The sequence below is a fragment of the Macaca thibetana genome, chromosome 3, assembly GCF_024542745.1.
Source record: "Macaca thibetana thibetana isolate TM-01 chromosome 3, ASM2454274v1, whole genome shotgun sequence".
Taxonomy (NCBI): domain Eukaryota; kingdom Metazoa; phylum Chordata; class Mammalia; order Primates; family Cercopithecidae; genus Macaca; species Macaca thibetana.
In genome coordinates, this window is record NC_065580.1 from 73,420,528 (window position 1) to 73,492,616 (window position 72,089).

Consider the following 72,089-nt stretch of genomic DNA (forward strand, 5'->3'; position numbering starts at 1 on the left):
GCTGGAAACCATCATTCTCAGCAAACTATCACAAGAACAGAAAACCAAACACCACATGTTCTCACTCATAGGTGGGAATTGAACAATGAGAACACTTAGACACTGGAAGGGTAACATCTCACACCGGGGCCTGTTGTGGGGTGGGGCGAGGGGGGAGAGATAGCCTTAGGAGATAAACCTAATGTAAATGATGAGTTAATTAGTGCAACACACCAACATGGCACATGTATACGTATATAACAAACCTGCACGTTGTGCACATGTACCCTAGAACTTAAAGTATAACAAAAAATAAAAATTTTTAAAAAATAGTTTTTTTTGTTTGTTTGTTTGTTTTTTTTTTTAAATATAGGCTTTCGGGAATGAAATGCCTGACTCACTGGATCAGCTTGGGTCAGAGATACTGATAAACCTCTTATGCCTTGAAATTGTAATGGAACGCAAGTTCAGCCATTTGCCACTTGAGAAGCCGAATACACAAGAGGTGAGGTATAGTGGAAGGAAAGCAGCTGTATTAATCAAATGCCGGCAGTTGAGGAAATGACTGGGTTTATGCCTCTACAAAACCATTTCAAATTTTTGGGCTGACTGTGGGGGTTTAAAAAAAGAAACTTGCAGGAGTTGTGCAAGGTGCAGGTCTGCACGTCTTGTTCCAATGACTATCTTGAATTATTGTCTACCTGAACAGAATCCAAGCTGGTATCATCTTCACTGTGGCTGGGTCATAGATTATCCCCTCTGAGTTAATTTCTAGATGGGGGAGAGTTCTACAGCTGGGTTTCCATATCTAGTTTGCTTCTAGAGTAGCCCCGGAAGTTTCTAAACAAGCATATCATTAAATAAGTGTGATGGTGCTAGGGAGCATCTGGTGGGAAAGGGAGAGAAACAGAGTTTTAAAGTCATTTCAAGGCTATGTTCTGAGTTTAGAGAAAAAAAGGTTTTTAAGTGCATTTTAAAACTAAGATACTTTATTACAAAATGTGAATTTTGATGGAAGAGGAAGAATATTAAACAGCTTTCCTCAATTGTTCTTCCACTTGTGCCTGAGTAAGTGGCATCCATACTTGACCCTATAGACATGGCATTCAATTTTAACCCATCTTCCCTCAGCTTTACAGTAGGGAAAATCGTAAGAAGAATTTTAATTTAGCAATAATTTTTGGCCCCCAATTAATCGAATGGCTAAAATATTGTACCTCTACTACTCAAAGAAGCTCAGCTAGTAAGTAAACTTGGTATGTTATTAATCAAGCCATACATTTTTATTCAGGGCTTTTTATGGTCTCAGCACTGGAATTTTAATGAGAGGTGATTAAAAAGATATGTTCTCTAGTAGAAAAGATGAAAACCAAAGCATCAATTTATTCAACAAACACTTGTTGGGATCTACTACTGTGCCAAGTGCTTAATGGAAAACATGGGTGTTTAACATAAGGTCCTTTATGTTGGTACACACCAAATATGTCTTTCCTAAATGAATTAAACACAAACATTTTATTTTTTATAATAAAAATGTTCTTTTTTACATAATTGTTATGTTCTTTATTAGGAATTCATATCTCTAAAAGAATTGAAAAATTGTTTATGTGCATATGCCATCAAACACCATATCTTCAAAAGAGATATCTTTTGAAGATGTTAACAGTTTAAAATTCCTCACTGGTGAAGAAAAACATGAGTTTTACATAGCAGATGTTACATTTTAGGATGGATGTATGTGTATAACCTCTCTAGGGAAGTCCTAGAACAAAAATTTAACAGTCATGAGTAAATATGCATGCATATATATATATATATATGCATGCAAATATTATTAATATTTGCATGGCAAATGAATTATTAAATAATGTAAAAGCTTACTAAATTACCAGCTGGTTGGACTATTTATTAATTGAGATAAACTTGAGGAGAAAGCAATAATTATAAATATTCTTTTAAAATGTAAATTGATGACCTAACAAGGTTTTCCATTATATATTAATATCTGTGGTACATTTTTATGCTATGTATTTCATTTTTTCCTGCTCATTTCTAAATTAATTACAGGCATTAGAGAAGCCATAAATACTAAAAGTCAGATTCAGCTGTCTGCTTTCAAGTGTATCACACCACAATCATAGATCTTTGAGAAAGCATAGTAGGAACAATTCTTTACATAATTGTATAATTATAACCCATGTTGAAATTAGCAAAGTTAGTCAAAAGAAACGTTAAACAGGTTTTCTTTTCTAAGTGTCACAAAGACTTTGTAGAATACTTATATTTATAATGGATAATATGGTTACATTTTGCATTATACTTTAGCTACTAAAGTTATAAATGATCAAGCTTGAATGAATTTTGGAGTCTCACATCTAGTATATGCTTGTTTTTCTGGTCAGAAACATTTTATGTTTATTTCTTTCTCTTCATTTTGAAGATTAAGGAAAGATTACTTTAAGAGTCGAACTTGGCACTTTGCATATCTCTCTGGTTTATGTAAGAGTCTTTCCAAGTTTTGTGAAAAATTCTTCTAAAAGGACAAGGTGAATTACTTGGCTAAGATATAGATGCCAATATATGTACAAAGAGAACAAAGCTATATGAAATGCACAGAAGGATCCTGCTCTCCTGCTTGAACATTTAGCCAAAGGGAAAAGCACGGAGAGAGCCAGAGTAACAATAACCACGTGCCTTTTTCATATATGATTCTTAGACAAGATTTCAAACACCAGAAGATGGAAGGTCAATAAATGTAGGAAGATTTTATCCATACAAGTTGAGAAAAAGTTAACATATGCAAAATGTGTAAATGATCTTCTAAGTGTCTATTGCCTTTGAAAGGTATCATTCTCAAGTTAATTCACCAGTTAATTTCATGTCATCTGAAGTTTCTCTATTAAAATTTAAGTAAGAGGTTCTCATTTAGGAAACAAATAACTTCTAAATATTTCTGAAGAACATTTATCAACATAACCACAGTGTACTGAATTTAGCTTTTACCAACTCATGAGAGCCAATTGTGCATGTATTTTCATAACTCTTGTGTTTCAGTGCTGTCACAATAGTGCTTGGAATCAAGTGTGGTGGGAGATTTTACACCACAGAAATAAAAAATTACTATTTTTTAATATTTAATTTAATTATTCCTATCAGCCTATGTGTGTATTTTTATATTTTTATACACTTTTTATTCCTGTTTCACAAATAGAGTAACTGAGACGGAGAGGTCATCAGCCCAAAGTCATACTGTGAATGGTGGAGCTAGGATTTATGCTCAGGCAGTGTAACTGTACAGCCTTCGGACTTAGCCACGATGCTACTCTGCTTCCCAGTAAATATTTAGTCAAAGTTTATTCATCAGTATAGAATGATGACATTATTTACTGACTGCATAAACCCAAATTATCAAGCACTTTTTCAACATTGTCTCAAAGAAGTAAATTCAATATATCTAACTTGAAATTTAGGAGCATTAAAAAATCAGGAAAGCTATTTTATAGAACCAGAGCTTTTCATGGGGACAGGTGCTAGTGTTCTCTGCTCCAGAATTCTGATGCTTAAAATGTTGCATATTTGTTTTAGATGGGAAAGGAGGGTGTTGGCAGAAAGATGCCTGGTGGGCAGGGACATGCCAGTTTGCCAGGAATCTCAGCAGACACAGCGATGTGAACGAGCAAGACAAAATGCCAGGTAGAGACCTACTTTACATAGTACTTAGAAATAAAAATCATAAGAAATGTTGAACCATGCGGTGATGAGAATCACTTTTATACCACCCCAAATCCCTTTTCCTGAAATCTCTGTTTGATGATACTATCCACATTTAAAGTTTTTAAATATTTTACAAAGTACTTCCATAAGATAGCCAAACAATCCTGAAATCCATCCTTCTCTTGCCATCATTGGTTTTCCTAAAGCTTTGATATCCTCTGCTTCCATTGTTGATTATCCTGTTTTCATCTTTAAGTCATTTTCTTTGGCCTTCTGCTCTTCCCGTTTTTCACAACTTTAATTATTGACAGTGATTTCTGAGTCTCCCCTGAGCTCTGGTGTCACATACTTGGCACAAAGTACAGTTAAAAACTTCTTGAATGAATGAGTCACTCTCCAATTGTCTGATGAAAATACCTACTTGGAGGAATTTCATCACCTCAAAGCCTGAAAACAACCTATTGTCTTGTCCTTAAAATAACTACCTTTTCTGAGAATTTCTGTTAGTGAGAACCAACATTTATTGTGATTATCACATGCCAGACACTTTACAATACATTATCTACTTCTCACAATTATCCTATGAAATAGATGGTGTAATGAAGAAATCAAGGACAAAAGCACTGAGCAAGTGAAGGAACAGAGATGTGAACCCAGGTCATGTAACTCAAACCAGTGCCTCTCCCATCACACCTCAGGCTTGTCTGTTTAAGTCACTTAACCACACTCAATTCCGTTGGTTTTAACCTGTCAGGTAGAGGCCCAAATAATGACAAATGCAGCCAGTAAAAACAGGACCCAAATTGACAGGTTATTGGGGATGAACAAAAAGAAATGAAAACTCAACAAAATCAAAGAAAATACATTCATAACCAAAAATATAAAGAATTAAAGAGATTTTTGAAATACAGTCAAGATTTGCTTATTTGTTTGAAGCAAATTCCAACAATACACATATTAGCTTTGCTTGATTTGGGTTGGAATCTGAGTTTTCAGGACCATTTCTCAGATCCTATTAAGAATGTAAAAGAGGCTTAAACAAGGAAGCAACACAGTCAACTAATATATTTTATTTAAAAATTTATTTTCAGAGCCTATAAATGGACAAATTCCAAAATAGTAATACAGAATATTAACAATATTTTAATTTTTTTTTTTTACTCAACAGTCTGCCTTTATGTTTTTCTTTCCATTAACAAATACACTGGATTAAAGCAACAATATTCTTATCTTCAAGTTCAACGTCTGAGTTTCTTGCATACTATTTCCATTTAGAGTTCAGTAATTACTTAACTTCACATTATTCTGTCACAAACGATAATCAAATATCCTACCTACATAGTAAAAATCATAAAACTATTATAAGCCAAGAGAATTTATAAAGTTAATATGAAACAATAACTATATTGATACACATGTGCAATAGGCCCTACCAGAAATATGCCAAAATAACAAGCTTTATTTAAAGAATGAGGTCTTCGGGCAGAAAGAAATGAGGGGTCATTATCATCAAAAATTATTAGGAAGATTGTAAGTAAAAAGAAATCAGCCTACAATTTTAACTAAATAAAGGAGGAGAGGGAGTATATCATTAGAGTTGATGCAGTTAGGAAAATTCAATTACCATTCTACCACAAACTGGTTGACTACTTCATGAGCTCAGAGTTAGGCTCTCCAAGTATTCTGTTACTCTCCCACTAAGTTTCCTTACATGGAACATAAACCTGCATTTATGCTTACAACAAAATATTATAATGCTATTTAATCTGACAGTTGGCAAATAATAGAAAAACAAACTGGAAATCAGTGGAGCCATACCATCTCACTACCCCTGAAAATAGGGGCTAAAATGAGTCATTAAGAAACAGTATTCAAAGAGCCCTGTATTAACTAATGTGATTTATAAAATAAGCAAAATTCAGCAATTTTCAATGGAAAATGCCACAGTATTTGAACACAAGGAATGTTTTGATGCTGATTTTTATCAAAGTGGTACTCCAAGCCATTAAGTTGGAACAAATTCCAAATGCACAATTATATGCATCACCTCAGTTTAATAATCCAATAAATGATAAAAAAGACAAATAAAGAAAACAGCATCATATAGCACAGCAGCTTTGTTTGGCTCCCTCTGGATAAAATCTTCAGTTTGCCCATAGTTTTACCTAGAAATCCAGTTGTGGAATCAAATTGTGAATCCTATCAGAGATAAAGGCAAATAAAATATAATAGTTAGATTTTAAGTCTACATATGCACATCCAAGTAACTGAATAACTGTTACCATAGTACATTTGTAATGAGAGTTTTGTGTTTAATTAATTCAGGAGCCTGTTGATAACCTTGGATAATCAGCCTGATTTCTCCATGCAAAATACAGTAATACTCTCAGTGAATAAAAAGCTCTTTCACTGTCCAATAAACACTTCCTTCAGCCCCACAGAGTAATTAAACAACTCAAAACTATTTAGGTGTTATTCCAATTATGTGGATAAAAAAGAATTAACAATAAATGTAAGTACTTTGTGCATTATCATACAGATTTTTCTTCCCATTTTTTGTTGTGTCATTGCTCCCCAAGGTCAAATGGTTGATTGCTACCCAAGTAGAGGAATTCATCCAAAATGTAATATGGTTAGCAGTTAAATGTACCTTTATTTATTTATTTATTTATTTATTTATTTAGAGATGCAGTCTCGCTCTGTTGCCCATCCTGGAGTGCAGTGGTGCAATCTCAGCTCACTGCAACCTCTGCCTCCCAGGTTCAAGTGATTCTCCTGCCTCAGCCTCCCAAGTAACTGGGACTACAGGCGTAGGCCACCACGCCCAGTTAATTTTTTTGTATTTTTAGTAGAGATGTGGTTTCACCATGTTGGCCAGGCTGGTCTTAAACTACTGACCTTGGGTAATCCGCCCACCTCATCCTCCCAAAATGTTGGGATTACAGGCATGAGCTACCGCGCCCGGCCTTGGACCTTTACTTTTAATATCCTTTTGTTTAGACAGCTGACTTTGAAGTAGTCTATTAAAAGTTAAGAGAACATCATATAGAGGTAGTAAAATGTGATAAGGACTATAAATATGGATGGGGAAAAACTACCATATTAAAACATAGCTGGAAAATCCTAAAGATGAGACAGGCCTAGGTATGGACTAGAAATATTACACATACTTTCACAGAAATTTTAATATCCTGAGATGTAAAGGCCCTGGCATAATAATATCCTTTGTACAGCTCAGTGTCTATGTGGCTCATACACTTTAGATCTATGGTTCTTCACCACAGTTATGCATCAGAATCACCGGAGATGCTTCTTTCAAAATATTTATGTCTAGATCCCTCCCCACAAAATTCTAAATCAGTGTATTTAAAGACAGAATACATTGTCTCTTCAATACATTTTTAAAGAGGTCCCTAGCTGATTACAGCGCACAAACTTAGCAAGAACATTGCTTTTGATGCCAAATTCATTTTTGAATAGCACAATTTTAAAAGCACATGGAACCAGAGAAGGTTCAGAGAAGCGTGACATTCAAGATAAACATTAACAAATGGAAGAGGACTCTAACAAGAAAAGGTATATGTTGTTAGAGAGAAAAGGTTCCGGGCTGTTCAAATTTATGAGCACTTTTTTCAGACGTGATCCTTAGGAAATCAAGCAAAAGAGTAAGTTTCCATTAAGTGAATGACATTTGGTTGGTTGGATATAAAGTGCTTTTTGATTGCTTGGTTAATAAATTACTAGCAGTCTCTACTATTGAGATTTCTAAGACTACTCAAAATAGTCATTTGTCTTGAGTTTTTAACAATCTTTCTAAAAACAGGATTAAAGATATATTGGCTTCCACTTGTTCCTCCCACTTACATGTGTGAGACGAGATGAAAAATGCAAAAGCATGGCAAAAAATAAACCTTATAGTTATTCCAAACACATTATATACAAATGGATGGGAATCAAGGACTTAGGATCTCTGTATCTATTTCAAAATGAATAAAAGTTGAAATTTTATTATTCGCAAATATTAGATCAAATTTCTTAAAAACATAACCACTTACCATTTCAGATAATAATTTATTCTGGGTTTTAACTTCATGGCCTATTTCAATGGAAAGCTGTAAAGAAGAAGGTATACACATGATTACTCACATAAACGTATTCAAGATTATAAACTAAAAATAATGTCATTCTAAGCATACACATTTTCTGAAATGAAATGGTCTTCTAGACACAAACTCTCTTCTTCTGATACTCTTTCCATCAAGCTCAATAAAAAATAAATTTGGAATTTGGAATTTCTACTCCTCCCAAATTATGGACATTTCCTCTTTCTTCTTTATTTTAATTTCATCTTAATATTCAATTCCATCTTTTAATTTGGTATGTACTACTTCTCTCTGATTCTCTTACACTTGCATGCTTTTATATCTTTATTATATTCCTACAAAAGCTACAAATTCCTACAAATATCTGTATATTTCCTTCTTACATTTTATTATTTATTATATTTTATAAATTACACATTTTTTATTTTTTTTAACTTTTATTTTAGGTTTGGGGTACAGGTGAAGGTTTGTTATACAGGTAAACTCATGTCACATGGATTTGTTGTACAGATTATTTCATCACCCAAGAATTAAGCCCAGTACCCAACCTTCTTACATTTCAAAAGACTGACAAATACCCATACAACCAATTCAAATCTAGACAAAATTATTTAATATTTTCCTAATGAAATGTTACATTACTTTAAATATGTCTAAATTGATTATTTCCTTAGATGTTAAAGGTTTTTGCTTTAAAATATGATAATAAATTGAAAAAATATATATATTAGTGTTACTTTCTGAAGCTCCACAGAAAAGAGCCATAGCTTACAAAACACAATACTATAGGTAATTACGACAGCTATTCAAACTAAAATCTAATACTTTATAGGACAGATTCATCAAAGGCTTTACTTCCAAGATATTTAAATAAACAGAATCATCTACTGAAAATCTTGGTAAAACACTGCAAATATTGTTCTTCATGTGTGTGAAAGCACATGGGATAATACTGACACAAAACCATACTAGAATTCTGTAGATCAGAACATGAGCTTTCCTGCCAGATTTAACAACTCAGAGATAATAAAGTAACTATAAAGTTAGATTGTCCACATTACTCAACTTCTATCACTGTCATTTATGCCAAAGAAAAATATTTCCAGGACATCACAACTTTTTTCTAACAAGTAATCTAAATTATCTACATTAGGGTTTTTTTTTAAGGCATTTAATTCTTAAGTCCTTCCAAGTGTTATATTTTTAAAATTGGCATTATACAATATTACTCAGTTCCTAAATCAACTTATTTTAGTTTAATATGACTTTGAAAACAATCCTGTTTCAAAATCTAAAGGTCTCCAGCTGAATGTAATTCGATTTTCCAAAGATTATAATGAAATGCCAATTAAGTTTTATCAACATGGACTTCTACTGAATGCTTTACAAGTGAACGTCATGTTCATTATAATGCAGTATCAATCACATATATTATTAAAATCATCTTTGTGTAATTCCTTTGATCAATACAAATTTACTTAATTAACACCACTGATAAGGAATTATACTAGGTGCTATATAGAATATAAAGTAAGTACAATAGAAAACCTGCATTCTGGTAAATTCCTTTTACATACAAATAAGGCCAATGCAAATCAATATGAATAAGTGCTGCAGAAATGGCACAAATGGTCTTATGTTCATAAGAAGAAAAGTTACTTTTTTGTCTAGTAGAAAGCACACACAGATTCTGGAAGTGTTGAGAGATAAGCTAAGGCCAATTTTTGAAAGATCTATCTGATTTAATCAAGCTATGAAGCATGAACTTTATTAAATCGTGGAAGGACCCTGAAGACTTCTGGGAGTGCAGGATGCAAGCTTTAAAATATTCTAAAAGAGGACTGTGGCAATGATTATATAACTCAGATCATAATGTGCAAAAAACCAGGAACAGATAGGTTAAGAGGTTCTTCCAATAGTTCAACTAAGAAAACCAGGGGATAGTCCGGGCACAGTGGCTCACACCTGTAATTCCAGCACTTTGGGAGGCCAAGGTGGGCGGATCACCTGAGTTAAGGAGTTCAAGACCAGCTGGCCAACATGGTAAAACCCTGTCCCTACTAAAAATACAAAAATTAGCCAGGTGTGGTGGCGGGTGCCTGTAATCGCAGCTACTTGGGAGGCTGAGACAGGGGGATTGCTTTAACCCAGGAGAGGCAGAGGTTTCAGGGAGCTAAAACCGCGCCATTGCACTCCAGCCTGGGCAACAAGAGCAAAACTCCATCTCAAAAAAAAAAAAAAAGAAAAGAAAACCAGGGGATAGTATTAGAAATAGAAAGGCAAAGATAGAAACATCAGAAAGACATTGTAATACTCAGTGACCGAAATGGAGTACAAAGGTAGAAATAAGAAAGACCAAGATTTATAGCTTAGAAGACTGGATTAAAAAAAGCAGAAGAGCTACTTGGGGGTGGAAGATGGACAGCTCTGTTTGAGACATTACAGCAGACAGCACACAGTATATAAAAAACAGCTGGAGATTTTTCTTAAGTATTAAAAAAAAAAACCTATCTTTTGATGTGTCACATTTTCTAACTTACTCAAAGCACAGTCTAAATTTTGAGTGTACTTTGACCTCACAAAACCACAGTATCTGAGTAAATGAATTCCTTAGGATGACGTCAATAAGAATATAGTTTATAATTATATATGTATAGAAATAGATGAATTAAAACACATATAAAATTTGTTATACACTTACAGATTTTATAGCAGTTACTTTGCTTCTCAGACTTTCAGTGAGCCTCTCATTTTCTTCTTCACAGGCACTATACCCACTATTAGCATAGCCATAGTTCCCATAGCTGCCAGGAGGTACTCCTTCACCTGCAAGGATCAGAGTCACAAAGGGGATTGTAGAGAAGCCACTTTCGAAACATAGATAGTTAGGAAAGAACTGAAAAAGACCCCTGGTGGGCGTTGCAAACCACATATGTCTCTAATATTCATACTCCAAATGAATTTAAAAAATAAATAACCAAACAGAGATCAGATCAATTCTTTCCATTACCCTCTGTTAACCAAAGAAGATTCAGTTCAGTTCATTTTAATACACATTTCTGGACTGCTTATTGATTGCCCAGAAGATACAAAATTAGGTACTAATACACAAGGATATTCAGGATACATTCCCTGCTCAAGAGAAACATATAGTTTAATAAAAGTTCTAAAAGCAGTAACATCATCTACTGCTAACATTGAAGAAGCATGGCTATGAAGAGGAAGGGAAAAGTGGTTAATACAGCAGGAGGGGAGCTCATAGCAGTGAGGGTCCTTTACTGGCATCTCTTTCTCTTAAACAGACAGTTGGACAGGAAAGAGCCAAAGCAGGGAGGGGGCAAATTGAAGCTCTAGGAAAGAGATGGAATAACTCATGCAGAATGTTAGCTGAGAGTCAAGAGGGAGATTCATTTATTATTCAACATATATTTGAAGAAGTACCATGTATCAGATCCATTGTTCTTTCTAGGTGCTACTTTTATGGAACTCTAAGGGATAAGAATGTCCACCACCCTGCCTAATGTAGTACTTCACAGTCATCAGGCTATCAAACAACAGATGGAGTGGGCCTTAGACAGCGAATACGTACATAAATATGTTGGGCGATTGAGAGGGAACGGCATAGTTCAGGGTGTTAGTTAACTACACTTTTTTTTTTAATATAATTGTTGCCATCAATTTTCTCAGTAAAGGGAGAAAACGGGCTAACTGCTGAAGAATGGATGATCATTCAGAATATACAGTAAGGAGAATGAATGGAAGAAAGGGACTGGGACTGCACAGGATTACTAAAGATAAAACAAACTTGCTTGAGGCAATATACTATGGTGGCTTCAATCCTCCCAGGTGTGTGGTTTTTTTCCTACAGAAGAGTCATCGGCCTGACTTAGTCCAGGAGAAGATGGATGGTTGGACTACTCTGTAGTTGGAAGTTTATAGTATCGGGGTTGCAGAAAAACAGAGCCCCAAGAGGTTGGGACTGCCTGCCAAAAGAGTGGTAGAAGATCTGGATTATGGGGATTAGACTGGACAGATATTGAAGTAGATTCAACAGTGGCTCGAGAATGTGGGGAAAAGGATGATATCGAAACTAAAGGTCTCAGAGCCTGCTGGGCACAGCAGCTCACGCCTATAATCCCAGCTACTCCGGAAGCTGAGGGAGGCAGGATCACTTGAGGCCAGGAACTTGACACCAGCCTGGGCAACACAGCAAGGCTGCATCTATTAAAAACAAACAAAACTAGAGGACTCCATATGCTCAATGAGCGATGCAGCAGCAATGACAGGAGGTAACAGCACTGATCACTGAAGGACAGTCAAGGTGAGAATAGGAAGTTCTTTCAAGGCACAACACAAATTTCATTTTCCCTATAAAGCAAAACTCTCACTGATTTCTTACAGCTCTGATTGTATGTAACATTAATATTGCACTCTGTACAGTACTATAAGGGCAGAGACTAAGTTTGTTTGACTCAAGACTGTACGTCCCCCCATAAACCTACAAACACATACACACTGTAAGGTACACTCAATGAATACACGATGTGAACTAATTAATGCAAAGAATCTGAGTTCACTGTTATTGAACTTTGAATGTGCACACCTTTGTCCAGAATGGAGTCATATGCTTCTCTGAAGGCAAGGACAGTATCTCATGCTTCTATATCCTCCCTGTACCTAATGAGTACTTTATATGCAGCAGATACCTATGCAATCTCCACCACCACAAAAACCACAACCAAATATTGGAGAAGTATTTTCCAAACAGAAGAGAGTTGTACTATCTGAATTTTCCTGCTGACACACTATCCATGAAGCTCTCCACATGTGTTATTATAAAAGAACTCAAGGAGTGGGCATATTTTTTCCCCCAGTCAACAATTAAAGTTACCATTTAAAAACGCATTCCTACTCTATTAATCAATGATACTCTGTGCAAACTGTAGTTTAATAAGGGCCAAGATACTTAAAGAATAATGTCTTCTTATTTTGTGTGGCTGAGGTTCTGAGTATACAACATTTACCCAGTAAGTAATTACTGACTGGTTGAATGGAAACATTTGACAACTTCACCAAGGAATTCATTCTAAATTTTTTCTTTCCTATTTTCTTTCCTTTGTTTAGTTGCTTTTGCCTATCTTAATTTTAGAGTTCTTCCATGCTGTTCCATTTATTCAAAGTGATATTCTTGTTGTATTTATTGCCAAAAATATATCAATGCACATTTCTATTGAAGAGTTGATCTTCCCTCAAACTATGACCCATCCCAAATACAATGAAAAAAGTAAAAAACAAATAAAATGCTAGAATTGCTATTCCAAACAGAGCCACTTCCCTTCTGGTGGTGTACTGCTATGAAAAGTTGTAAAAAAGCTAGTGATTACTGAAGATCATCCTCAGCCTTTGTTTATTTAGATAAACGCTACTTCTTTTGGATGGGTTCTATCAGGAAGCTAACAAAACCAGTTAGAGATTCATGTGAAGTGTGGCAACTTCTGCCTACAGATATCTATCAGATTCACTATGATCCCAAATTTAAAATTTCAGGTCAATATACATTCATACTTTAAAAATAAGAAAAGAAAAAACGTTTTTGTTTTTTTTTTTTAAAAGAGTAGGTAGTGGGTTCTAAATTAGTGAAATTCTAATTTAACTGGCTGAGCTGAGGTCCAGGAAACAATACTTTAAACATTTCCCAGGGGATTCTAATGTACAGTCAGGGCTGAGAATCATTACTCAAGTCACTTTCCTGTAATTTAACATGGCACACTGCAGCAGAAAAATGCTCAAAAGGGCCTAGGGGCCTACTGATGAAATCCAAACTCTTTGGCCTCGCATGCGAAGATCTCCACAGTGTGATCCCGCATCACTTACTTCACCCAAACTGGTTTAATCATAATCCCTTATTTCTTTTTAGTTCCTCCTATCTGGAACCCACTTCCCCTACTCTCCATTATTCAAGGTCTACTTCAAATTCCTATGTCTCCACAAAATACACAAGGATCTTCTCCACAAAGTACACAGTAATCTGTCTCTGAAATCTCTGAGACCATCCCTTGTATGTAGAACCTATCTGGTATTTGGATGTATAGCGACTACTTTGTACTATAACTTATCTTTGCACGTATTTCTACTCTCCAACTAGACTGGAAGCTTTGGGGATCGCAAACCGGGCAACAAACAACTGTATACCTAGAGCTTACTCAAGCACACAATAAATCTTTTTTTGTCATTAATGATGATGAACAAGAAAAACATTTAGACATATAAAACCAAACTTACTCAAAATTCTTTCTTTTTTTTTTCTCATCAATTTACCTGGCCCCACTTTCTATGATCCAAGTATTCATAAAAACTTCATTAAAAAAAACAAAAAACTTTTTCATACTACAATTTATTAATAAATAAACAAGTCTATGGTTATTGGCAACTTTCATTATATCTGACACATTGGGGAATTTGTTTTTCTTTCTTCAATCTTATAATGACTGAGAAAGGTAACACTATCTTTTTTCAAAAGTTTCATTTATTTTCTGAAGTATACTGCACTCTTAATTTAGCAGGGTCTTCTTTAAAAAAAATAAAAATAAAAAATAAATCGTGTCCTAAGAGAAAGCTTCAGAATCAGAAAATGCTGTTCTAGTAGCTGTGCGTTACTATAAGGGCCCATTAAAATTCCTTGGGTCTAACTTATTCTTGCTGATGAGCCACTTTACTAACCCCAGAGGTAAAGATCAAATGTTAAGTCGCCAAACCTTATCACGTTCTACTGCCTTAACCGTGGCACAAGGTTCAGATTAAGAAATCGCCTTTGACCCAGAAGTTACAGTTCCAGGACCTTTAACAATAATGACACGTACATTTATTTACCTTTGTAACTCACTGTTACCAGACTAACGACCACTACTACTAGTGTGTTTTGCGTGCAACCACCCACTCTTCAAATTCCACTTCTGAAGAAACTAAGATCCAGGGCCAGTAGAGGAAGAGAAACCGGAGTCGGGCTTTGGAAAACATAGCAGTGTCCATAACCACGCTCAGGCAATAACACTAAGACACTCGACCACTGAGATGCCACCTGTACACACCCACCCCCAGTCCACTACTTTCTCTAGCCTACCATCCAAACTTGAATCTGACTCAGACTTAAGGAAACTCCAAGGAACTGGGACAAATGGTGTGTTTCCATTCGACTTGGCCCACAAAGATCCCCTCTAGACAGCCTGTTTTTTGGACCAAATGCCAGGAACAGAAGACAGGTTCGATTTCTTTCCGCGCCCAGCATGGCCGGTTCTAGGGCCCCGAACTTCGAACCTCAGCCCTCTTCTTACCCAGGCCTGCACGCCTCATCCTGCCAGAGGAGAGAGAGAAAAGGCGGGCGCGGGGGGTTGGGTGAGTAGGAAAGAGCTGTGACCCCGACCGCGTCTTCAGTACCAGGGCCGGGCGAAACACCAACTTCTTCCCCTAAAGCGCCACGACATCAGTGTAGTCTAAACACCGCGCCTGCTGATGGCGTCACCAGGGCGCTCATTGGAGCCCTGGGAAGAAGGTTGAATGGCATTCTGGGAAATGTAGTTCACCGACGCATAAAGTGTTGTTGAGGGCGTGGTGTGAGCCAGGTTCCGGTAAAGGGGTCGGCTTCTACTGCTGCTCCGACAACGTTCCAGCTGCTCCGCTCGCAGCTCCAGGTAGCTGCTTTCAGTTTGTTAACCACCAAGATTAACCCAGCAGATCTGCTCCTCCCGACCCACAAGAGGGTGGTTGGGGTATCTTTCCTGATTCAGCCTCGTACTCCCTCTCACCTCCAGAGGCAGTTGAGGGAAAGTTAGACAAAACTTTGTTCAGGTTTCTCAGTTTACAAACAAGTAATCCAACACCCACAGAAGTAACCGATTTGTGCCTCGTAGTATCCGGTAAAGGAGAGAAAACCAGGTGCCTTTGAGTAGGACTCCTGCTCGGATAAGAGCCAACTAGGAAAGGCGCGGGGTCTCGTCGGAGGCACTGAATAATTTGTGAATAGTTAGTTCCCTGTTACTGCATCTGTTGTACTTCTAGAAGGAACCAAGACTTTTAGTTGTTATAGGGACCAAAGGACCCCTAAACTCCCTCCCACTTAACTTTTTACACAAGGCAGTGTGCCAGTTTAGGGGTTTAAAAGCTTGCTGGCGAGTTGGAGGTGTTACTGGTATCGGGGTTAATCCTAGAATTTCATTTTATCTCACAGGATTATTTATCGTGAGAATACGATGAAATCATGGTTTTTGAAGGAAAAAAAAAACCTGATACACAGGAGGCCATCAAAATCCACTGGGTGTCTGCGGTTTTGTTGTTGCTGCTGTATATATGGCAGTGGAATCGTCTCCACACTAGAGTTTCCGAATATGTGATCTCTGATCACTTAGCGTTTCCTCATAGTTTCCCAGGACATTATTAACATTGACTATAACAGTGGCATAAGTCTCTGCGTTAAGTTGCTCTGGTAAAAAACACACGAAAACAATTTTTGATAAGAGTTATTAACCTGGGAAGGAAGCTTTATCCAATAGTGTTTTGATAGAAAAAAATCGCCATTTTCTAAAAGCAATGGAATTAACTGGGCATAATATCAGGGACAATTATTACAAATAAAAGATGAAGATTCAATAAAAGAAATGATAGCTAGGTATCCCTTTATGAGTTAAAATCTGTGACGTCCTCTGGTTAAAAAAATTGCATATTATATAATTAAAACATATTTAAAAATTGTCTTACTGAAAGTTTGCTGATAGAAATGTAGAAACCGTTATTTTTGAAAATATGTTAATATTTACCAGAACTAACCATTTAGATACATAAAATATACTCTTTCCTTTAAATGATAGGAAGACATAAGAATGAAATGTAGTTACAAGGAAAACATATAATGTGCTAAGAATATAACTGAAGTAAGGCAAAGCTAGTTCATATTGAAGTTGTTACCTAAAAAATCCAAATTATTGTTTTCAGTTACCATTGCCAGTATCGAATTTGGATAATCTCATCTGAAAAAAAAATTTGCACTCAAAAGATGAGGCAGGAAAAATGAATTTAATGTGCAGAAAAAGAATTATTCAATGTGACCATAGTTGATATTAGTGATCAGGGGAATAATTTTCACTTTTCTCGTTGTGCTTTTTCCTTTTTAAATTAAAATACTTAACTTTTCTTACTGATTGAAGGCAAATAAAGTTCATAGAGATGAATAGCATTTAGAACCTCTTCTCTATTCTTGTAGGATAGTCTCACAGAAAATATCTAATGTTTGTAGGTCTCTAGGAGACAAAGGACTAAAAATTACCTAAAATAATATTAAGTATTCCTTCTAGTAACTACAAAAGCAAGAATATAAGCAGGAAATGTCTGAATTGAGGTGCAAAATTGGAACTTTTCTTTCTCCTATCTGTCTGCTTCCTGCCTGCCCATTTGTCCTACCTTTTCCCCGTAGGACAAGTCCAATCCAAGGGGCAAAGAGCATACCAAGCTCTCAAAACTGGTTCAATAAACATGAACAAAATTTCCAATCATGAAGCAAATTCAGTATCTTGGGCATCATATTTGAACTGTCACAAAATGTAAACTAGAAACAAAAAGCTCTTGATTTACAAACAAGCTATGGAATAAAGTTGATTTCTAAGTTGGTTGCTTGGTATTTAAAGCACATTTTCCCTGAAGACTGAAATGATGGTCAGGTTCCTAACTCAGCCCAGAAAACACATGGCTATTAGAGTTACTATGCTGGCCAATCAAAATCTGTGTAACCCATAGGACAGCAGAAATACTGCGTATTTTCAAGACCAATAGAAGAAAAATAATGTTGTAATACTTGTGATAAAATAAAGCCATGCCATTGAAGAAGAAATAGAGTGTTAAAAAATTATTTTGGTTATTCATGTTTGAGAAAGAATGAGTTTTACTTAAAAGTTTTAAGAATGCAAAGAATATTTTCAAGGAGTTTCCAAAAAGTCACCAATTTGATCTTTCTTTTCCATAATTTGGGATTATTACTGGCACTGACGGCAGGCTTCTCAGTCATAGTAAGTAAAAATTAGGCACACAATTCCAACCTTAAAGTCTGCAGCAGAGCCAGACGCATAATTTGTGGGGCTCAGGGCAAATGAAAATGTTGTGCCTCTAGTTCAGAAAACGGGAAAAGTTCAGTTAAAGGTATTAAGATAGAAAACTTTTCTTTCTTCTGTAATCTCCCTACCATCCTTCCTCTCCTCCCCACACCAACTTGTCATGGTGTTTTTATTTGCTATTTAATATTCTTCTGAGTAAAGAAAAACATAAATTATTAGCATTAATTTTACCCTTGATCTTTATATTGTGCAATGACAGTTTTAAATGCAAACATAAGAGCACGCTACTCGTGAAATCACTAAAATTACACATTTTGTATTTTGTACTTTGATATGGTTTGGATATTTGTCCCAACTAAACTTCATGTTGAAATGTAATCCCCAGTGTTGGAAGTAAGTCCTGATGGGAAATGTTTGCATCACGGAGGCAGATCCCACATGAATAGCTTAGCACCATCCCCTTGAGTGAATTCACACGAGATCTGATGTCTAAAAGTATGTGGCACCACCTCCTGTCTCTCTTGGTCCCACTCTCACCATATAACCTGCCCTCTCCCACTTCACCTTCTGCTATGAGTAAGAGCTCCCTGAGGCATTACCAGAAGCTAAGCAGATGCTGGCACTATGCTTCCTGTACCGTCTGCAGAACCATGTGTCCATTAAACCTCTTTTCCTTATAAATTACCCAGTCTCAGGTATGTCTTTATAAAAATGCAAGAATGGCCTAAATAGATACCTCACACCTGAATCCGTATTTCATTCTTAACCATGACAGAGCAGTCAAAACACTGCATCAAAACTAAGTCAACTGTTTTTATTTCATGTCTTGATAGGCACATATTCTACAAACATTCTACCTTCAGCCTGCTGATGAGTTAGGAGGGACTTAAAAGAAAGAGAGCAAGGGGTTGCCTTATCTATTCTTTTCCTTCTATGCCATCATTTTTAATACAATTGGCTAATACAACAATGTAAGATAAAAAAGCATGTGATAGGGTTCCTTGGTCATTTTCTTCTTTCTGTGGAAGAAGTTCTGGTTCAAGTAGAACACGTGGCCTTTTGGGACTGTCAGTGTCCATACTTATTCTGACACAAACTTAACACACCTTGTACTCTCTTCGAGTGTTTCCGAACTGCCATGCATCATTGGTCCACTGGCATTCTGTGTTCCTGGGTCACTGCAAATGTAATATTCAAATGAAGTGGCAAAGAACAATGAAAATGCCTATTGTACATATCTGCTGCAATCATGGGCATTCTCTCTTGTTCCGTAAGACTTTATGTACAAAACTTAAGGCCAAAGGTAAAATTATTAAGAATTTCAAGACAGTGACTACAGAGCATTAAACCAAGCTTGGGGGCCTTCTGATCAAGGAACCTTATGCAACTGCAAAAGTTGCATGCCCCTGAACCTTGCCCTGGTCTTCAGAAAGAAATTTTCAAAGGAAATAGGGCCATAACTGGTAGAGAAAAAGGAGTGAATGAGTGAATACAGAGGACATATATATCCACAGATAGAATTAAAGTAAAACATTTAAATTGGGCAGTGAAATTCACAGGGAAGCAAGAGAGTAAAGTATACAGGTACTGCCCTAAGAGAAAGGAAAGAAGAAAGGGAAGAGGTGGTAAGTTGCACACTTCTCTCAAACCACTGACCAAGCCACTTTCAGTCTAAAGTAAGTTATTATTGTGATTGATGAGCCATAGATGAGTAAAACTCTAGTGTGTATATGCAGTAAGAAAAACTGTCCTCAAGGTGGGCATGATGCCAGCAAAACTGAGTGATGGGGCATGACTTCAGGGATGAGGCTTTTTCTGTGTTTCATGGCAAGATGTTTCACTCTTCCAGCAATTCTAATGTATTACTAAGTTCTCATTCTGGGAAATGATTCCTTCCTCAATATCAGTTAATCAGTAGCTGTGATTTTTTTTTTTTTGTCTGAATATCCGGCCCCACAGCAGAACAGTACTGTAAAGCTAAATTTTAAAATGAGTACTTTGCATAGGTTGCCCTTTTAATATTCCAATTTTGAAGACATCTTTGACATTTCTAAAACATTATTTTAGATTAAAGAAGATAGGTTTAATTTTGATTGCCTAGAATATGTCGGTGTTGTATGTTTTAAAATTCTCTGCATTATCTATCATTCGAGACTAATTTAGTCAAGTTGATAGTCATTTTATTTCAATAGCATTTATTATTCAGTAAGTATATCGAATTATAGTGATACATTTAAACTACAAAATGAAAAATGAAGTATACAACTTAGTTTTATTCCTACAGCACTGTTAGACACTTTGACAGACAAACATGTTATTTCTCCACTACTGACTTGTTTTTTTTTCCCCACTGGTGATTAGTTGAGTTTATATCATAGACAAAACACTTCAATATGTTATTCAGATATTAAAATATGCTATCCATTTTTATGTAGTAGACATTCGCTTCACCTAATTTTCCTGTTTTACTAAAGGTAGTGGTCTCATGACTTTTGATTTCTAGAATCAGGCCAAGACACTGTCACAGATGTATGCAAGTCATCTCATTTCGATTTGCCTTGGCTGTTGACACAGAAGCACTCCTTGGAGCCCAAATGATCCAGTTTTCTCACCTTGTGTGTTAACCATAATCCCACACTCAGCTGAAAAGATCCAATTTTTATATCTTTAGTATTTTTGTTTTTTTTCTTATAGGTTGAATTTAACTGCTTCGGAATATCAGACAGCATTAAAATGATTTAATTATTGTATCAAGAATCGTTATTATTTTACATCCACATTCCAGGAGGATAGAATCTGGTATATCCTTTAAAATGCATTTGTGCTTGAGTAAAGTTTTCCTGTAACTAATTTATACTGACTTCCTCTTCTTGATTTACTTTATGGGACATCTATATCAGGATATATAGATTGCATTACTTTGCTCACTCATGGGCAGGAATTCTGAAATCAGATATGTGCTTCAGATTTTAATGTACTAGAGCATTTTATTAATTTAAAATTCTTCTCTAGCAAGGTTTTGCTTTTTTCTTTTCCACAGGGAAACCATTTCTGATGGCACAAAACTTGAGTCATAATGTATAATCTTTGCAGTTATAAAATAAATGCTATCTTTCTTTTATGGTTTACTCACCTGTAAAAGCTGTTTATTGCCAAATAGAAGACACTATGGATCTAATTTATTCTCTTGCTGAAGTGCTTTCCTCACTAAAAATCTCTATTAATAGGCCCCCTCCTCCAAGATCAAAAAGGCAGTTTGATCACTGTTAGCAAGGAGTTATGTGGAAATAAGAATTGTTACAGGGAGAATTAGAAAACTGGTTTTATAGGAGCAGAGGGGAGAGAATTTGCCACCACTGCTCTGGCTGCTCAAACTTTATTAAAGTATTAATATGGCACTTTTGGACACTTAGCTTGGATGCCTCATTCTAGGCCAGTGCGAATTTTATGGCTCAGTTAGAAAACTTTGCAAAGAGAAAAAAAAGTTTTTAAATAATAATATGTGACATTAATATTCATGCTTATACAATCTTATGAAATCTGGGCTTGCTTGCTTGCCGGCCTGCCTTCCTTCTTTCTTTCCTTCCTTCCTTCCTTCCTTCCTTCCTTCCTTCCTTCCTTCCTTCCTTCCTTCCTTCCTTCCTTCCTTCCTTCCTTCTTTCCTTCCTTCCTTCCTTTCTTTTTTCTTCCAAGTGCCACCCACAGAATCTTTATCTAGTGCCTTAACACTGTATTATAAAGAATTTTAAAAAACAAAGCAAAACAAAACAAAAAAACGAGTTGCAAAGAGGCTTTTCTTCCCTACCAGATCATGAATGTCCTCCCTTATCCCAAGTGAAAGAGTTAAGTAGATGGGTCATCAAGTATGTCATCATAGTACTCTAGTATTCTAATGGGTGAGGGTTAACTTTACTGATGAAAGAAACAGCCTGACAGACTCTAATGCTAGTGAAATAACGGAGTAGCTTGTCAGAGTATATTGAGACATCTCTTTATCTAGAAGTCCTTAAGACAAGGTTAGTTCAATTTTGCTCAATATTCTGTTTGACTTAAGAGTTACTCACACCCATGCCTCAGCAGAAGTTGTCAGTCTCTATTAATATCAACACTTGTTCCTTCTTCTTCATTCCAAAGCCAGCTTAGTGACCTGTTAAGAAGATGGCACCACGATTGTAATGCAATGAATGGATGTGGGAGAAATGAGACAGACAGTGAGTAGCCACATGTCATTTATCTGCAGATGCTACTGACATCCTGTTTATCACTCTAGGCCTGCCTCCTTTCTTCACTTCCAATAACTTATTTCTACCATTTCTTTGGACATTCCTGTTTAGATATGTCACCATAATCTCAAACTCAATAATTTTCACTCCTAAACCAGCTTGCCTTCATGGGTTTCTTTTTATTCATGTTAAAAATACCATTAAGGCCCAAAGCCTCTGGGTTTTTTTGGATTTTTTTTCTACTTTGCCTATTACAACAACCCATCTGCAAAGCCCTATTGACACTTCATTTGAAATATCATTTTTGTCCTCTTTCTTTCCATTCCAAAACTAACAATATTAATACAAATTTCAAATACCTTAAATCTTACCAGAGCTTCTTGACTTCCTTGTTCTCAGGTCCATTTTCCCCAAACACACCAGATTAAAATTTCAAGAACTCTAATCTCATCTGATTACTATTTAAAGGCATTTAATGAATTCTCCATGACCTGTGTGAGGAAGCGTGAAGAGGTATGTTTAAGTTTCCCTGAAGATACCACAGAAATGGTGGTTGTGTTGGGTACAGACTGTAGACTTGAAGTTGGCCAGGGAGTGCTTCCTATAGGGCATCCTGCAGATTCCCTGTTAGGGACCCCTAAGAGGCCAAAGGACGCACAGAAGGCAACAGCAATTGGCTTGGAAGCCCATGCCTATCACTTTCCCTTTGATCAGGATCCTCTGGATAGGATCACGGTTCTATAGGGTGCAGTCAACCACTCTTTTCCACAAGCTTTCTCCAGTTTCTATCTTATTAGGATCCTACACTCTTCAATTTAGACACATTAATCTACATCTTGTTTCTCCCACATTTCAGAGAGGGTACCAGTAGGTTAGCAGTGCAGAAGGACACAAAAGTTTCTTTCCTCTATTTTTTTTCAGCGATCATGATTCTTTCCCTTGCTGCAATTATATACTTCACTTCTTCCTTTTTTCTTCTCACTCTTCTTCTCACATCCCTCCATGTCTCATAATCTACAAAAACCCCTAAGTCTTTACTATGTGATCATTTCAATTAAAAAGTATAAAACCGTTGCACAGTGGTCTTAAATTTCTTTAGACTTTACCATAGATGTTGTCCATAGCAATGACCTGAAAAATACTAATATGTTATGAATGACTTCTCCTTTCTTCATTCTCAATATTTCTTAATTCACATATCCTTATTTGACTGTTTTAAGTAAGAAGTTTATCTTGCTCTTCCAATTATAGTCATTGAAGGCCTCTCTTCTTCTTTGACTTCTACAGAACAGATAAAGTATGCAATAAATATCTACTGATTGACTGTTCACAAATCAAGTCTCCTCATTGTGAGTTGTTGATATTGTCACTCCTCCTTGAGTAAACACATGGTTGTCTTTTAATATATTTTTAATGAGGTAAGTACATGGAATTTACTTAGGGCTTAGAGAGGCAAATCTAGGATCACTGAGCTTTCTTAGAGAGAGGGAGGTAGATTTGTAACAAAAAGGTAACTATAGGAATGGAAAGAGAGTGGAGTAGTTTAAGGATTAAAACAAAAGATAATGAATACAAGGGTACAGATAAAAGAAATAAAAGAAGGGAAACAAATATAGAAAGGCTTTATCTAGGAGAAAGTGAAAGAAAGTGTGGAAGAACGGTTGGCGGTATAAGAGTTGTTAAATAAATCAAAATATTTTGTTTCCTGTCACAAGACCATTGTGTTCGGTCTTCTAAAGGTTTATGGTGCATTATAGTTGTTTAGTATTCTTTGTTTCTGCCAGAATTTGAGAATGTCTGTGAGGCTAAGTTGTGGGAAAAGTAAATTTGAAACAGCAGAGTTACTGTAGACCTTGATTTGGACCCTTGTAATGGTCTTGCCTCCTCCACTCTTTCTGTATTGATACTGCTAGTCTCTAGACCTTAAGTGAACAGCCTAAACAGCCATTCCACCATTCCTGTTTTTCATACCTTCTCACATTGGAGCAAAGTGCTCCATTCTGAAATGTTCTAGAAGGACCATGCTCTAAGTTGTCTTTGTTCTACAACTTTTATTCATCAGCTAATTTCGAAATTATTCTTCCTTTTTTGTGTGTGTGACTTCAAAACCAAATTTCTTTCCTTCTTTTTTTGTTTTCTTTCTTTCTTTCTTTCTTTTTTAAGATGGAGTTTTGCTCTTGTCACCCAGGCTGGAGTGCAACGGTGCGATCTCGGCTCACTGCAACCTCTGCCTGCCGGGTTTAAGCGATTCTACTGTCTCAGCCTCCCCAGTAGCTGGGATTATGGGCACCCACCACCACACCCAGCTAATTTTGCGTTTTTAGTAGAGATGCAGTTTCACCATGTTGTCCAGGGTGGTCTTGAACTCCTAACATCAGGTTATCCACCCGCCTCTGCCTCCCAAAGCGCTGGGATTACAGGCATGAGCCACTGCACCTGGCCCGAAACCAAATTTCTATTAACCAATGAATAGGTAAATAAAATGTGGTATTTCCATACATTGTAAACCTGCTGATAATGGAGATCTAATGCCATTCTTATTTTATTATGCCAGAGAGATCATTGGGAATTTTCCCTTCGATTTTGGAAACATGAGTATGACCTTTACTTGTCACACTTTCAAGGAACCAAGGACTAGATATCTGAATTTCTTCAGCACTCTCTTTAATTTCAGAACTGTTCTCCTTATTTCATGTGCCCCTGATTGGATTGTCGATCAAGTCACTCCACTTGTGTCCTATCTATAGGAGATACCCATACACTTAGCACAGTGATTGCTCTAAAGCATGAGCACATAACACAAGCAAGTCTGGACATCTTCCATAAGAGTGCTGTATGGACACTTTGAAAGAGTCGATCTCTTCCTTTTATCTCAGAAGCTGTTAAGGTAAAATCTGAGGACTGCTGGAAGACATTTTTCCTAACTCAAGAAGAAAAGGTCTCCATAGTAGGATAGGATGAAGCCAACACAGACAAGCCTTGACACATAGAACTGATTATGATGGAGATAAAAACAGAGGTGGAGATGGAGATGGAAATAGAGGAATGAGATAGAGGATTATAATGATATTGTTTGGACTCTGAATCCAGCCATGCCTAACCTCAGATTTATACTAAGTTATGTGTCAGTAAACTCCTATAGTTTTGTTTTGGCTTCAATTGCCATTAAATTGGATTTTTAACATTTAAAACCAAAAGAGTGCTCAATATTCAATCAGGCTGAGGAAATTTTGCTGATAGTACTTGTTTCTAGGAGTTTATCCACCCTAAGTTAAGTGTAATTTCCTGATTGTTGGCAAAAAAAAAAAAAATTCACTTTTTTTTTGTAGTTCATGAATAAATAACCATGACATGGATGGATAAATGGTCATGGATAGTTTAATATAAAATAATGATGTAATAGGCTGAAATTTAAAGTGGTTCTTGAGAAGTAAAAGGCTGCTTCCATATCTAATGCATCAATTCTGACATTTAAAACAAAAACGCTTAAGTAATGCAATGCACTACTCATTAATTTGAAGAATTTTTGCAGTCATCATTTGAAATATTTCTTTAGAACAAAGGATGAAAGATAAAATATGCTAGAAAAAATAATTTTTTGTGTGTACAATCCACCATTTTCCTTCTTACAGAAAATTATTTACTGTGGTTCTTTATTTCAAAAGAAATTATTATTTCCATTTCAAAAGGAATTATACATACAGAAAAATGTCACATGCCCCAAACCTAGTCAAATACATAATGCAAACAATCAGTATAACTTGGGAAAGAGATGTATTTATTTTTGGATTAACTACACGGAATAATATATTTCCTAATATTTTTATTCAATGTGCTCATTGATTACAATAATATTCTCCAGCTAGAAGTGCCTTTCTGGGCTTTTGCGTGCCCAGAGGATATTCTTGAACAATTAGGGGATTCTTCAAAAAGTGTCATATGTGGCAAGGAATCTAAATGTGTGCTCCTCAATCCACTTCTATCAGCAGTGTAGTATCCCGAACTTTCACCTGTGGTTTTCTCTTCTCTGTAGCATCCACTACTATTGATAGTTTTATCAAATCATTTTAGTCTCTATAGCTATTTTAAAATGTGAAATAGGACTTAATACATATTTCATCTTCTAGTCATTTTAACTTTAAAGATTTTTGAATTCACTTTCATGGCTGTATTGAAAATTTGTTCAATCAGTCCCCATTGGAAGAGTTGAGAGAGAAAATGGAGATGGTTTCCCTAAGGTGGTCATTTGTATGCTTTTTAGAGGCAGATAATTCTTTGATTAAAGCATTGTCCCCCTTCCTCCCCAAAAAAAGTGAGTATGGAATCAGGAGTTTCAGGCTACCTAGGAACACCTTCTCTAGCACAGAGAATTGTGTTTAGACTCAGAACAGTACTCCCTCATAGACACTTTCCAAGGGCAAAATAGATTATCTTATGTACTAATGATGCTCATGGGTGTCTCTCAGGACATTTAGATGTCAGAAAGAAAAAAATATTTCCATGTAACATTTGCTGATAATGATAAGTTATCCTTTAAGAATTATCACATCAAATAGATAAAACTAGTTTGCCTGGGTAAGAAAAATAATGTGGAATCCTTTATGTTTCCTACTAAGAGCTTTCCATCTATTATTGTAGCCTTCAGGAGCACTGACCTTCCTTCTATTGACAGTTCTGGCAGAAAGCTAGGAAACCTGAATATAACTTTAAGCATCCCCAGAAATACATGAATTGTTATTACAAAGCAAAATAGTCACTTTAAAATTGAGGGTTGAATATGTCTGCACATTACTTGGATGAAAAGTTTTGAGTATATTTGCTTTGATGATTCCAGAATTTTTTTTTTTTAAGTTCTGGGATACATGTGCTGAATATGCAGGTTTGTTACATAGGTATACATATGCCATGGTGGTTTGCTGCACCTATCAACCCATCATCTGGGTTTTGGGCCCGCATGCATTACATATTTGTCCTAATGCTCTCCCTCCCATTTCTTCTGGAGACCCCATCTCCAAATCACCACCCTCATCTTTTCTCAGACCTCAGGGAATACTGGCCTCTGTAAGTCTTCTTAATTGCCTTGCTCTTGTCATTCCCTGGGTCTCTACATATGTTGTTCATGGAACAGCACATGCTTAGAATATTCTTTCCCTTCTTTATACTCTGTTAAATTCATAACCTCTGTAGTAGGCAGAATACTCCAATGATGTTCGCATCTTAGTCTCCAGAGCCTGTGAATGTGTACATGGTAAAGGATAATTACAATTGCAGATAGTATTACAGTTGTCAATCAACACATTAAAATAGGGAAAGTAGCCTGGATTATACAGCTGGGCCCAATTTAATCAGAAGGGTCCTTACAAATAGAAGAGGGAGGTAGAAGACGAGAGTCACAGGATAGTGTGACTATGGGAACAAGGCACAGAGAGAGATAATGTTGCTGGTGTTGAAGACGGAGGAAGGGGACCATGAGCCAAGGAATGAGGGCAGCTCCTGGAAGCTGGAAAAGACAGGGAAACAGATTCTCACCTAGAACCTCCAGGAAGGAATGCAGTTCTGCTGACACCTTGATTTTAGTCCAGGGACCCCAATGTTGGAATTCAATGCGTGATCTTGACCTCAGAATTTGATACTATGGAATTGTAAACTAAAACATTTGGGTTGTCACGACCACTAAGTTTGTGCTCTTCACACAGTCACAATAGAAAACGATTACATCATCCTTCAGATTGGAAGTTAAAAATCACTTATTAATTTCTCCAGATATCCATGTTTCTCTGTTAGACCTTTTATTAGCACAGTACTTATTTTAAAAAAACTTTGAAGTATGTAAAATAGCCATAACTAAAATTTACCTTAGGTGTTTATGGCTGTTTTTCCCTGCTAGTCTGTAAACCCCAAGAGTATAGTTCTTGTCTGAATGTGCTTTCCACAGTGTCAATAAATGTTTATTCAGGGATTGGCTCTCCCCTTTCTCTTCCTTACATACATATGCTTCCAAAGGAAATCAGAGAAAATCGCCCAAACAAAATCCTCACAGGGCAAAGATCATCAGATTCCATATAGTAACCCATTTAATTCTCATAGTGCTTAACTTTCCTAGGTCATTAATTCTCAGAGTGTAATCCCCTGACCAAAGCATTAGTATTACCTGGGAACTACTAAATTAGGGGTGGATCCTAGGATTTGTATTTTAATAAGCTGTTTCTGTGATCTGATGATGCACGCTGAAGTTTGAGAATTATTGCTTTAGTCCAGATTGTTGGGCCCCACACACAGCATTTCTGACTTAAGTGTGGAGTAGGGCCTAAGAATTTGCATTTCTAAAAATTCTAAGTGATTCTGATGCTGCTGTTCCTGGGACTTGACTTGGAGAATAACTGACCTAAACAACGTGTAGGCCAGGGGACTTCTAGTGGAATTTGGTCAACAAAATCTCACAGCTTATAGGTCTTTGTGGTTTATGTGTCATCCTAAACCAGAAGTCTGTATTTATTTTTAGAGCAAGATTATTATGGCCCTTTATGAAATCCAGCTTACGTCTATATTACAGCAAATGGCAGTTAGGTTGAGCAATCCAGTTAATATATCTAAGACTATTTAGTTTTTAATCGTACATATTTAAGATTGCATGATTTTCTGAAACAACAGTCTTTGCAAAAATGGATTAAAAGTGATTGTAAACCAGTTTGCTTTGCACTACAACCTACAACCTATTGTATGATTATTTTCCTAAAAATGAATGTAAAATTTCCCGATGTTATTATATTCTGACAAAGTGACAATTGCTCATAAAATATTTAATAATGTGCTTTAAAAACTAGGAAAAATAACTTGCAGAACATATATTACATTTTAAATAATGATTTGGTTTAATGCAAGATTGATGATGTATGGAGTTTATAAATCATTCTGTAACTAAGAATGATTATGTCACCACTCTTGTGGAGGGAGGGTTCTCATGGGAAGCTAAGTTATTGTCTTAAATCAATATGCCCGGTGCTTGTGACACTGGTAAGGCAACACACTTCAACACACACAGTGACAAATGGTGGCCTCTTAAGCTGATTTCAAGGTGCAAATAGAATCTGCTTTTTATCCATTTGCCTTCTGTAGAGAACAAATCCTTACATTTCACAGTTGAGGGATACAACACTTGAATTATCAATGACCTGGGACAGGTATCACATTGCTTTCCATTCTCTTATAATAGATTCCATTATTAAAAGAAGATAAGGATGAGAGCCAAAGAGGGGAACACACCTCCAGGGGAAGCTGAAAGCCAGAAGACAGAAAGCAGATGGAGGGAGAATAAAAAAACATAATGAGGCATGAAAATTCTAGGGAGTGAGAGGACTTAGTTGACAAATTTGAGCATTTTGAAACAACTAGCAGTTGGTTTATGGTGACTGTAATGAGGTAATTAAGAAGGGAAATTAAGGATAGGTTTATTTAAAACTACGTAAGTTAAAATGAGGCAATTATTAACGTGAGAAAATATAAACATAATAAAACATCTGTCTCTAATGAACAATATTCACCAAGTTACATTAATGTATAATGTGATTTTCTATAACTGAAATAATGATATAATTAAACTGGGTAGGAAGAGACAGGGAAATGGTCATGTGCAATGAGGCTGCATCTACCATAACGGGAAGTACACAGTTAGTATCCAAAAATTACAAATTTAGAAATAGCAGCATAAATCATTTATTTAGAAATATGAAAATAAGTACAATGACATAACCAAGAATAACTACACAGCTAAAAGTGTTAAAAGTGATTTCTTTCCAAAGCAGAAATAGTGTGGGGGTGGGGCAGAGTTGAGATGCTTTTTATAATAACCCCTTTTAAATATGTTCATGTATTACTAATAAAATGAAACAGGTAACACCTAAAAAGACTATGGTGATTTTTTTCTGACAATTTAAAAAGTGATTTACAAATTTATTCCATTTTCATTTTGAAGAAGTATTTCATCTGTAAATTAAAATACATATATATCATCAGCAAGACGACTCAATTGGATATCTTTAGCATTTGGGTGTTGAGTTCTAGTTCTGCCTCACAGAGTTGCATGAGCTTAGGCAGGTCATGTCATCTTCTGTGAACTTTAGTTTTGAGTTACTGTGAGAACTTAATATGATTATGTCTTAATTTAGGAGGTGCTTGACACATTATTTCTTGCACAACTTCTCAGCAACATTAGCCCCAACTTTATTCTTTTCTTCATGTTCATAGTGTCTATTTTATCACAATCTTTGGCATTTGTTTGTATCACTATGACCACACCTTCTCAGTTTCTTTTGATGGTTTCTCCTACTGGAAGCACTTTCCTAGAGACCCATCATTCTACAGCCTCACACCAGATGACTACAGTTATTTTCCTGGCGTGAACAGCCACATGCAAACAACTCCTACATTCATATTTCCAGCACAGATCATGCCTGTGACTTCCAGACCTGTATGTCTAACTGCCTTGTTGACATCCTTTTTGGGATTATTCAGGTGTGCTTCAAACTCAACCTATCTAAACCCAAACTCATAATCTATTTCCTCCAAATTTTTTCTTCCACTGTTCCTTAATTTCATGAATAGCACCTTCATCCTTCCAGTTGCACACCCAGAAATCTAGGAGTTCCTTGACATCTCCTGCATTGACAGTTAAATCCTGCTCACACCCAAAATGCAATCCATCAACATAGACTGTGGATTTTACATACTAAATATCTCTCAAATTGGCCTCTCCTCTCTTCTTCCACCACCACTATAAACACAGTCTAATTCATGCCATAATCATTTCACACCTACGCCATGAAAGTTTTTCAACTATTCTTCCCCTATCCATTCTCACATCCTATAATCCATTTTCCATAGATAATCCTGAATTGTTGGCCTTTTATCACTGTCCCTTCCTCTGGCATATCACGAATTTTCAATGCATATTTTTTAAAAATAAATGCCTACTTGCCTGAGGTCTATTTAAGTAGTTTTGAATGTCAAATAAAATAATGTAAGCGCTGTAAATGAAATACTGTAAATGAAATATTGTGAAGCAGGATTTACAATGTTTGGGAATATTGACTTTGATACCTTAGAAGTAAATTCCATTAAGTGTAAAAAGCTCTACCACCTTTTAAGGGAAAATAAATTAGATTCAAATAGATAGAAAAGCAGGGAGAAAGATGAGATGTTTGAATAGAAGAAGGTCAACGTTTTGACCCTTGCTATTTGTATCAGTGTGTTTGTTTTTTTGCTTTTTGTGGCATCTATTTTTTCCTCTATTTCTTTGGATTTCTGGGATAGCTAGTGATTTAAGACATTTGATGTCAAGGTAAAAATTATCATCTGTGATAAAAGAGGGAATATGTTTATTAGTTTCACTTTGGAGGGGATTACAATTCAACCACACATTAATGAGTTAGCAAAATGGTCAGAATACATAGTGTAAGGACCAATTTGAAAGCATAAGAAAACAGAAAGAGAAGCCACATATGAAAGAGGTCAGGGGGTGAGAACTGGCCATGTGAGACAAGGGCAAGGAAGAATCTCAGAGCCTGGTTGTACCAGGCGACTGCAAACCACTGCTCCATGTGGGGGCAGAGTCTGGGGGACCCACTTGAAAGCAGAGCTGTGAGGACTGTGAAACAATTATTTTCTTATGCTTTACACTGAACAGACCTGGAATATTCTACTTTTCAAGGAAAGCAGGTTGTGGAAAATGTGTGTGGAAGTTTGAAGGAAAGCCACAAACATGAGTAAATGCTGAGAACATTAAATCTGTGTGGATTACTTTCACACAAAAATCCTGAGAAAGTGTAGAGAAAGGAAGACCAAGTCTTTTGTAGCTAAACCTCCCTTTTGGTGCAAATGTAGAATTTCGGTTAGATTTCACAAGGAATGTCTAAAATCACATCTAAAATCCCTAAAGAAGCATGGCTTCCAAGTCATAGTCTGGCAGATTGTATGGGTTGGTGTAGGCCTGTAGCTTTGCTGAGGGACTTCATGGAAGGATTGAACACTACAACCCCTCACTGTGAATGAAGAGCTTCTATTACAGGTATAAGGCAGGTGTTCAGCATGGCACCTGTATATGAAGCATCAGAAAGTTGATAATATAGAGTGTGAGATTCTCATTGTTCATTTTGCTGGTACCATTTGAAAGGCATGGCTAAGAAACTTAGTGTTTTGGTTAGTCATTCTGTGGATCCAGAGAATTCAAGAAAATATATTACTCACAGACAAAAGTTTTGGTCAGAATCTGACTTTTCATGATATCTCTCTTCATGCTAGTATATTATATTGACTAGGATTGGCTAAAGGGTAGAAAAGTTGTGACTTTCTTTGCAGGGCTACACAGGGAGCTTCTGAGCAGAGACATAGGATAACGTGAAAAAGATGAGAGAGTGTATGTGTAATGAGTGATGTGAAATGAGTGGTTGAGGTGAGGCTCCTCATTTCTTTTTTAATTTTTAATGTCTACTTCCATCGTACTTTTCAGTTTTTTACACTATGGCAGAATAAAATATGACTTCTTATTCAGATTTTGCAGCTATTCCTCTGTCTTATCAGTTTTCTTATTCTATTAAATTTCTGATAAGTAGAATCCAACACAACCCCCATCTGCAGGACATGGTGATCTGTGATGTTATAGTAGGCTTGGAGAAAGCTATGCTATAATGGAAGGCCACGGTGTCACATAGGGTATGTGGGGCAGAGCAAGAAGGATGATCCATCCCTGGGACCCAGATACTATTCTGTGCTTTTTGGACCCCCTGTTTTCTTTCATGGGGTTACAAGTGGCCATCTTCTCTGGCCACATGGAAAAAGCTGCCAGCAGCAAGAAGTAAAGAGACCATTGTGCAGAGAAAAGAGACAGACAGACAACCTGGGGAGTAAGAGATACTGTTAAAGAGAGAATATGAATGCAGATTCAGTCATCCCTGAAGGCATCATTTCTGGCCTTTAGTTAGTAAAAGAAATGTTGTGACAGCTTTTCTTACTAAACACATACTCATGTAGTATCTGTGAAATTAAAAATTGACTAAGGTGTTAATTCATAGAGGACTTCACAGTGCCCTAGAGTTTGTTTGCTCCAGTTCGTATTTCACATTTTGCCTTTCATTATACTTTGCAGAGGTTCTGTGTTATTCTTTTAGACATCTTGTAAGGAAGAGACTTACTGGATCTCTAGTTAGTATTTTGTGACCTAGAACTGCTACTTGAGAAGGAATGATACTATGTCATTCCTCCTGTAGCTTAAATGTAGTTTTCATTGACTTATGGCTTTTAAAAGTCTGCAGTGCAGGCTGTGTTTGTTACAGACTTAACCTTTCTACCATCTTGTTGCCTGACTCTCAGATAGGTCATTTGGCTGTAGTATTGCCAACCTACGGTTCTCCAGGACTGGTTCAACTGGAAGGCCAAATATTCTAATCCTTTCTCATGGCTCTGTGTGATGATCCCCAAAGCTGTCCATTTGGCCAACAAGGAAAATCTACCTATACAACAGACATCCTTTAGTATGTAAGTAGAACCATCAATATATTATTTAACATAGACACACAGTCTGTATTAGTCAAGGTTCTCTTGGTTACAATTCAAATGAATTTAAGCAAAAAAAGTAATTTATTGGTTCACTTAACTAGGAAGTCCAGAAATGATGCCTTCAGGCATGACTGAATCTGCATTCATATTCTCTCTTTAACAGTATCTCTTACTCCCCAGGTTGTTTGTCTGTCTCTTTTCTTTTTTTTTTTTTTTTTTTTTTTTTTTTTTTTTTTTTTGAGACGGAGTCTCGCTGTGTCGCCCAGGCTGGAGTGCAGTGGCGCAATCTCGGCTCACTGCAAGCTCCGCCTCCCGGGTTCACGCCATTCTCCCGCCTCAGCCTCCGAGTAGCTGGGACTACAGGCGCCCGCCACCACCCCCGGCTAGTTTTTGTCTGTCTCTTTTCTCTGCACCATAGTCTCTTTACTTCTTGCTGCTGGCAACTTTTTCCATGTGGCCAGAGAAGATGGCCACTTGTAACCCCAACTATACAATGTCTCACCTTGACAACAGGCAGAGAGAAAGCAGCACTCTTCTCTGTAGCTCTGTATCAATCTGAGACAAGACTCTTATTGACATTACATGCAGCATGTGCTTATGTTTGTTCTACTCAGTATATTCAGGGGAATGGAGTACTGTGAGTGACTAGGCCTAGGCCATCTGCTCAGCCCAGTTACAGAGGTAAAGAAGCAAAACTGATACCCCATCAAAAGCATATAGAATGGAGGAAGTATTTTCTTTAAAAAATTCAGAGGATAGGAGAAGGGAAGTGTGCTACATAATAGAAATTATGATTGCTATAGTTTGGCACATAAGTTGTTTCCTGTTAGTAACTCTTCTGAGGTTGAATACTGCTATGGTCTAAATGTTTTTGTCCTTCCAAAATTCATATGTTGAAACCTAATCCCCAATGTTATGTGTTAGAGTGCAGGGCTTTTGAGAGGTGATTACGTCATGAGAGAAGAACCCTCATGAACAAAATTAGCACTATTATAAAAGAGACTGCAGAGAGCTAGCTAGCTCCTTTCATTATGGGTTATAATGGTTATAATGGAAAGGTGTCCATCTATGAAGAAGCAAGTCCTCTCCAGACACTGAATCAGCTGGTGCCTTGATCTTGGATTTCCTAGCCTCCAGAACTGTGAGAAATAAATTGCTGTTATTTATAAGCCACCTAGCCTAAGGTATTTTGTAATAGCAGCCCAAATGAACCAAGGCAAATGCTAAAATTTCATAAGCTATCTGACAACCATTATCCTATTGTGTTTGATTAGGGAAATTTGGATGGCCGAGAAGAGAAAGGATATCTGGACTATAAAATCAAAGTTGATGTTTTATCATTTAGCTTCAGTTTTCTGTCACAGGATATTTTTTTCTGACCTTCGGATTTCAGAAGGTACTACACTGTTATACTGTTACCTGCTGTAAGATGATTATTAAATATCAAAGTCAGAGATTTTTGTTTTATAAATTCATGCCCTCCAAATGTAATTTTAGATATTTTACCAGGCAAAGGAATAAACATAAAATAACATAAAATCTCAAAAATTTTTCATACATTTTTTGTGTTGTGGTCTTATTAAAATTCATATTTCCTTTTATAAGAACTGAAGATAAACCCAGAGGAGAAAAATTCAGTACATTAATATTCCATGAATACTGGGGATCAGTAAATCTAGCAATTTTCTTTCAACTACGTGCTAGGATTGGAATAATATCATGTAGAAAAGACAATTACTTGGTTTATACTTGTAACTCATGAAAATACGTACATTACAAGCTTGGCAAACTACATTTTCCAATTTCTCAAAAATATGTTTAGAAATGAATTCAAAAGGACATCAGTGGAAAAATAGAGGAAATACTCTTACCTTGTGAAAAACAGGAGATAAATGACAATTCTAAAATGTCATAGTGCCACATTACCAAAATCTTTTTCATGCCTCTTATTCACATGCCCCAGTGAATGCATCTATATAAAGTTTCTTGGAAGTTGGAGATCTGAGGATCAGATGTAATGTCGTTCTAAAATAATCCAGGAGCTGGCTGAGTCTGCTTAAATTTTGTTTTATTTTAGTTTGTTTTTCAGAGAGGATGACTTGAGTTTTTTTATTGCCTCCCTTTTAGGAGATAAAAACCAAGCATGCTTTTTGGAGCTGCAGTAACAAAATTAACCATATATCAGAAACATTACGGTCTTAGATTTTCTGTTGCAATTCTTAGAACATGGCTATGCAATGTAATAATTTTGATTTTAGTTCCTCACACTAATTACAATTTTTAGGTGTACATTACATTGCAGTTCTAATTAATTGAGAGAATACTGCGTAGAAGAGTTTTTACCATACTAACTTTGGTCGTCAGTTAGAATTAAAGAGAAAAGGAAACAGGCAAACAAACTTCCTGAATGATTACAGAAAGTGATATCTGAGTAATAAATGTCAGATCAGGCTCTATTAGACCAAACAAATCCATAAATTAGGGAATTATCTAAAAAATTCAAACTGGACTTTATATAAATGGAATTTGGGGTTTGAATTTCTCCAATCAAAGTTGCACTCTGATCTGTACTGCCTGACATCATCAGATTGAGTTCACTCCACCTTGTGCTCTGTGGCCCTGACAGAAAGGGCGCTCTGAGGACACATATTCTCATTCAGTATTTTACACTCCATGATGATGGTCTCATCACTGTAAAAAGCTTAATGGTGGCTGCAAGAAAAGGCACCATAAAATGCATGTCAGCCCCTTGGGTTGCTAAATTTACTGAATTTGGAATATAGAAAAAGGTTCTTTCCACTTCCATATATGGAAAAAAACAGAGAATGGGCAAAAAAAAAAAAAAAAAAAAAAGAAAGAAAAAGGAAAAGAAAAATAATAAGGTCAGGGAATATAAAAAGGGAAAAGTTCCTCCAGAATCATCTAGGACGAAAGCTGCCCTGACTGATTGAAGGATCCTGTGGCTGGGAAAGGGACAATAGCATTCCACATAGCATTCCACATGTTCAAGACCCAGCACAATAATGATTGGTCTTCCATCAGTTGATAGAGATCTTGAGCCCAAGACATCAAATCTATTAGACCAGGAACTCTATACTTCTCAAATGACTGTCTGCCCTTCTTTTCCCTCCTGCTACTTTACTAAATTTTGCAGTACTATGCCAAAGATTAAATTCCCTTGGATCAACATGGAATAATCAGCTAACATTTTTTCAAGCAATTACTAAGATCATCAACTTTTTTTAAAACATCAATTTTGCCAGAAAATTTTGGAAAAAGTTAAATAACTACATAATATACAACATAATATATTCTGTGAATCTGTAAGGTCCAACCTTGAGACTAGAAAGATGGTTTCCTTCTATAGGTGTGTCACTTCTGGTAAACCTCAGCACGCTCTGGAGTGCACCTTAATTCTCTGACCATAAGAGATGTATTAATGAATAAATTGAGAAGCACTGTGAAAAAGACACCTACAATCCTTCAGCTCTACTTTTACAGATAGTTATACACTTTTGTCTCTAATTCTCATAACAAATGGGGCATTTCAAGTTTGAAAGACCCACTGGAAATCTATACTTGCATATCCTCACTTAGAAATAAGTAAGTCCTAATAATGCCTTATATATCTAGTCAATTTCAGATGTTCTTACTTGAGATATTTCATATATATATACTAAGATAAGATAAAAGAAAAGCAGTTTTCAACAATAACTAGGGATGGTTTATTCTTCAGTAGTTTTGTTTTGAAAGGATTTTAAATTTACAGAAGAATTGCAAAAATAGAGCAGACAGTTCTCATATACTCTTTGTCTGATTTCCCTAATGGTATCATTTTCATATTCATGGTACATCTATCAAAACTAAGAAATTAGCATTGCTATAATACTATTAAACTACAGACTTCATTCAGATTTCCCAAGTTATTTCCACCTTTTTTCTGTTCCTGGATCTAACTGCATTCTTGCATTTTTACTTTCCTCTTATTCTTTTCAAATACTACAATAGATACAGCATTACTATTTTTAAGAGCTTTGCTCTTTCAGGATCATCAAAGGCAACTAATAGCTTCATAGTTTTTTAAAAAAATATTGTTAAACTTCTGCATTAAATCTGCTGGCTGCTTTAAAGCAATAAGAAATGTACTGTGTGGAATTTTAAGCTTGAGCATCAGGAAAATGGGTTAAAAACTACAACCATTTCTAGACACCTACAATCTCCTTCCTTCTAGCAAAATCCTTTTCAGCTAGGAACTGATTTTCTGATAGGCTAGATTTTATTGATTTCAGAAAAGCTCAGAACTTTTTGTTAGGAATTTTCTGGCTCACTTACAGCTCAAACTCCCACTCTCTTATGGCACAGATAAATTTTGAGTCACTTTGAGGCAAGGACCTGTTCTTACTCACTTTTGTATCCTGAACATTACCTTAAACTTGATAAATGTTTGTTGAATTAATGAACATATGAAATTTCCTAGAATCTTCAAGTTGGAGTGAATTTGAAAAAACTTGACACTTCCAGGTTAATTAGACTCCGGAGCCTTCACCTTTGACTGCCTTTGGGATGTTTTGGTGTAGATAGTGTCAAAGAGCTTGATAGGTGATGTGTTATAGACAGCTTCATGGAAATGTCATGAACCTGTGTAGAATACTGCCAGAAAACTCGCCAACTTTTAAATATCTAATGTTTCTTTTCTAAGAGAACTAACAAGAGCCCTTTTCTTCTCATAAATGTGCAATCAACAGATTATAGAGAAATATGTCCATAGCACAATGATAAACATCAAATGAAGTATTAGTCATATCCTGCTTGGGTATAAGTAATTTTCTAATAATAAAGCTATCATTCAAAGAGAAATAATTCTAGGGTTCTAAATACTGACATGTGAAGCCGACCAGGGCAGGAATGTGCTCAGTGATTACCCTACTGGTCTCAACATGTTACTGTTTTGCCACAATTCAAATTTAAATCTTGACGGCCTGGGTTTTTTGTCATCTGTCTGTCTGAGTTCTTGAACCCTTACTGATAGACTGGGATAAATGTATGTGTATGGCCGCTTAACATTACATGTCAAGTTGTTTATGTGTTTTGTGAGTTTTTGTTAATAATCTACATTACCAAAAGAATTTGGAATGCCTAAGGGACTTGAAAGTCTGAATAGGTTGTTAAGGCTAATTCTTAAATGTGGTGGGTGTTAGATTTTGTAAATCTATTTTATCCAGGCAGAATTTTAGCTGTGTCATTACATGGTATGGGACTCTGCTGTGATCTGAATGTGTCCCCCAAAATTCATATATTGGAAACTTAATCCCCAGTGCAACAATGTTGGGAGGTGGGGCATTTGGGAGAGTGCTTAGGTAATAAGGACTCCACCTTGATGAATTAATGCTGCTATAAAAAGGGTTTGCTGTAGTGGGTTCTCTCTCTTCCACTTTTCTGCTATGTGAGAACATAGCAAGTAGGCCCACACAAGATGCCAGCACCTTGATCTTGGACTTCTCTGCCTCCAGAACTGTGAGAGAATAAATTTCTCTTTTTTATAAATTAGCCAATCTCAGATATTCTACTACAGCAGCACAAAATGGACTAAGATAGCTTCATATGTCCTACATTTCCCAGAACACTAAAAAGAGAGCCCTGAGAGAGGGACCATGAGTAAATATTTGCTACTTAAAAGATTGGAGTGATGGTTGTTATTGTCAAACTCTAGGATGTGCAAATAGCCAGTGCCATTACCTCTACCCTGTTAGATGATCTGAGGGAGATTCTACCTGAGATTAGTCAGTAAATGGTGAGTGATCTAGTTTATTCACAAAAAGATGTTAACAAGCATTGTTTATTTGATTGGGTTTATGTCATAGGATTTGAAGGATAATTGGGCATAATTTAGATCATGGAGAACAAAGTTTTTCTGTAAAGAACTAGATAGTAAATTCTTTCAGCATTGTGGGTCTGTCTATCCTACTCAACTCTACCTTTGTATCTTGAAAACAGATATAGACACTATGTAAACAACTAGGTGTGATAGTGTCCCAATAAAAATTTTATTTATAAAAACTGGTGAATGGGGTTACATTTGGCCCCTGGGCCATAGTTTAACAACTTGGTTTAAAGTCACAAAATGTTCTGGGCCTTTCCTAAGGCAAACTCATATTTAGAACAAAATCATACAGAGTTAGACTCCTTAGAATTACAATGATGCTAATCAGACCTTGCAGCATTGCTCTGTACTAACTGCCTTCAGGATCTTTTCCCTCAGAATGAGACACAAGTCAGGTATTTGTAGATGGTCTCCTGACGTACAACAAGCATACTGAATTTGAGAAAGGGGTCTATTTTGGCTCAGGACATAAGTAACTCCATAGCAATTATTGCCATTATAGACAGCTGATTTGTGGTAATGATTAACTCAAATAATCATTTTATTTAAAAATTCACTTGGAAACTGTGAAAAGTCAAACCAATTTCACAAAAAATTGGATGTGAGAAATTGGTTTCTACTATACAAAATTTTTGCTAAATATGGGGTTAATCAGATAGCCATTTATGTCTCATTTCTCACCTGTCTTAGCGAAATGCACCTTAGTTTGACTCAGAAAGCACAATCAAGTCAACCTGTTGCACCATCTTTGCCTACTTGCATTTCATTTCTTTCTTGCTTCGACATTTATTAGATGCCTATTTGAGAAGGAGGAAGAGGAGGTTAAAACTATGAAGCATATGCAAATCAGCCACCTTTAAGTGCAGTAATTAAAGATGATAGTTTATATATATTAATATAGTTACTGGCCCTGTTCTTGCTTTTCAAGTGCTGTGAAATGCGTGGGTTGGATAGAGTTGAGACTTCCTCACATAGGTTCCAGCACCTTTCAGGCAACTGCTATTAGTAGGCAATTACTTGATGGTTTCTGTTAATCAGTTGGGTCAGGTTTAACTTGAAGTCGCTTACTCTTATGCTGTGTCTCATAACAGTCGGCATTTGGTATCAATTGCTAAAACATCTTTTCTTCCTCTGGCAGCAATTGAAATTAATTTGGTGTTCTTCCTGCTGGCTTATCCTTGTGAAACATTATTTCTTCTTAGTTCTTGACATATTGGTTGCTTGATGCATAACTTGCACTTAAAGTCTTCCTCTAGCAGGGCAGCCAACCTAATTCCCATGAAGACAATGGCCCAGCAGGCAACCCAGGCTGTCACAGCAGCAGACACCGAACCCAAACCCAGTTCGGCTGCTCCTTTGCCCTCTTTCTCCTTCTCCATCTGCCTATTTAGAGTGAGACTCTAAAGAGGCTCTTGTGCAAACTTCAACTTATATTAAGAAGATATACAGTGTGGTAGGAAGACGAGAGGCTTTGGGTTTAGATAGCCCCTTTTTCACACTTTGATTGCACCCCTTACTTGTATGACCTGGGACAAGACACTTAATCTCTCGGTACCTAGTGACTTCATCTGTAAAACAAGAAACTCATTTCAACACCATATATACATACATATGTATTACCTATCATATGCCAGACACATAGTAAGTTAGTAAGTGCTTCAGAAATTCCTACTTGGAAGGAAATGTCCTTTCTACAGCCTCAACCGAAAATGAATGGTTGTGATTTTTTGGAGGTAAGTCTTTTTAAAGCTCCCCTGAGTCAAATAGCCTAGCTGAATGAAGGAACAGCCTTCTCAGGGCCCTATAGGACTGTCACGAGCAATGATTTATGGCTGTGACAGCGAGCGCTCATGTCTGAAACTACAGCTTGCTGAGGCTAGAGTGGGTTTCTGAGGCTTTTGTGTAATGGACTTTGTTTCATGCTAATAAACACAAAAACCTCTTCTCCAAAACATGTTCCTTGTGGACCCCGGAGGCTATAGTGCTGATGAGTTTTGTTTTGTTTTTTTTTTTTTTAATGAAAAATAGGATGAACTGCAACCACCCAATTAGAGAGACTCAGTCAGATCACTAGAAGCTTTCAGTCCTGGACACAATAGAAGAGGTTTTAAGGGGCTCACGCAGGAGAAACCATAATGAGAAAAACACGGACTTTGCTTTTATTCTTAGAAGCAGCTTTGTCTTGTCTCTAGGCTCAGAGCTGTGCTGCTGGGACTGAACTCATTTCCCAACAAACTATTTTTGTTTCTCACTTGCTATGTGAATAACCTCAGAAATGCAGGCATCTTAGTCCCCACAAGTGCAAAGGGTTTGACAACACAATGAGTAGCTGTGGACAATTTCCAACTCTCACCCAGAATCCTGTACTTATTGGAAGAGACTCACCAAATCCTAGGATGGTTCTGATCCAGAAGCCTCCCCAGGGAAGTGTTAACAAAGAGGATGAAACTCAAGAAGTAATTCTCTAGGCTGTTTTTGCCCGTGGGCTATTTCCCAGAGACTATCATGTGTGCGTTTTTTAAGATTATTTGTGGATGATGGGATCATGGGCAGCTGATGAAGAAAAACATCAGAATAAAAGTTCTAAAGCATAGTAAGCCTCCCACCTGTGGAGCCTCCCTGATGTGCAGATATATTCTAAAGTTTGAGTCTAAGCTGTTCCGGATCAATGCCATTGAGATTAGGGCTGCATCTCTTCACTGACCTAGCCAGCTCTGAGACACGACAGCAGAGTTCTGATTACACACATCCCTTCCTTGTCTTCCTCTAATTTTTTTTCCTCTGTTGATGCCCCCATTGTTGGCATATCTCATCAAGGTTTGTTTTTCTTTAGGTCTTATTAAAAATAAGAGATAAAAATGTATTTGCCTACTCTTAAAGTGGATCTTAAAGCAGATGTGTTTGTTCCATCAACTCATCCTCCGCTCATAGTAGCATATTCAATACAGATACATTTATTAAACACTAATACCAGCCATACCCTGTATCATGCACTAGGATTCAATAGTGAGCAAAACAAACAGAAACTTAAAACCATAACCAAAAAATCAAAGAAATATAACACTGTAAACTATCATCAGTGGCACAGAGGAGAAGTACAAGCTACAACAATAACTTGTACTTGGGGAGCTGATAAAGGCTGATGAGTCACAGAAGCTTTCCTGAGGGATGATTTTTTTGGATCAAGACCTGATGAATAAGTAAAAGGAAAAGCAAGATAATTCTGGGCCACAGAAGCAGCAGGTGCAATGGTCCTGAACCAAAAGGAATTTGGCATATCGGTGTAACTGAAAGCAAGAGAGTGTGGCCAGAAAGTCAAAGAAGAGTGAGAGATGACGAAGGCAGGGTTGGGAAGCAGTGGCCACATCAAATAGGACCAAAGATATTGGGTTTTTAATCTACAAACCAATGAGATATATTCAACGTTTAATAAAAAGAGATATATGATCAGATTTGTTTATAATAAATAAATTAAAATAACTGCAGCATGTAGAACTGATTAAAGAGAGAGTGTGGTGGTTTTAAAGTATGATCACAAATTCTTTGATATTCTTTGTTTCAATAGTTAGAGTATAATTCTTCTTGAGTGTGGATGGGTTCAGTGATTCACTCCTAATAAAAACAGACAATGGAGCTTCTACCACGTTCTCTTTAATCATTTGTTCTGGAGGAAGCTAGCTGCCCTATGATGAGAAACTAAAAAGTTCTAACAAGAAGCTTGGAACTCCAACAGCCATGTGATCCAACTAGGCAGCAAATCCTCTAGCCACAGTCAAGCCTTCAGATGATGGTAGCCTCTGCCAACCTCTTGACAGACTCCAAGTTAGAACAAGCCAGCTTAATGGCTCCTGGCCTCCCAACTCTCAGAAACTGTGTGAGAATATAATTTTTTGTTATTTTAAGCAGCTAAATGTTGGAATGGTTTGTTGCGCAGCAATAGATAATAAATATAGAAGATAAACATGGAAATATTAGTAGGATGTTTCTACAGCAGCCCAAACAGATAATGATGCCTTAACTTAAAGTGATTGCTCCTCAAGTATATCTTCACTTCCTCTTTTTAAGGACACACCATGGGTATCAGATATGACTGCTGGAAAGTAGTAGATGTAGCTTTGAATCCAGGCTTTGCTATTTAATTATAGATGATCTTGTAATGCCTCTCTACAGCAAGGGTTGTTTTATTCAAATGATGGAGCCTTTAATATTACTTCCCTCTTAGATTACATGAGCAGATGCATGTAAAGTCCATAGTAAAGGTGTTAGAGCATAGTAACTGCCAGTTTTTGTTATTATTATTTAGTACCAGTTTTTATTATTATTATTATCATCATCCATATAGATGATAATTTCTCTCTCTGAATCCTGTTCTTTGCTATGAGAACAACTGCCATTAAGCACTACAGTATCACTTTCCTTATCAAATTACATTCATGGATTCCCATTACTTTCCAAATGCACTTGCAATTTTTGGGCCATACATTAGGGGTTTTCTGCCTTGAAGTGCCACCTTGCTACCTGTGTGAACCTCTGCTTCCTGCAAATTCTTCTTCTCCTTAATTAGTTTCTTTTTTCATGGCTTATGATGTTTGATTGAGTCACTTAATTTCTATTATCCTTAGTTTTTGCACCAATATATTGCACATGTTAATAAATACATACTCCTTCCCACTGTGCAGGGAAAGGATAATAAAAGTTTAATTGTTCATTGTGACAAACTCATCCTATTTACAAGAAGCCTGAGCCATGTATGTTGCTCCTCCTATATACACATACATAAAATCAAAGAGCCACCAAACAGCGTCACTCTGGAGGTTTTACAAACTTTGAGGAGGCACTTCAGGTCTCAGGCCTCAGGTCTCAACTGGTTTTAACTCACTTTCAGCATATTGAACCCATCTTCCTCACCTCTAGTTTCCCAACAGAAGTTTGAGATGTTGATTAATCACTGTTGATCCATTCTCAGTCACGTTTTATTGCTTAATTTACTTCAAGCAGTCTCTTGCCATTCTCAGAACAATCCAAAGCCCTATTGCTCTACATTTAGATACAGAGGATGAAGAGGGAGATTCCTTCATAGGCCCAGGCAATAGCACGTCTACTGACAGCTACTGAGATGACCTCAAATCTCCAAACTAGTCTGACCTCACTAACCAGAGGAGCTTGAGAAATGCAGATGTTTGACCCACTTTAAATGCATCCTAGATCTGTCATTTTAAATAGTGCATATTTTTGGTGACTTCTCATTTGTATAGCCCACCCAGATTGACTCAAAAGTAGGAATGTATAATGTTTTACTCTCTGTGTTCCCGACTGAGATGATTACTCCTGATAGAATGCCCTTCAGAGACCAGTGGTAGTACCTGAAAATTGTTTATGGGTCTCTTCCTCCCCTCTTCAAGCCTCCTTTAAAACAGAGAGAAGCTGCCCAATAGAGAGACTCTTTAATTTGCCAAGGACCAGCCCAACCCAAAGTGTCTTGACCTTTTAAATTTTTTTCTTGTTTGAAGTAGAATCAAGACAAAGTCATTTTCATTAATCTAAAGTATGGCAGTGATTTTGCAATACAGTATATAATGAGGATTTTGTAGATATCTTTGCAACTTTTTTTAATGTTCATGTTTCCAATAGCCACACTCTAGATTTCTCAGCATGATTTTGCATGTAAAACAAACTACCAATAGCAAGAGAGTAATTTAATAATTTCATTGCTCTTTTGCATGATCTATAGCCTTCTTATATCTATCCAAATATGTGTCACAAGTTTCCTATATAATATTTTAGATATAGTTGATATTTAAGTGGCCCCTGAACAAAGATTTTATTTATCAACAAACTGAGATGCAGTCCTAGTTTCAACACTTAGAAATATTGTTAAGCTTTTTATTGAATGAGACAAACAGAAAAGTACACAAATCTTAAGTATACATCTCCTTTGAGTCATTATAAAATTAACATACCCACATCCAATTAATTGGTTATTTCTTTGTGAATCATCAAAAAAACACCCAATATTAGCTTTCCCTGAAAAGGGTAGCTATATAAATTTTAAAATGCTAAATGTGCCATTATGTATTACTTTTATTCTTAATTGGATTTTTAATTTTCTTATTAATACAGTATAATCTAGTCATTATTATTACTGATATAAATGTTTTATTTTAGCATGCATATGTGCATTTTTTGGGGTGTTGTATGTGCACATTTGTGTTGGGGCCAGGATGGGACTGATTTAATTTGGCCTGTAGAATCACGAACTCTATTAAATAAGACATTTTTAGATATTTATGATGAAAAAACTCAAAACATTAGGCCTTTGTTCTTAGTCCTTGACATAGTATCTGAAAAATTTAATTCCTTCAGAACTTATATATTGAATAGACAGATTCTAGTTTTGAATATAAAAGGTTACAGCTGCAAGGTACCTAAAAGACCTCATTTTACATGTGAAGAAACTAAGTCTATGTATTTGAGTGAGTGGCCTAAGGTCACACACTAATTAGAGGCTCACCCAGGACTTTCCCATGTCCTACTTGATTACTCTTAACAACTCATGCAACCCAAAGTGCTATTATGACTGCTGTTTCTGCAACAAACAGTAAGGATCAGCACTAGTGTGTTACAGAGAGAGCAGTCAAAAGAAAAAAAAGATAAAAGAAATAATGTCAACTAACAAGAGAACATCTCAGAAATTTCCCCTCTTCCAGCAAACCGATACTGACACCACTTATAGGAACCTGACTGGGCTGCCCTTTATGTGAGTATATGCCAGAAGAAATACTAAAAACAAGGTAAAGAACTGTTGTTTTGACTGTATTTTGAAAAATAGCCTGAAAACTATTTTGATGTGACATACAATATGATAATTTTGAATTCAGGTTGAAACAAAATTGGTTTTTTATCTTGGTTATCAGTAGGGGACAAAAAACTCTGATTATAGGTACTGTTTATGCACTGGACATAAGTGTAATGTGTGATCACAGGTTTTTTTTTGTTTCTAACCTCAGTTTAGAAACTCCAAGCCTTGGTCTCCACGAGGGAAATACATAACCGGGATATTCTGCCCCACTCCATATGAGGTTCTGCCCATCTGGTTATGATGTTTACATAGATATACACTTGTACACACACAGTTTCCTGGAAGGAACAGGAAAGTAATGGATTCTTTCAGATCAGTTCTCATGTGCACAAGCATACAACCAATTTGGGAGGATTTAGAGTTAGGCAATAACTAAAAGCTGAAGTAGGTGTCTCTGGAAGCATCTAACCAAGTCTGAGTCATCATCACCATGATGGAAGTGCCATGTGTTACCATATTCCAGAGCAATTTCCTCATTTAAGTGCTTTAACAGTACAAGTCAGGGTCATTTGCTAAAATGATATTTGCATTTCCTTACAAATACATTCTACCAGTGATGTTTCTAAAAACATCCTCTTATTCATATCTAAATGGCTATCTTAAATTTGTGCCTTTATTTTGAGATGCCTAAGATTGTTTTCAGAAGTAGGTGAGATAAAGAAGAGGGGAGAAAGATTTCTGTATAAATTGCTAAGGTGAAGGGGATAATCCCTTCTATTACTGGGTGGATAAGTGTGTACATGAGTTAGGCAGTGTGAAAATTTTGTCTCAGTGATTTAAATCTGGTTGGGGGAGAGGGTAGAGATCAAGAATCTTTTATGGAAGTTCTTAATTTCCAGTTGGCACATTAGACATTATTTTCTCAAAGAAATTATGGTGACATATCCTAAAAGTAATCTATTAAATCTAAGTTAACATTTTGGTAAAATAAGCTAGTCAAGGTCAATGTTGTTTATATAGCACAACGGATTCTGAATTTCTAAAAACTCAATTACATGGAAGCTTTTGGAAATAATGATCACCTAGGCTTATTTTGGTCTGTTAGTTTTTCTTTTGTAATAATCATTCTCTGTGATGATTGAAGTCAGTTGACTGTTCTCAAGTAAGATTTTAATTAAATTGTAAATCCACAGGAAAATCTATGAAATGTTTATAAAGTTGCCCCTGAAAATTTTTTCTTTCAAAAATCTGGAAATTAATGGTAATTAAAAAAAAAAAACTATCAAAATTTGACTTGTGTTGCTGAAAGACCCAGTGAGCAAATTTATGGTTTCAGATATAATGATAGCTAGTATTGTACTTACTCTCCCACCTTAAACTTTAAAACCTGCAGAAAACATAAAATAAATATTTGCAGTTATGAGACTGGAGCCCAGGCAGAGCTACAATCCTTAAGAGAAAGGGTGCACACAAGGTGGCCCTCACATTCACTAAGGTTTTTTTTTTTTTTTCTCTGGAAACAATTTCTGGACTGTGGTGCAGGAAAATGGAACCCATGCAGACAGTGACAGATAAAAATGCCATGACCTTTTTGTAGTTTTGACACACATTTTTATAAAACGATATGCTCTTCATTAAATAAATAAAGTTCTACCTGGAAATTGAGGCCTGACAACTCACAAGCAAACTAAAACATTTGCTTTTTCTCTGTTGGAATAATATCTAACTACATGTTTTAGAAGAAAAAAAATCTTTTCCTCTTCCACATTTTTACCTTTGACTTCAGGAATTCTAATGCTAACTTCCAGGTGGATACATTGTAGTATATATCTTTTATTGTTTAATAAAATCAAATTTTTCCCAATTTCAGTCTTCAGGGAGAACATACTTCTTTGGGCTTCAAATCAAGTTAACTGAAGGGGCAACATCTGAGAGCAATAGCAGACAAGATACATCCAAAGATAGCTGAATGAACTAACCAGTTGAATTGGATGCTGACCGTGTTGGCCAAAGTGAAGACTTTAGGTTGACGCCACTGAGTTGGCAGTTTTTCCCTTTACTCATTGGCTCAAAGTTTCAGCTCCAATTTGAGATCGCTTTTAGATTGGGATTGTGAATTTTCACTACGTTTTAAAATGTAGTCAATCGGCAGCACAAGATGCAAGCTTCACCCCTGAGTGACACACATCCCTAATCTACTAGAGGTAGATCAATGCCAAGGGGCAGCCATGGTTCATCTTCTGGACTGCCATCTTACTTGAAGTTTTGAAGAAATAATGATTCCTTTTAGCTTCCGTCTCACACAGACATATTGTGAAAATGCAAAAGTATACATGAACTTAAAGATAAAATGAGAAAAGAAAGGGAGCCCCTTTGGTGCATATTTCTGACATCCCATAGGGTCTGTGTTTATTCTTCCCTGCCACTGGAGAGAGAAAGTTTGAGAAGGAAGAGCACATGCTGTGACATCAGCCTGGGATTCAAACTCATCTCAACCTCTCATTGACAGTGTCACTTGGGGGAATTTGCCTAAACTCTCTGAGATTTACTCATATTTAAAAGGAGGAAACCAATATTTACCTGAAATGTTGCCATAAATTAAAAAGAGTGTGGTGGCAAAAACCTTCCTCTCCATGCCTGGCTAGATGGTACCCTCTCTTCATTGTTCCTATCACCTAAAATTCTGTCATAATCACTTAGATATAAGTTTAAAAAAGGAGGAGGAATAGGAGATATGCACTCAGGTTTGCTGCTCAAGAGCTAACTTTTCCTCTAGTTCTTTCACAATGATGCTGTCATAAAGGCTGGGAAGAAGTCTACACTAAGGCAGAGTACATCTCATATGTGGCTCCTGTCTAATGTATCAGGCCCAGAAAGTGCCTTAGATTGCTTCTATTTTCTCAATTGGGTGAAGCTGAGTAAAAATTGTTAAATAAAAGTGCTATCCCAAAGTGCTAGCTTGAATAACTCTACAAAGAGTAGGGCAGGAGGGTGCATGAGAGGCCCAGTCAGGGGCTCCCAGGCATTGTGGTGGAGTAAAGCAGTAAGGGACAAATAGGATGACTGCAGAAGAATCTCTGGAAATACGTGGAGACAGTTGGGGCCAGGGACTTCGTTGCTATTCTGTCATCTGTGTCTATCTGGTATCTGAGGGTAACTGTAGTGTGGAAGTGAAATGGGACAAAATGGTGGTGACAGGGAAGTGATCTCAAGAGCAGTGATAATGGAAACTTCTTCCACTCAGGTGCTTCATAGATAAGGGCTCTTTGCAAGCTGGGAGTTTGTAATGTGGGGACTACTTAAAGAGCAGTTTGTTCGATGATATTTACATTATTTGCAATTAATTTAAATGATTTGTGCAAATATGAAATTCTTCTATTAATGATTTTGTCCTGAGTGCTAAGCAAACCAAGAACACCAAAACAAGGCAATACTCTAAAATTATCATTAACCTGTTCTTCATTCTTTCAGCAATACTTAACATGTCCCAGGCACTGGGAATATAAAATGAAAAGCCCAGTGTCTGCCCCCGGGAATATGTATTCTGCCTAAGACAGTATAAGACATAGTCATTCACTTTTTAAAAGTATATATGAATATGCAATGTTTGTCTTTCTGTGCCTGGCTTATTTCACTTAACATAATGAGGACATAGAGAGTTGAAGGATGGTGAGCAAAGGCTAGGAAGGGTAGTGGAGGGCTGGGGGAGAAGAGGGCATCAGTAATGGGTACAAAAAAGTAGAGAGCAGGAATGAATAAGACATACTATTTGATCTCACAACATGGTGACTATAGTTAATAATGATTGTACATTTTAAAATAAAAGAGTATAATTTGGATTGTTTGTAACACAAAGGCTAAATGTTTGAGGGGGTGGATACCCCATTCTTCATGATGTATTTCACCTCTAATGCCTGTATCAAAACATCTCATGTGCCCCAAAAATATATACACCTACTATGTACTCACAAAACATTTAAAAAAAAGAAATAAAGAACATGTGAAATTTATGTTCTAAGTATTCCTTCTCATTAATGTAAAAGCATATGTCACCCATTATTTTTCATCTTCTGATTTCTCAAAATCCAAGGACATCGCTGGCAGTATTTTTAAGAAATAAATAATAATAATAAATGTTTGGCTCAATTCTAAACTTATAGAACCAGAATTTCTACTGTTGAGGCCCAGAAAGTTGCTTTTTTATCAGACTCCCCAATGTGATCTTTCGTAATTAAAATTGAGAACTATAGCTGACTTTCTCTTTCCTAACATTGCCCCTTATCGTAAAATAGACACTGAGAACTTCAAAAGCAAAAACAGACAAGATCACATCTGCCATGAAATTTCCAAATACAATCTTTTTTAAGTATGTGTTGATGCATAAACTCATTTGTTTTGACTGATTTTATCTGTGAGGCCAATCCACAAAACAGTCATGTCAATCAAAAAGTCATTTCCTTTTGTTTGCATTTTAGCTTTCATCAGCCTGGGGCTTGTCACAGACAAAGGTTACCTGATTACATTACCATGGCAGGCAGGTGGGTGACTTCTGTAGGAGCCACACCGGAAACATCCATCAAAGGAGAACTTTTCAGTGGGCAGCTCAGTATTTAATGAAAGTGTCAATGGCTTTCACAGAAAAGTTTATCTGAACTCCTCTTAATTATCTCAATAATAAACATCACACCTTCTCTCAAAAAATGGTCTTTCTTCATTTTTAAGTAGGCAAAGGTAATCAGGTCTAAGAGGACCAAATGCATTTTTTGAGGGATGGGAAGGGAGAGATACAGAAGCTTTGTTCCCCGTCATTTGAAAGGAGGCACAGGTAGGCTGGAGAGCACTGGGGTTTCCAGTGCGGCTCCCAGAACCATGCAGGTACAGATTCAACTCTCTTGCTTACCATGCCATCTGGGGCATTCAATGTAGCCAAGCCACAATTTCCTTATTCTGAAAGTGAGGAAGTAATAATAACTGACATTTATTGAGTGCCTGTCATGTGCCAGGTCCCCTCTCACTGAGTCCTCCCGATACCTCTGCAATGGAGAGGATAGTATGCCCATTTAACAGATGATGAAATTGGGGGACAGAGAACCACTTCAGAGAGATTTTGACAGTACTAACCATGATAATATTTGGAGTGCTTAACACAGACCTTAATACTTATAAATGCTGAAGACTAGTATTATGAATACATTAAATTAGCCTTAGTTTCTCTTTTTAAGCCCTTTCCAAAAATCATTTCAAAATTCACAACCTCTTTGGTGTAGGCCCTTGGGCCAGCTAATTCATTAAGATACATTGTCTGGGCACAGTGGCTCATGCCTGTAATCCCAGCACTTTGGGAGGCCACGGCAGGTAGATCATTTGAGGCCAGGAGTTCAAGACCAGCCTGGGCAACATGATGAAACCCATCTCTACTACAAATGCAAAAATTAGCCAGACACAGTGGCACATGCCTGTAATCCCAGCTACTCGGGAGGCTGAGGCATGAGAATTGCTTGAACCCGGGAGGCTGAGGTGACAGTGAGCCAAGATCTTGCCATTGCCCTCCAGCCTGGACAACAGAGTGAGACTCTATGTCGAAAATAATAATAATAATAATAATAATAATAATAATAATTCATTGTCCAAATGCAGACTGGGCTCACTCTTCATACTTCAAAGGAAGAATGCATGGAGCTTCTAAAGTTAGTTCCAGAAGATAGAACCTATTATCTCCACAGTATATGACTGTCATTACCCTGAGCAGGACCAGAAAGCACCGCTACCAAGAAGAAGTTTTTTCTGGAAACATTACTAATCAGTCATTTTGATTACTTCCAAGGGACACATAGTGGGTGCTTTGGTTGGTTCTGAGGAGCTTTGGGTAACTGATCCAAATGTGAGTTCCTTTGGTTGGTTGCCTCCAGAGAGGTAGAGCAAGAAGCAGTGTGGCATAGGAAAAGAGCCAAAGCTCTGTTGGGTGCTTGGGAGAGGAAACAGAGCTGGAGCTGAATCCTGATCTCTTTCCCTCCACTTAGGAGTTGAATGATCTTGGAAAAGCTACTTCAAGTGTTGAAGCTAGAAGTACCTCATAGGGTTATTTTGAAAAAGAAAACAAGAGGACCTATAGAAAGGTTCCAGCACACTGTGTGCCACACAACAGTTGCTCAGTAAATAAAAATGAATTATGATGATTAGTGTTTTTATTGAGACCAGCTACCAATGATAACATTGTAAACACCCTAGATAGGATAGTCTAATCCTATGACTCAGTGGCCAGCACGGAGAGAGGTTACAAAGGTATGAACTCTGGTCAGGCTACTGTGTAAGTGAGTAGCATACAGAGCCAACTGGTTTGAGTGACCATAATCATTTATTTTTTCTTTCATTGAACCAATAAAGGCTTTTGGAAAGTACAAAGCAGGGGCTGTGTCTAAAGACACCCTATTCCAGTTTTCTTTGAAAGTTTGGGCCCACAGATGTAGTTTCTATTAGGGGAGAGTGTTTCTCTGGGCACCTACACAGAGAAAGAAATTCCTTCAGAGTGAGAAAAGGGTGGAAACTATGGTCCCAAAAATAATGGAACCTGTCCTCCTGAAATCTCCTAAGGGTATTGGCAAGACCTCAACCAGCATGCCTGCCTGGTATTTCTAGAGGAGGCAGACTGTAGGAACAAAGGACCCTAATCTCAGCAATGGTGTTGCATCCCACGCCTGCCATAAAATAGTAAAATTGCCAGACCTCTATGAGCCCTGTTGACTTACACAGTGGATTTCTCAGTGGTAACCAGTGTGAACTGAAAACCTAAGATGACTTTCTGATACCCCCAAGCTTTGTAGACTTAACTTTCCCCTACAATCAAGGACCCACTTAAAACAGTGAGGAGAGGAGGCTCCACGATAGCCTATGATTGGATTCCCTGCCAACCTGATGGGATGTGGAATGAACAAAAGATATATAATAATATTCTTTGCACACCAAAGTCTAGAGCAAGACTTATATTTGCAACATGTGTTAACCAGACAGTCATTGAAATTGCTTGTTGAAATCAGACATTTAAGATGAACCAAAAGCTGCACTATTTGGGATTCCCTCTACCTTCCTGAAAAGCCCCACTGGGTCTCATCTAATGGCAGGGAGTTATGTGCTTCAACCATAAATCTAGGAAATGGAACTCAGTTTGTATCTCTAGCACAGTGCTTCTCACACTTGAGCATGCATCAGAGTCACCTGGAGGCTTTGTTAAAGCACAGATTGCTGGGGTTTACTCCCAGCATTTCTGGTCTAGTGAGTCTAGTGTTGCCAGAAAATTTGCATTTCTAATTAGTTTCCAGGTGATGTTGGTGCTGTTCGTACAGGAATTCCACTTTGATGATGACAGCTGTAGAAGACAATTTTGCAGAGACTTGGTATGAATTTTCATTCAATCTAATTTTTAGTGAAAATTCCTTACCCATGTGGCATGAATTTACACTCCTGTTTCAGAACTTTTGTCCCCTACACCCACCCTTCACATTCTCCTCTAAGCACAATTGTGCAAGCGGGTTTCAATCAATTTCTATTTTTAACACCCAATATTCACAACAGAGGTTGTGACATCTTTAGATAAAAATTTGGCACTTTTGTTTCACTTTTTAATGCTAAATGTTTTTTATTTGTATTTTTCTATTTTTACTGTTAAAGAGAACACTGAACTTGTCTCTCTAGTAGCCATAAGTATTATACAGTGAACTTGAGAGTTCTGCGTTACTGTTCAGGTTAAGAAAGCAGAGATTGGAATCTCTGAGATACATATTCCAATCATTTTATTTTCTTCAAATACAACCTACCCAAGTGTCTTATCTGAGTTGATTTTAGAAAGCTATTCTGTGTGACAAATTGTATCCAATTTCTTTCTTGTGCCTTGTAGATATACTTTCATGGACTGATAAACAGAGTAAAAAATGTGTTACAGAAATTAAATAGTACAGTGGTTAAAAGCGTGGTTTTTGCCGACAGAGATACCTCTGTTTAAATTTCAGCTCTGTCTCTTCATAAATTAAGGGTGACCTCAGACAAGTTAATTTTTCCTGTATCAGTCTCAGTTTCTTCACCTGGATAACAGAGATAATGCCTTCCTTTAAGCTGTTGCAAGGGCTGATTTAGAAGACATGAGTAATAGTAAGCATTATAAAAGAAGTATTATTGTTTCTTAAAGATTATCTTTTTTCTAAAAGTTTTAGCACTCTCTGCAACCTCTTAATTTTTATAGTGGAAAATAAAAGGGTCCATGGAAAGTTAGAGAAAATTTACATACACTTAATATTAGGAGAAAGTGCTGTTATCAAAACACAGGATTTTCACTTTTTACAATAAAGTAGGTGTGTTTGCTTAGTGTTTACTCTTATTTCAATGGTGTTTGTTTGAACCAGCATTAGCTAACAGAATTCACACAGTTCAAATAAATACCAGTGGGCTGGAAAGGACTTTTCTCCAGTCAAGTAGGTCACGCTGGAATGCTAGATTAACATCAATACACAAAAACCAATTTGGATAACATCTCTTGCAACTAACACAAAATACTCATGGTATAAAAGTATTTGCCACTTAGATGAGGCAAACATGGAGATTATGCACGTATACACACGCATATACACACACATACAACCACCATATATATTCACTATATTATAGTGAAATTACATGTAACAATTTTTATCTACTTTTATCTTTTAAATGCAGTTCATAATGTTATACATACCCTCAGATCTTAGTTTCATATTCACGTGAACCCAAATGAATTTGTTCCAATGGGGTATTGAAAACAAAAGAAAGTGATTCTGGTTAACTTAACATAAAACCAGGTGTGTGTATATGTTTGGAGGAGCAAGAAACAAAAGAGAAGCTGATTGGCAGGTTATAGGGAAGTCACCAAACTAAAGAAGGTAGATGACCAGAACAGGAGGGAACAAGAAGGAGAATTGCTCAGGCATCCTGACCAGCAGTTGGACCATTCCCAGAGCTCCAATTGCTTTTCCATCTGTGAATCATTCTGTTAAAGAACGAAGAGTCCAGCCATCTGGTCTAGAGTAGGTCAAGTGCTCACCTTCTGTTAAGGAGGTGAACTTTGATTGACAGCTCAACGTAAGCCACTGCATATAATGTCAGGTAGTAGGGGGAAGAGAGCAGGAAGGGAAAATGACTTCTTAAAATCCCAAAGAGAAAAAGCCTGCTGTTACCACACATAGAAAGAATGTATGCTAAAAAAAAAAGAAAAAAAAACAAAAAACAAAAAACAGTGTAACCTACTGGTACAAATAGCATATACATGTATTTGAACTAGTTCATTTCACTTGGGAAAAAAGATGCCATTGTCTTAGAATAAGAGCAAAGAACGTCTTTAAAATACAACCCTAGTCCTCATATTATCCAAATTCACAGGCTACCATGCTATTCACATGGAGTTAGCTAAAAGTTAATATTTAATGCAAATATTCAAGATGGCAAGATAAAACTCATTAAATGGAATAATATTCATTCAAAAGGTTAATTTATTCATACTCAATGCAATGGCTATTTTGGTGTCTACTTTTAATAGCTGCAGCAGCAATAAAAACTTTGGCAATACTGTTAATTTATTAAAGGCTATAGCTAGTAAATATTTAATACAGCCCCAAACATTTTAATATTCTCTCCATTAATATTTTACCTAATAGTTTTTTCTCATATAATCAATTTAATATTGTAATCCTTAATATTTTAATTGATCTTCAATTTGGAGAAACAGAATAGGAATTTAAGCTTAAATATGAAATTATCTCTACAAGCAAAAGAAAAAGTTAAAAATATGTAATCCCCTCAGGATATGGAAAATTACTCTATTCTAAAATGTATGCCATAAATTTTATATTAAATGAACACTGAATCACAGATGTTTCTTCTTTCAAATTTTTAATATTCAACAATTATGTTTCTCCTTAATATCCTTTGGCATTAAACTTAATTGACCTTGGTTCTGTCAATTAGAAGTACTTGTATTATTTATGGGTTTTATATGAATTGTCTTTATCAGGTCTTTAGAGCTTTGGGCCACTTGCTTATTCATCATCTTCTTTATCAAATCCCCAGTTTAAAATATTGGTATTTTTGAAATAATTTGTAATGTAATAAAACATTTATTCTTGGGGGATGTTATAATGGGGGAGGCTATGCATGTAGGGGGGCAGGGGACATATGAGACATCTTTGCACCTTTCTCAGTTTTGCTGTGTTTGTACTTATACGTATGTATTTACATGTATTGTAAAGACCGTCGACACTATGAAGAAACTGCATCAACTAGTGGGCAAAATAAGCAGCTAGCATCATGACAGGATCAAATTCACACATATCAATATTAACCTTAAATGTAAACAGGCTAAATGCCCCAGTTAAAAGACACAGACTGGCAAATTTGATAGAGTGAAGACCCATCGGTATGCTGTATTCAGGAGACCCATCTCATGTGCAAAGACACACATAAGCTCAAAATAAAGGGATGGAGGAAGATTTACCAAGCAAAAGGAAAGCAAAGAAAAGCAGCGATTCCAATCTTACTCTCTGATAAAAAAGACTTTAAACCAACAAAGATCAAAAAAAGACAAATAAGGGCATTACATAATGGTAAAGGGATCAATGCAACAAGAAGAGCTAACTATCCTAAATATATATGCACCCAATACAGGAGGGCCATTTATGGCCACAGAGCTGGATCAACTCTCCCAGGAAAAGAGGAGAAAAAAGTAGATGAAGAAAAGTTGAGGACTCAGAAGCAATCTCCCTGATGTAATTTAACAACTAGAAGCTTAACAGAAGAAGAAGGGTCACAGACAAATGGGCAAAACATGCTGAGTCATGTTACATAGAAACCCAGAGAGGTGTGGGATCTTGGCAACTCAGAGAAGAAAGGAAAGAGTAGTCGACTAAGGAGACCAGAAAGAAATAATCATCAACCAAGATTTTTTTTAAAAAAAAAAAAGAAAGAAAGAAAAGAAAACCCTGCAGAGTTTGAGCAAGCTGAACACATTGGCTTTGGCAAGTGCCCTTGATGACATTGATAGTAGCTACTGTGGTGAAATGGTAATGATAAAAGTCAAAAATCTGGTTGAAATAAGTGGAGAAAAATAGCAAATACACTCTTCAAAGGAGTTTTCAGTGAAGGAAGCAGAGAAATAAGGTGATAGCTAATAGAGATTTTCTTCAAAATCAGTAATATTCAATGAGCTCGAATATACTTCAGAAACAAAAAGACTCCTAGAAATGTCCTAGTGATATCACTCTAACTCTGTATCAGCTATCCAATGCTGCATAACAAATTACTCTAAAACTAACTTGTATAAAACAAGCATTTATTAGATTGCTGCATAACAAATTACTCTAAAACTAACTTGTATAAAACAAGCATTTATTATGCTATTAGATTTTCAGAAATTTAGATGGGCACAGTGAGGAGAATGTGACTACACTCTACAACAGGTATTGACAAACTTGTACAGGCCCAGATAGCAAGTATTCTTAGGCTTTACAGGGCCAGTGGTCACTGTCAAATTACTCAAATAATCGATTACAGCCCACTGCCATAGACCATGCATACAAGAAAAGAGCATGGCTGTGTTCCAATAAAACTTTATTTACAAAAATAGGCAGTGAACTGGATTTGGCCTGCAGGCTGCAGTTTGCAAACTCCAGTTGGAGTTGCTAGAATGTCTGAGGCCTCATCTGGAAGACTTGAACACTGGGGAGACATGACAGCCAGAGGCTGGAATTCTTCAGCTCCTCAGGCATCTCTTTCTATTTCAATGGGATCTCTCCACATGATCACTCATGCGTAGCAGCTTCAAGTTAGTCACACTTTTAAAATGGCAGCTGAGGTCGTGAAAGTGAATTACCCAAGAGGAAATGACAAAATCTTCATGGCCTTTTGTAACCTACGTTTTGAAATCATTTGGCGTCACATGTACCATATTCTATTTGCTGAAATCATCACAAATGTCCACCCAGGTGCAGGGGGTGGGTCAGGAAGAAAAGTTTGCCTCTTTCTTGGGTGGAATGTTAAACAATTTATGGACATGTTCTAAAGCCACCATACTCTCTAAGAAATGAGAAAAAGTTAGGAGACGATTTGTTGCACTAAGGGATTTTTAAGTTTTATAAGAATTTGAGTGATTCCAAAAGTTTGGTTGAAAAAAGAAAATAGTAGTCACACTATAATTTTTAAAAGTGTTTTGGGATGGAGCTGAAGAGAGAAAATGACTCCTTGTACAACTCAATTATGACTGTGCTTAATTGCATTCAGACTGTCTTACTAAAAAGAGGAAACATATTTGATATTTTGTGTTTTTGGTTTGTCTGATGAACATAAAAATGATTATCTGATTCTTAGAATACTACATAAATAAATGTCTTTGAGCATCTAGCTATGCTGAAGAATGGCCCCCAAAAATGTTCATATCCTGGAACCCATGGATATGTGTTATATTAGTCTGGGTTCTCCAGAAAACAAGAACCAAGAGTAGATACAATCCCCGCCTCACATACACCACATGTAGAAAGAGATTTTTTAGAAGGAATTGGTTTATATGGTTATGGAGCCATGAAGCCCTGTAATCTATATTTGGCAAGCTAGAAAGCTAGGAATGCTGATGGTATTGTTCCAGTCCAAATGCAAAGGCCTGAGAGAGGAGAGTCAGTGGTGTAAATTCCAATCTGAGTCTGAAGGTAGGAGAAGACCAATGTCCCAGCTTGAAGACAGTCAGGCAAAGAGAGTGAATTCTCCCTTACTGCACCTTTTATTCTATTTAGACTCTCAAGGGATTGGTTGAGACCCACTCACGCTGGAGAGGGCAATCTGCTTTACTTGGTCTACCGATTCATATGTTATTCTCATCTTGAAAAACCCTCACAGACATACCCAGAGTAATGTTTAACCAGAGATCTGGGCAATCCATGGCCCAGTCAAGTTGACACAAAAACTAACCATTACAATTGCCTTATATGGCAAAAGAGACTTTGAAGTTGTACTTAAGTTAAGGATCTTGAGATTGGGGTGTTAGCCTGAATTAGCCAGGTGGGCCCTAAATGTAATCACAAGTGTCCTTAAAAGAGGAAGACAGAAGAAGATTTCACTGCAGAAGACAAAGGAGGGGATGTGACTATGAAAACAAGAGGTTGGAGTAATGTAAGAATAGGGTCATAAGCCAAGGATTGTGGGTAGCCCCAGAAGCTGGAAAAGCCAAGGAAAGGATTCACCCATCAGAGTCTCCAGACCTGCCTATACCTTAATTTTAGCCTAGTGTAACTGATTTCAGACTTCTGGCCTCTGGAAATGTAAGAAAATAATTCTGGGTTTGTTATGCCAAGTTGGATGTAATTTGCTACAGCAGCCACAGGAAACTGATGCAGCCTCCTACTGGGAGGTTCATGGGACACATGAAGGTCATGCAGTTGTTTGCACATGACAGAAGTTGCATTGACTTAAGAGTTTGCCACAATTTTATGATGGTTAAAATGAAACCATCAATAGAGAGCTTGCATGTAATAATTGCTCAATAAATATTAGTTAACTAAGGTATATATTAAACAATAAAAGAGTGGTGAAAACAAAAGATTTAACAAGAAGGAAAAGGCATAAAGAAGTAGGACTGAAATAGAAAAGTCCCAAGGGAACAAAGGAATCTCTTCAGGGAGACTAAGGAATGTATCTCAAGGTCCACTGAAGGCAGGAAGGAGAAAATGTCTTCTCTCAACACTTGAGTAAGCTCCCATCACGAGAAGGCAGGATAAGGTTTGGCATTCATTCATTCAACCTTGAAGGCCCACCATAGCCCAAGCATGTGCTACTCCTGGATACACGTGAGTGAGCAATGGGCTCCTCCAGCCTCCAGTGCACAGTGAAGTAGAGTTGGCCCCAGCAAGTACACATGGAGGACCGAGTCCTCTAAGCCACCCTCACTAATTGAAAATTATTTCAATTTCTTTTTAAATAAGCATACGTTAGATGTCAAACTCCTAACTTTAATGCTTTAAAGATATTTTTACTTGGGAAGCTAATGAAAACTTAAAAACCAAAGGAAAAAATATTCAGCTTCATACTACTTAGTATTCACTTTACTGAATTTTTGTCTACATCACATCTACACCAACTGTCTTCTGGAAGCAGTATAGCAGAATGCTCAAGAGCATGGTGTTTAGAGCAGAAATACCTGGATTTGAATCCTAGATTTGCCATAAAACGTATTTGTGACTTTGGGCAAAAATTACTAAAGCTCTGTATGCCTCAACTCTCTCATCTGCAAAACAGAGATGATAATAGTATTTGCCCCATCAAGTTTTCATGACAATTGGATGAGTTCATAATTGTTAAGCACTAACACTGTCAGCCCATAGTAAGGGCTATATAAGTGTTGAGTAAAAGTATTAAAAACTTCTTTAAGACCCAGGAGTTCTTAAGAAAGCACATTCATACTCTGTAAATTGTGTAACTTTTTCAGGTGACAACATTTTCCTGCATGATATTTTCCTTGCTCACTTTCCAAGGGTCCCCATGACGAATTTCCACTTACCAGGCAACAAAGGCAGCCAGAGCTCCATCTGTGAAAGCCCAGTGAACCCATATGTTGCAAATGAGTGTCAGTAATGACAACAGCAGTAAGGGTTTCACAATCTGTGAGACGAAAGTTCACGAATGCAATCGGAAATGAGGAACTCCTTCCACTTCTAAATCACTTCAAACCCTTTCAGACTAAAATAAGTGCTAGGGATGTGATTCACAACTATCACCTCAGGGTGGAGAAGTCAAAAACTTACTGGCTGTGCCAGTTTGACTGTCAGAGAGAGCTGCATTCAAATTCTGACCCCAATCCTTGCTATCTACATAACAGACAAGTTAATTAAACTTTCTTAATCTGACAGGGAAAACCTTGCCACTTTGGCTGGGTTTAAGTATATAATTTAGCAAATCATACTTATCTTTGACTAAGTAGCAGACTGTAGGTTGGGTATTCAGAAATTAGAGCACCTACGGATCAGATACGCCCATTTATATTTTTAGTGGGGAAAGACATGCAGTGGGACCCCAAGCCTGTCTTTTGTGAGCCTTTATTGACTAAGCTTTCTGCTTTTTCCTTTCTAAAGCCTTTTAGAAATTAAGAACATCCAGGCACTTTGTTTGGCAAGTCTGACACATATACAAGGGAGAGGACATAAATAGTTTCCATACTCTTCAGTGAAAGTGGATGTGTAACATATAAAAGAATGGGCCGGGCGCAGTGGTTCATGCCTGTAATCCCAGCACTTTGGAAAGCTGAAACGGGTGGATCACGAGGTCAGGAGTTTGAGACCAGTCTGGCCAGCATAGTGAAACCCCATCTCTACTAAAAATACAAAAATTAGTCGGGCACGATGGCGGGTGCCTGTAATCCCAGCAATTAGGGAGGCTAAGGCAGGAGAATTAATTGCTTGAACCTGGGAGGCGGAGGTTGCAGTGAGCTGGGACTGCGCCACTGCACTCCAGCCTGGGTGACAGAGCAAGACTCCATCTCGGGGGGGGGGGCGGGGGGGAAAGAATGGTGGCTAGTCAAACAGTCCCTTCCAGTAACAAGGTCTCAGGCACCCATCTCAGAAGATTTATTACATGGTGCCTCCACCAGTGACCCCAAAGGAGAGACTGACTCTGCAAACAGCTCAAATCATAGTCATCCTCTCCATTTCCTGTGTGTCCCTCCCACTCTTCTCACTAACATGTAATACCATAGTCACATCAGTCAGTGGTTAGGATGCTGGGTTAATTTTGCTCCCAAGGAAAGTGATGCCTGAGAGAAAGAGCCATTCATTTGTCTTTTTCATTTCAGCTTCTTCCTAAATAGGACAGCCTTTTAGAAAGACTGTAACAGTGTCAGGTTAGTTAACTAAATACTTTGTAACTTCATCCTGATATAAAAGAATAAGGAAGAGAGTTGGATTAGGATAACTCACTGTGGTACATCTTATTTTTTATTTAGTTTATATATTTTGTGCTTTTAGACTAATTTTGCAGGTAGAGTGGGGTATAACTCACCCATGTTTTTTACCTCACAAGCTGGATTAATTATCTTAGTAACATTAGCTGTATTAAAGTGGTTGTAGAAGTCAGGTTAGGGCAAGCACTATTATTTATGTTTTACAGATGGGGTAACAACAGATAGAAAAGGCACGGAGAGGTTAAGTGATTTGCTTATGGTCACAAAGCCTGTTAGCAGCAAACCCAGAACAAGAACCCAAGATTTATGACTGCTAGTTCCAGCTGTTTTTCTTTGTCATGCATCCTCAGCAATCAACACAATCAAAATCTGTTTGGAGGTAACTGGGTACAACAAAATAAATTATTGTTCCTTTTGCTGGGTGAATTCAGTTTGACCTGGATATTAAATTTGCATAAGTCCCACTGTCTCATTTAGTTATGTCTGCTCTTTAACTTTTCAAACGATGCTTATGACTTTCAGACTATTGATTTGTATAAAGGAAGATAACATTGATCAACCAAACAGGAAGTAATCCGGTGATTCCGGGACAGCTGTGGAATTCAGAGGCAAGGTCAGGTAAACACTTCAAACATGCGAAAAGAAAATGAGAGAGCTGAAGGGAGATCAAGCAATTTGATTTGCTCTTGGTTTACTCTGGAGGAAAATGAATCCTTCTGAATTCTGAATTCTGAATTCCCAGAGCCAAGTGACTATATTCTTCCATTTCTTCTGAGTGTCTTCCAGGGAAAGTGTGTCCTCGCCAGCACCACAGTGACACTTTCTATCCCGTGACAGAAACTAAGTCTTGAAAGACAACATTGTTACACTGTTTGGGGAGATGATGCCTAGTGGTTGTTTTGTTTTGAAGTCAGTGGGGATAGTGAGGAGGGGTTTAGTGAAGGAGTAAATGTGAATGATAATGTCATAAATTCCCCTATGATTCTGATTATGAGAACTCTCCTCAGAGAATCTCAGTTCCCTAGGGAACTTTGTCCAAGATCTCCCAATTCTTTTGAGATCCCATCCAAAAATGGTGACTTGGATAAGAGAATTCAGGAACTGCTTGCCACTCTGTATCTAACTCTGCATGCGGCTATGTTCACATTCTGCTAAAGCTGACTGATGTTCAAAAACTCAGCCCAATAAGGGTTTTAAAAGTGTATTATTTTCACTATTGATATAGATCTTGTGGAATAATCATTTCATAATGACCCAGATCTTAACTAGCAGCAGACTAGTGTCTGCTACTAGTCAGGCACACTCTAGTGTGTGGTTGGTGAAGCCAGAGAGAGATGTCATTTCCTAAGAAACAGGCAAGGAGAGAGAAAGCAATTGAAGGGTGAAGAGCAGAGAACTATGAAGATGATTCAGGAAGAGGCACATGGAGACTAGAGGTATAACAGAAGTTCTGGGCAGTGAACGAAGCCATCTAATACAAGGAAAAGGGGGCCAGGGACTGAGGAGGAAGGCGTAGTTTAGATTTGATCTTATTTGTACCCACAGACCAGTTGCTAAGGGTCCAACTTTCCCACGGATTAGATTTAACAGATATAGAAAGTTAGTTTTCGAAAAGAAATCTTATGTATTAGCTAAAGTATGTCCAGTTTAATTATGTAATAAAAATAAATATTTGTAACTCATTTACTTGAGTATATATTTTATAGATAACAATGTACCAGAGTGTAATAGAAAGTACCTTACAGTATAAACTGTAGTGATTTGAATGGCTTGTCTGAGGAGGATGTGGAGAAAGGTCCTGTATCTCTCAATAGTAGTCCCCAAGTCAGCCTAAAAAGAAACAAAACATTGTAAATCTCTTGGTTCCTAGTAACAGGGGAGATTTTAAACACAGAGTCACCTAACTGAGTGGAATATTTTTAATTTAGTATTAGCACCCTTTCCTAAAGATCCTATAAATTAAGAACTCTCTGGTTTTTTTTAAGCCATAAGTGTTAAAGTGTAACCTGTTACAAATCAAGTTCAGTCCCACTCTTGATAACATTGTCTTTTCAGGCTAATTTTGCAGGTAGAGGGGGGCATAACTCACCATAGTTTTTTCCTCACAAGCTGGATTAATTATTTTAAAAACAGCAAAGATCATGAAAAATAGCCCAGGCAAATACTCATTTTTTTGCTTAATGTCTCATTGCTTGGCAATTTTCTTCACTGTCATTTTCAATGGAAAAATACCTGAAATTCATCTACTGAAATTCAACTGAACAGAGTGGTTTAAAAAGAATCAATAGACATGCGAATAATAAGGAAAGCATTCAAATGCAATATAGCATTTGTTTCTAATTACCACTTCATCAAGTCCCAGTTACAAATTAAGTCTCTTTTATTTCAATTAACAGTCTAATGGTGCTTCAGAGAGATAAAGAATGTTTTAAAAAGAAACCAAACCTCTGATTAAGAGCACCTAATTTTCTCTCCAGGGAAACATGATAAAGGTTTTAAGCTATGAGTGAAGTCTGGGGTAGGTGATGTGGGAACTGTACTGTCCATCACAGCTAAGAGATGTAGATGATGTTTTTGGTTTTTGGTTTTTGTGCTCTCCTTCCTGGGACCTTCTCAGCCATTCTACTGCCCACTTCTCTTCTGATATCCTATCATGGGAGAGAAGTCACCCAGCTGGCCATGCATCTGTACAACAAATATTTACTAAGCACTTACTTTGTACCAGCATTTAAGTACTTGGTCATGAGGATTCAGTGGTATATAAGATCTAGTCCCTTCTGTCACAAAGATTGTTGTTTAGTGGGATAGAAAGACATATAAGCTAATATTTCTAGTGTAATCTGTCTACAACAATAACAGAATGAAAACACCTATAATGAAGATTGATAAGTTAATTTACTCTAATATGTTATGTCATTTTACCCAGAAGTTTTTAAATGAACAGAATATATATATATTTCTCTCTCTCTCTCTCTCTCTCTCTCTCTCTCTCTCTCTCTCTCTCTCTCTGCTTTGAGTGAAATTCCTGGTATTTGTGATTAGGATGATGAGATGTCTGGTACCCACAGAGCTGACCACAAATTCTTTCCATAAAGCTGGGCTTGTTATAAATTTTAATTTCAACTCAGGGCTGGATGAATTCATAGAATGTTAAGGGTTCAAGGAATGTCAAAATGTATCTTATTGATTCATTTTACAGATGAGGACCCTAAGACCTAGAGAAACTAAGTCATTTGCTCAAGAAGACAAAGGTAATCATTAGAAATCAACATGAGATTTCAGCTCTCCTGATCCTTAGTACAACATGTGAAAGAAGATATGTTGTCTTTACTCACAATGGAGGCATTTTTCTGGCTGTGTTTAATTTGGCCTCCCTATGGATTCAGGACCCATAACTCTTGTTCTCACTCATCTGCTATGCTGCTGATAAGGACTTCCAGGTCAACAGCTGTAACTGCTAAATGAAGTTAATACTCTGCCTTTAAAAAAAAAAAAAAAAAGAAAGAAAGAAAAGAACCAGAAGGAACAGAAAAACCAAAAGATTGAAAGTCATTTGGAAATTTCTTGAGTGGTGTCTGGCAGGTCTTTTATGAAGATTATCATCAACCAGGAAAACAAAAACAAAAACAAAAACAAAAAAAAAACCCAACGCCTGCTGACTGTGTTATCTATAGTGCATATTGCCTATTTTGGCTGATTCATTGATGGTGTAACAGATAACGGAATGAAAGGAAATGGTTTGGTTTCTATAAAGGAAAAAGAATGGTTTGTATGAGGAAACCATTAGTTTCCTGAGATTGCTATACCAAATTATCACAAACTTGGTATCTTAAAACAATAGAAATTTATCCTCCCACAGTTCTGGAGGCCAGAAGCTCAAAATCGATATTTGGCGACTGAAATCAAGGTGTTGACAGCACCCTCTGGAGGCTCTTAGACAGAATCTGTCCCTTGTATCTAACAGATTCTGGTGGCTGCTGGCATTCCTTGACTTGTGGTCATACCATTCCCATCTCTTCCTCCATAGTCACATCGCTTTCTCCTCTTCTCTGGTGTTTGCATTCGTTTTATAAGACACGTATGACTGCATTTAGGGCTCACCAGGATAATACAGGATAACCTTCCTATTTCAGGATTCTTTGCCACGTCTTCAAAGTCCTTTTGGGTCAATAAAGGAATATTCCCAGGCTCCAGGCTTTAGGATGTGGATGTTAGTGTTGGGGTTGGGGGCAGAGTTGGGGGTGAATAACCAGCCTACTACTGGTGGGTGACTGGTTATCCATCATTCTTAAATCAGAAACGATGACCCAAAATCTCTTTTTGCTTTTGTTTCTTTCATTTTGCATATAATTACTAGGCTCTGCTTCTTCAGACACTTTTATTACATTTCAGTTTTTGCCACATCTCTCAAAAATGTCTTATTAGTTTTTTCACAGCCTGTCATTTAGTTATGTTTTCTTCTAAGTGTGACTGTCTTGGTCAGTGCTCTGAAGTAATTGGTCAGTGCTCTGAAGTAATTAAAATCACTGTGAAGCTGAATGAAAAATCAGAAGAAGAATCAAGAGACTTGTTTCGCTTGTTAGGAGTTATGTCTATTTTTGGAGTTGGTGGTAATTTCTGGTCAAGGAACCAAATGTTCTTATTTCTAACCATATAGTCAAATAAGATGGCTAAGGTGCTTTCGTAATCACCATTGATTCACTGTCAGATGGGCCTGTGCTCTGTGACAACTTTTCAGTATTATAGACTTTACCAAATAAAAAGGTATCTCCTCAATGAGTATATTAGCCAGAACCCTGTGGCAGAAAAATAAGCATGAGGGTGCCCTTTCATGCCTCCCGAGAACTCCTGTGCTAGACAGAGCCTGTTCAAGATGTCTCTTCTGACTTTCTGATTCCAGTTGACATCTCGGCATACAAGGCAACTTTGTGATGGGGCCAGAGAGCACCACACATTGTTGTGTATGAAATACTCTGTTCAGCAAACAAGCCATGCAGCATCAAGACCTAGTGTGGTCGAGGATGGTAGACTCAAAACCACTGTGAGAACAGAGATGTAGCCACCTCTGAGAATGATTTTCTAAGCAGGATGACTTGGTTCCATCCCTACAGGCATCGTCTGGTCCAGTTCAGAGAAAAGTCAGCGAGAACAGAGACCCATCTCTTTGTTGACTGCCTTAATCCCTAGAGTTGTGTTCTTCAATTTGCTACTATTTGCTACAATTTTTCTGTGTAACAAGCAAGTTCTACCCTGCCTAGGAGAGAAACTTTTAGTAAATTCATCTTCATTCACTGCTATTCAGCTCATGCTTTAAAAACTTAGATAATGCTGTCTGAAATACTTAAGTCCTGGTCAAATGGGGCTGCTATTTCATTCAGTATAATCAAAAAATAGCCAAGGACTTTAGTTAATGTTTCTTCAGATGACAGAGAATAAACAAATTATTTTGGATATATCTACCATGCCCTCCAAACATGATTGTTGATATCTTTTCTATATAAATTCCTTTCCTACATAAATGGTACTTAGCTTTTTCTTGAAAGATATTCTTTTCTCTCCAGCTCAAAGATAACCCTCTTTCCCTCAAATTATAAGTAGTTTATACTTAATAATCTTCCATACGAATTTTTTAAATTACAGATGGTAAGGTACACTTTTTTTTTAATTTTGTAATACCACAAACCATCAAATCTGAAGAGAAGAAATGTTGAGTACGATTTCCGAAAAATGAATTCTCGTAGTGTATATAGCAAAAATCATCTTAGAATGAATAGAAGCCCTAAATAACTGGATGATCACCAGGCTTATCTGCATTCATGTTCTACTTGGTTAACTGTTAAACAATATCTAACTTGTTGCATTGTGAAAACAACACGTGTCTGTAAACTGAAAAAGAGACGTTATTATCCACCTGGCTTAGTTATAATGGAGAAATATCCTTCAGTTGCATGATGCTCTTCCTATGAATAGGAAACCAGATCAACATTTCCGTTCAAGTTCTAGCTTGCCTATAACTTGTCTTAGCTCCTTTTGCAAACCAAACGTAGCAGCAGTTGTAACTGAATTAGTCTAACTGCTCAGACACATGCATTTCTGTTTGGTTGCTCTGGTATCTTCTTGAAGGTCAAGTGCTATGATCATTTATCATCATCAGAATTGGCTGCCATAACTCAGTGTTCCCCTGACCTGCAGCCGGCAGAGCACCAGTACAACTTGTAGAAAGTGGCTCCAAGGTCAGCACCCTCTCATAAACCTACCGAACCAGGAACATCTTCCAGGCCCTCCACTCTCAGGATTTTCAAGGAGAAAACAAGATGCCGAGGACTGGGAATGAGGGGCTTCAGCCCTGCACAATCTCTACATTTTGCTTTAGTCCCAAGAGGGACGAATGAAGAATGTTGTTATTGATGCTAGGACCACTTGTCTCCCATATTGTGCCCAGTAAACATGACCTTACTCGTTATTGAAGTACTAGCATTCTTCTATAATGGTTTGTACATAGCTGCTGCCCAGAGCACTGAATAACACATACTACCAGGTGTCAAACCCAGACTTCCCCAGTATCTCCTTAATTCCCAGCAATAAAAAGATTAGCCTGGCACAGTAGGTCTTCAGACCCTTTCTGCTTTTGAATAGTGATTTGAACACCTCTCCTAGCTGTGTCCCCTTTGGGTTTAAGAATAACATAGAAGATATATTGCTTTCCATTTTAAAATGTTTAACTTCTATTCAAGAATAAATATTGATCAAGGGCATCTAGGTACTAGTGATTTTTCCTGATGTCCACTTTGTGAACTTCACAGAAGACTTTGATTTCACCTTAAACCAAAGAAAATCTTCACAGATATCTTACAGATCTACTGTTTTTTCATGATTATAATAACCTCCTGTCATCATGACAACCCATGTTCATTAACAAAGGAAATCATAGGGGCAGCTTCTATTGGGCACTTAACTCCTTCATCCATGAAATTATACTTTATGTAAATTTATTTTTGGAAAGTTCAGGTAGTTTAAATTTTAAATATCATATAGACTAGAAAGAAATTGGGACCTTAAAAACTATTTTACAGAAAATATGTTTCTGCCTGTCCTCATATTTCCCTCTTTTTTAAAAAAACAGTGTTAGATTTCTGCAGAACTAATACTCTAGTACTCTTGTCACACTTCAGAGAACACTATGTGAATTCTCAGATGCCACACAATTTCCAGGTATACTGTGAGGCCTCTGATAAGATTTGTATACTGTTGACACCTACTTAGTATATGGATAAATAAATCTCCAGTAAAATACAAAATAAATAAGATTTCTATCCACAAACAACAAGGTAGCAAGCACAAAAGTGAAATCTGCACAGAGAGAAAAAGAGCTCTGTCATGTTGAGTGTTTGTTGACCTCACAGTGAGTCATAGATTTTCTTTTCGTTCTAAGATTGGAAAAATACCATGAAAAGAAACATTTTGGAAAACTGTAGAAAACAACTGGAACCAAGCTCAAGTCCTCAGAGATAACATCCTGTACTTAAAATCTTTAAGTTGTTATAGGGGTGTGTGTGTGTGTGTGTGTGTGAGAGAGAGAGAGAGAGAGAGAGAGAGAGAGAAGGAGGAGGAGGAGGAGGAGGAGGAGGAAGAGGAGGAGGAGGAGGAGGAGGAGATGGGAGTAGAAGGTAAACAGCAGCAGAAAGGAAACATGCACTCAATGATGCTTCTTCAGATGAGTCCATCAGGAGGAGGAGGAGGAGATGGAGATGATGATGGGAGGGGGAGTTAAACAGTGGCAGAAAGAAAATATGTGCACTCAATGATGCCTCTTCAGATGAGTCCATCTTCCTAAGTGTTGGTGGGAACACTGATCATAAATTTAAAACAAACAGTTTGTGTTTCCACTTGGACTTTCGTCAAGAAGTTACAAAACATCTTGGAATATTTGCATTTCTTTCTATTTGACTGCTCAGGATGTGTCTTCATGACATAAGTCATTTTCAGCCATGTTTACCGGATGTTCCTCTTCTCACAGAGAACACCATTCTTTTGATTTGCAGTTAACACAGTGTTTTCCCATCCCCTATTGCATATGCTCCCACCCCCTATTGCATACTGCTCATAGTAACCAGCAGATCTGTTTGGGCTGATGATGAAATCACCAGGAGGCACAGGTGGCTTTTGGGCTCTGATCCTCATGGGACTGTGAGCTCATCCTGGAGCTCAAGGCTAGAGCAAGACATAGCGGAACAACTAACTTTCTGGGGTTTTGATAACCACAGCATCCTGGGTTGATTGGCCTGTTACCATAGTAGGAGCCTGCTGATTCAGACACATAACATCACTGTCCAAAGCCTCTCGAAGTGGGATATGGCATCAAGTTTTTGCTTGAGAGCTAGAGCATGGCTGTCATAGTAGAATTAAGGAATAGATACATTTATCACCTCAAAGTGCCATTCCAGAGGGACCCAGAAATGGTTATCGTAAAACTGAGTTATATCATAGACCATTCCTAAATACTCTATGCAACCAAGGCTTAGTTACCTCCATTATAAGCAGTGTGACTGCTCTCCTCACAGAGGACTATAAAAATTAAAGAATCATCAAGAATTTGCAAACACAAGCTCATGACAAATATCTAGCAGTTATGTTAGACATAAATCATCTTTTTCTGGTAGACAAATGGAAAAGAAGTATATTTTATTGGATTCTTATGACTACTAAGAACCCAACCAGGTTGTGATTGTCTGGCTTCCATTTACCAAATCACAAATTCTCACAACTGGCAGGAGGTGCCTCAGAGAGCATGTGGTTCAAATATCTTATATGGTGGATGAGAAAATGGAGGTTCCAATGTATTAACTTACTTGCCTGGGGTAATACAGCTTGTTTATGGCAGTGTCAGGACTAGATGCCAAGGTTTTATGATGCCATAACTAGTTTCTTTCCCAGAAGTCCAGATGAACCTATAACCTAAAATTGTTATCTAGGAGAAGGATGGTAAAGATGTCACTCTGAGTCCTGATTGATTGGTAGGAAATCCTGGCTGACTGGCAGAGAATCCCGGCGTATGTGTTAAGAAGGATTTTGGAGTCATACTCAGGCTTATCAGTAAAGGGGACTCAGGGTCAAATACAATTTCTATAAGGGGAAAAAGAAAAAAGGGAGTGGCCAGATATCACAGGTTCCTGATCTTAGAGCATCCAGTTATTTCATAATCATGATCAGATGTGTTTGAACAATAGATGATAGTAGTAGGAATTGATTTCCTAAGATTCATGAGACAGGACCAAAAAATAAATAAATTTACATATGGTTATCAAATATTGCCAAGTCAATAAGCTTCTTCTATTTGCATATGCTGGGAACCAAGAGTAGAAGACAGACACTTATTTCTCAGTAACCCATATTGTAGCAATGGGAAAATCATTTAGCCATCCCTATGTGATCATGGTCATTTTATAGGAGCATACTGCTTTAGCTTTTTGAAGTGCTTTTGAAATGGGAAAGGTTCCCTTGTCCCCCTCACAGGGCATGTGATAGGAGGAGCGGCTCCCTTCTTCAGTTCCCCCCTGCTCAAACGTCTAGAGGGGCATACAGACACCAGCTTGTGGGGTTTTAACCCCAGGGCAGCATCTAGGGGTGGATGTTTACAGCTCCTGAAGTCCCACTGAGTGTGTGCTACTGTGTGCTCTTTTAGTTTTGCCATCTATAGGTGGCTTTTTGTTAACCAGCTCAATTAGACCCTCTACCTTGTCACAAAGACAGAGGGCTTTCTATATCCTGGGCTCTTGCCTTGGTGTACC

General features: G+C 37.1%; 1 protein-coding gene and 1 long non-coding RNA gene across 2 annotated transcripts; one reads left to right on the forward strand and one right to left on the reverse strand.

Moving 5' to 3' along the window:
* Window positions 1-4,741: 4,741 nt before the first annotated feature.
* On the reverse strand, window positions 4,742-15,308 carry BET1 (Bet1 golgi vesicular membrane trafficking protein). Its single transcript, XM_050782942.1, has 4 exons — window positions 15,128-15,308; window positions 10,498-10,622; window positions 7,749-7,805; window positions 4,742-5,892 (listed from the first exon to the last, which is right to left on the reverse strand). Exons 1-4 carry the CDS (start codon window positions 15,144-15,146, stop codon window positions 5,737-5,739), a joined length of 357 nt encoding a protein of 118 aa, XP_050638899.1. The 5' UTR covers window positions 15,147-15,308; the 3' UTR covers window positions 4,742-5,736.
* Window positions 15,309-15,416: 108 nt separating this feature from the next.
* Window positions 15,417-50,363, forward strand: LOC126949946 (uncharacterized). Its single transcript, XR_007724000.1, has 4 exons — window positions 15,417-15,484; window positions 22,028-22,104; window positions 33,481-33,645; window positions 48,217-50,363. It is a non-coding gene; the product is annotated as an uncharacterized LOC126949946 (long non-coding RNA).
* Window positions 50,364-72,089: the final 21,726 nt, after the last annotated feature.

Excerpts from the sequence above, each read along its gene's own strand:
- BET1 (XM_050782942.1), bottom strand. Across the intron at positions 7,806-10,497 it reads AAGTAACTGCTATAAAATCT|CTTTCCATTGAAATAGGCCA; the intron begins GTAAGTGTATAA and ends TCTTCTTTACAG. Across the intron at positions 5,893-7,748 it reads ATAAATTATTATCTGAAATG|GATTCACAATTTGATTCCAC; the intron begins GTAAGTGGTTAT and ends TATCTCTGATAG.